Source organism: Cherax quadricarinatus, chromosome 57, assembly GCF_038502225.1.
Source record: "Cherax quadricarinatus isolate ZL_2023a chromosome 57, ASM3850222v1, whole genome shotgun sequence".
NCBI classification, from domain to species: domain Eukaryota; kingdom Metazoa; phylum Arthropoda; class Malacostraca; order Decapoda; family Parastacidae; genus Cherax; species Cherax quadricarinatus.
In genome coordinates this window covers 2,459,995-2,532,083 of record NC_091348.1, presented here as the reverse complement: position 1 = coordinate 2,532,083, position 72,089 = coordinate 2,459,995, and the positions used below count along the sequence as shown (strand labels likewise).

Below are 72,089 nucleotides of genomic sequence, written 5' to 3'. Positions count from 1 at the left end.
CTGCCTCCCTTAATAAGATCAACTCAACTCTGCCTCCCTTAATAATACCAACTCAACTCTGCCTCCCTTAATAAGACCAACTCAACTCTGCCTCCCTTAATAAGACCAACTCAACTCTGCCTCCCTTAATAATACCAACTCAACTCTGCCTCCCTTAATAAGACCAACTCAACTCTGCCTTCCTTAATAAGATCAACTCAACTCTGCCTCCCTTAATAATACCAACTCAACTCTGCCTCCCTTAATAAGACCAACTCAACTCTGCCTCCCTTAATAAGATCAACTCAACTCTGCCTCCCTTAATAATACCAACTCAACTCTGCCTCCCTTAATAATACCAACTCAACTCTGCCTCCCTTAGTAAGACCAACTCAACTCTGCCTCCCTTAATAATACCAATTCAACTCTGCCTCCCTTAGTAAGACCAACTCAACTCTGCCTCCCTTAGTAAGACCAACTCAACTCTGCCTCCCTTAGTAAGACCAACTCAACTCTGCCTCCCTTAGTAAGACCAACTCAACTCTGCCTCCCTTAGTAAGACCAACTCAACTCTGCCTCCCTTAGTAAGACCAACTCAACTCTGCCCCCCTTAGTAAGACCAACTCAACTCTGCCTCCCTTAGTAAGACCAACTCAACTCCGCCTCCCTTAGTAAGACCAACTCAACGCTGCCTCCCTTAGTAAGACCAACTCAACTCTGCCTCCCTTAGTAAGACCAACTCAACTCTGCCTCCCTTAGTAAGACCAACTCAACTCTGCCTCCCTTAATAAGACCAACTCAACGCTGCCTCCCTTAAGGGAGGCAGCGTTGAGTGAGTTGATCTTTTTAATAAGATCAGTTCACTAAGCCTGTCCTCGCACTAGCAACCTGTGATGCAATTATACCTGGTGCTGAGACTGTTATATTATTACACTGGTGCTGAGACTGTTATATTATTACACTGGTGCTGAGAGTGTTATATTATTACACTGGTGCTGAGAGTGTTATATTATTACACTGGTGCTGAGAGTGTTATATTATTACACTGGTGCTGAGAGTGTTATATTATTACACTGGTGCTGAGAGTGTTATATTATTACATTGACGCTGAGAGTGTTATATTATTACATTGATGCTGAGAGTGTTATATTATTACACTGGATGCTGAGAGTGTTATATTATTACACTGGTGCTGAGAGTGTTATATTATTACACTGGTGCTGAGAGTGTTATATTATTACACTGGTGCTGAGAGTGTTATATTATTACACTGATGCTGAGAGTGTTATATTATTACACTGGTGCTGAGAGTGTTATATTATTACACTGATGCTGAGACTGTTATATTATTACACTAGTGCTGAGAGTGTTATATTATTACATTGATGCTGAGAGTGTTATATTATTACATTGATGCTGAGAGTGTTATATTATTACACTGGATGCTGAGAGTGTTATATTATTACATTGATGCTGAGAGTGTTATATTATTACACTGATGCTGAGAGTGTTATATTATTACACTGGATGCTGAGAGTGTTATATTATTACACTAGTGCTGAGAGTGTTATATTATTACACTGGATGCTGAGAGTGTTATATTATTACACTGATGCTGAGAGTGTTATATTATTACACTGGATGCTGAGAGTGTTATATTATTACACTGGTGCTGAGAGTGTTATATTATTACACTGGATGCTGAGAGTGTTATATTATTACACTAGTGCTGAGAGTGTTATATTATTACACTGGTGCTGAGAGTGTTATATTATTACATTGATGCTGAGAGTGTTATATTATTACACTGATGCTGAGAGTGTTATATTATTACACTGATGCTGAGAGTGTTATATTATTACACTGGATGCTGAGAGTGTTATATTATTACACTGATGCTGAGAGTGTTATATTATTACACTGGATGCTGAGAGTGTTATATTATTACACTGATGCTGAGAGTTATATTATTACACTGATGCTGAGAGTGTTATATTATTACACTGATGCTGAGAGTGTTATATTATTACACTGATGCTGAGAGTGTTATATTATTACACTGATGCTGAGAGTGTTATATTATTACACTGATGCTGGGAGTGTTATATTATTACACTGATGCTGAGAGTGTTATATTATTACACTGATGCTGGGAGTGTTATATTATTACACTGATGCTGAGAGTGTTATATTATTACACTGATGCTGAGAGTGTTATATTATTACACTGATGCTGAGAGTGTTATATTATTACACTGATGCTGAGAGTGTTATATTATTACACTGATGCTGAGAGTGTTATATTATTACATTGATGCTGAGAGTGTTATATTATTACATTGATGCTGAGAGTGTTATATTATTACATTGATGCTGAGAGTGTTATATTATTACATTGATGCTGATAGTGTTATATTATTACATTGATGCTGAGAGTGTTATATTATTACATTGATGCTGAGAGTGTTATATTATTACATTGATGCTGAGAGTGTTATATTATTACATTGATGCTGAGAGTGTTATATTATTACATTGATGCTGAGAGTGTTATATTATTACACTGATGCTGAGAGTGTTATATTATTACACTAGTGCTGAGAGTGTTATATTATTACACTGGTGCTGAGAGTGTTATATTATTACACTGGATGCTGAGAGTGTTATATTATTACACTGATGCTGAGAGTGTTATATTATTACACTGGATGCTGAGAGTGTTATATTATTACACTGGATGCTGAGAGTGTTATATTATTACACTGATGCTGAGAGTGTTATATTATTACATTGATGCTGAGAGTGTTATATTATTACATTGATGCTGATAGTGTTATATTATTACATTGATGCTGAGAGTGTTATATTATTACATTGATGCTGAGAGTGTTATATTATTACATTGATGCTGAGAGTGTTATATTATTACACTGATGCTGAGAGTGTTATATTATTACACTGATGCTGAGAGTGTTATATTATTACACTGATGCTGAGAGTGTTATATTATTACACTAGTGCTGAGAGTGTTACATTATTACACTAGTGCTGAGAGTGTTATATTATTACACTAGTGCTGAGAGTGTTATATTATTACACTAGTGCTGAGAGTGTTATATTATTACACTAGTGCTGAGAGTGTTATATTATTACACTGGATGCTGAGAGTGTTATATTATTACACTGATACTGAGAGTGTTATATTATTACACTGGATGCTGAGAGTGTTATATTATTACACTAGTGCTGAGAGTGTTATATTATTACACTGGTGCTGAGAGTGTTATATTATTACACTGAGGCTGAGAGTGTTATATTATTACACTGATGCTGAGAGTGTTATATTATTACACTGATGCTGAGAGTGTTATATTATTACACTAGTGCTGAGAGTGTTATATTATTACACTGGATGCTGAGAGTGTTATATTATTACACTGAGGCTGAGAGTGTTATATTATTACACTAGTGCTGAGAGTGTTATATTATTACATTGATGCTGAGAGTGTTATATTATTACACTGAGGCTGAGAGTGTTATATTATTACATTGATGCTGAGAGTGTTATATTATTACATTGATGCTGAGAGTGTTATATTATTACATTGATGCTGAGAGTGTTATATTATTACACTGAGGCTGAGAGTGTTATATTATTACATTGATGCTGAGAGTGTTATATTATTACATTGATGCTGAGAGTGTTATATTATTACACTGGATGCTGAGAGTGTTATATTATTACACTGATGCTGAGAGTGTTATATTATTACACTGGATGCTGAGAGTGTTACATTATTACACTGGATGCTGAGAGTGTTATATTATTACACTAGTGCTGAGAGTGTTATATTATTACACTAATGCTGAGAGTGTTATATTATTACACTGGACGCTGAGAGTGTTATATTATTACACTGATGCTGAGAGTGTTATATTATTACACTGGATGCTGAGAGTGTTATATTATTACACTAGTGCTGAGAGTGTTATATTATTACACTAGTGCTGAGAGTGTTATATTATTACACTAGTGCTGAGAGTGTTATATTATTACATTGATGCTGAGAGTGTTATATTATTACATTGATGCTGAGAGTGTTATATTATTACATTGATGCTGAGAGTGTTATATTATTACACTGATGCTGAGAGTGTTATATTATTACATTGATGCTGAGAGTGTTATATTATTACATTGATGCTGAGAGTGTTATATTATTACATTGATGCCGAGAGTGTTATATTATTACATTGATGCTGAGAGTGTTATATTATTACACTGGATGCTGAGAGTGTTATATTATTACATTGATGCTGAGAGTGTTATATTATTACACTGGATGCTGAGAGTGTTATATTATTACATTGATGCTGAGAGTGTTATATTATTACATTGATGCTGAGAGTGTTATATTATTACACTGATGCTGAGAGTGTTATATTATTACACTGATGCTGAGAGTGTTATATTATTACACTGGATGCTGAGAGTGTTATATTATTACACTGATGCTGAGAGTGTTATATTATTACACTGGATGCTGAGAGTGTTATATTATTACACTGATGCTGAGAGTGTTATATTATTACACTGATGCTGAGAGTGTTATATTATTACACTGATGCTGAGAGTGTTATATTATTACACTGATGCTGAGAGTGTTATATTATTACACTGATGCTGAGAGTGTTATATTATTACACTGATGCTGAGAGTGTTATATTATTACACTGATGCTGAGAGTGTTATATTATTACACTGATGCTGAGAGTGTTATATTATTACACTGATGCTGAGAGTGTTATATTATTACACTGATGCTGAGAGTGTTATATTATTACACTGATGCTGAGAGTGTTATATTATTACACTGATGCTGAGAGTGTTATATTATTACACTGATGCTGAGAGTGTTATATTATTACACTGATGCTGAGAGTGTTATATTATTACACTGGATGCTGAGAGTGTTATATTATTACATTGATGCTGAGAGTGTTATATTATTACATTGATGCTGAGAGTGTTATATTATTACATTGATGCTGAGAGTGTTATATTATTACATTGATGCTGAGAGTGTTATATTATTACATTGATGCTGAGAGTGTTATATTATTACATTGATGCTGAGAGTGTTATATTATTACACTGATGCTGAGAGTGTTATATTATTACACTGATGCTGAGAGTGTTATATTATTACACTAGTGCTGAGAGTGTTATATTATTACACTAGTGCTGAGAGTGTTATATTATTACACTAGTGCTGAGAGTGTTATATTATTACACTGGATGCTGAGAGTGTTATATTATTACACTGATGCTGAGAGTGTTATATTATTACACTGGATGCTGAGAGTTTTATATTATTACACTAGTGCTGAGAGTGTTATATTATTACACTGGTGCTGAGAGTGTTATATTATTACACTGAGGCTGAGAGTGTTATATTATTACACTGATGCTGAGAGTGTTATATTATTACACTGAGGCTGAGAGTGTTATATTATTACACTGAGGCTGAGAGTGTTATATTATTACACTGATGCTGAGAGTGTTATATTATTACACTAGTGCTGAGAGTGTTATATTATTACACTAGTGCTGAGAGTGTTATATTATTACACTGGATGCTGAGAGTGTTATATTATTACACTGATGCTGAGAGTGTTATATTATTACACTGGATGCTGAGAGTGTTATATTATTACACTGATGCTGAGAGTGTTATATTATTACACTGGTGCTGAGAGTGTTATATTATTACACTGAGGCTGAGAGTGTTATATTATTACACTGATGCTGAGAGTGTTATATTATTACACTGAGGCTGAGAGTGTTATATTATTACACTGAGGCTGAGAGTGTTATATTATTACACTGATGCTGAGAGTGTTATATTATTACACTAGTGCTGAGAGTGTTATATTATTACACTGGATGCTGAGAGTGTTATATTATTACACTGAGGCTGAGAGTGTTATATTATTACACTAGTGCTGAGAGTGTTATATTATTACATTGATGCTGAGAGTGTTATATTATTACACTGAGGCTGAGAGTGTTATATTATTACATTGATGCTGAGAGTGTTATATTATTACATTGATGCTGAGAGTGTTATATTATTACATTGATGCTGAGAGTGTTATATTATTACACTGAGGCTGAGAGTGTTATATTATTACATTGATGCTGAGAGTGTTATATTATTACATTGATGCTGAGAGTGTTATATTATTACACTGGATGCTGAGAGTGTTATATTATTACACTGATGCTGAGAGTGTTATATTATTACACTGGATGCTGAGAGTGTTATATTATTACACTGGATGCTGAGAGTGTTATATTATTACACTAGTGCTGAGAGTGTTATATTATTACACTGATGCTGAGAGTGTTATATTATTACACTGGACGCTGAGAGTGTTATATTATTACACTGATGCTGAGAGTGTTATATTATTACACTGATGCTGAGAGTGTTATATTATTACACTAGTGCTGAGAGTGTTATATTATTACACTAGTGCTGAGAGTGTTATATTATTACACTAGTGCTGAGAGTGTTATATTATTACATTGATGCTGAGAGTGTTATATTATTACATTGATGCTGAGAGTGTTATATTATTACATTGATGCTGAGAGTGTTATATTATTACACTGATGCTGAGAGTGTTATATTATTACATTGATGCTGAGAGTGTTATATTATTACATTGATGCTGAGAGTGTTATATTATTACATTGATGCCGAGAGTGTTATATTATTACATTGATGCTGAGAGTGTTATATTATTACACTGGATGCTGAGAGTGTTATATTATTACATTGATGCTGAGAGTGTTATATTATTACACTGGATGCTGAGAGTGTTATATTATTACATTGATGCTGAGAGTGTTATATTATTACATTGATGCTGAGAGTGTTATATTATTACATTGATGCTGAGAGTGTTATATTATTACATTGATGCTGAGAGTGTTATATTATTACACTGATGCTGAGAGTGTTATATTATTACATTGATGCTGAGAGTGTTATATTATTAGATTGATGCTGAGAGTGTTATATTATTACACTGGATGCTGAGAGTGTTATATTATTACACTGATGCTGAGAGTGTTATATTATTACATTGATGCTGAGAGTGTTATATTATTACACTGGATGCTGAGAGTGTTATATTATTACACTGGATGCTGAGAGTGTTATATTATTACACTGATGCTGAGAGTGTTATATTACATTGATGCTGAGAGTGTTATATTATTACATTGATGCTGAGAGTGTTATATTATTACACTAGTGCTGAGAGTGTTATATTATTACACTGATGCTGAGAGTGTTATATTATTACATTGATGCTGAGAGTGTTATATTATTACACTGATGCTGAGAGTGTTATATTATTACACTGATGCTGAGAGTGTTATATTATTACACTGGATGCTGAGAGTGTTATATTATTACACTGATGCTGAGAGTGTTATATTATTACACTGGATGCTGAGAGTGTTATATTATTACACTGATGCTGAGAGATATATTATTACACTGATGCTGAGAGTGTTATATTATTATCATGTGGGAGTTCGACACGTGGATTAGGTAAGAAATACTCACGTAGGCTGGTATTACGTATAATTACAGACAAGGTGGGTTGCGCCCTTACAGCCGTGACCTGCCTCCTTGCTCACTCTCGTATCACTGACTGACTGGCCGCCCAGTACCCATATGTGAGAGGGTCTTTGAATACTGCCAGGTCAGCACATGAGTTCAGACAGTGACTCAGGCAGAGACGGTTGGTCGTGAGTCAACTGGCAGAGTGGTTATTGGTAACTGGTTACTACTACTGAGAGCTCGGCGACGCTAACGTATGTCGTCCCGACATACAACTAATACAAACTAGAGATGGCAGGTATACGGCTTGGGCTGATTCTATACAATGTCAAAGTACACAACAATTAAACATTATAACATACATAAGTAGAACATTGGAATGGAAGCTTACGTAACTGAAACTGTAATGCAGTACAAGGTATAATATAGCACAACTTAAAACTCAACAAATGAACATCGAACTCAACGTTGAGATTACAAGTGATAAAAAAAAAATTTTGATCGATCGATCTGTATTCATGTGATCTACGGATTCTGAGGAAGGAATATATACAAAGAAAGAGTGTTTAACAGAAAGGCAGATTCGGTGCACTCAAATCTAGACTGTTAACTCTCAGAACGCGGAGAGAACATGAACACAAAAAAAAAAATTCTTGAATACTGATAAGTTGATACTGTAATTATTCATCTATACAGGTTATTTACATTTAACCCCAACTCTGCTAGGGTAAGATTGACATATGCAGAATGGGTGTCATCTCTGGGAGGATCAAACTCTGTAGCATTGGCTAACTCATGCTGTATTTGAGGCAAATCTGAATTGGAAGTTACAAATGATACTTGAGGATTTCTCAAGACCTGTCGTGTACGTAGGGAATAACGACATTCAGGTTGATCGTCTGACTGAGTATCAGAGGAAGAGAGTACAGGATCAGGAGGATTGTCAGAGTCTGTCACATTAGTCTGGGTTGGAACATCATTATCATCACATACTAACTTCATATGATCTAAATGCGATTCTTTATACTGACCAGTACTAATCTCTCTAATCTTATACTTATTACCAGTGATATGTTCAACTACTCGATAAGGACCAATAAACTTTTGATCAAGCTTTGGCATTGCAGACGTTTTGTTAAAGTTAATCAGCATAACTCTCGAACCTACTTTGATTTTGGATGGCTTTGATTGAGTGTTTGCGACTCTTGTAAATTCTGCTGTTGATTTATGAAGTGTTTCACGGATTCTTCTAAAAACACTTTGAGCTAAGCTGGTACGAGTTGCTATGAAATCATCAGGGTTGTAATTTGGTTTCGGATTAGAATATAACAACTCATAAGGCAAACGTTTATCTACACCATACAATGCATAATGTGGAGTGTCACCTATAGAAACATTGTAAGCAGAATTTATAGCACACTGCACATCAGGTATAACTTCATCCCAAGTTTCACTGTTGGGATTGATAGTGGCTCTCAAGACATCAAGTACTTTCTTATTGGTTCGTTCCGCTAACCCATTGCTGGCAGGATGATGAGGAACAATGGTGGATTTAGAGATCTTGTACAAGGTACACAAATTTTCAAGAATCTCATTACAGAATTCACCTCCATTATCTGTTACTAGTGACTTAGGGGTGGTATGCCTGCAGATAATGCGTTCTTTAAACGCTTTAGCTACTGTCTCGGCAGTCTTATCTGCAATAGGAACTAACTCACAATATCTGGTGAAATGGTCTACCATAACACACAGATGTTTGTTACCTTGGAGGGAACATTGGAAATTAGTTAACAAATCTAGCGCAACTCTTTCCCACGGTTCGCTAGTAGTTGGATATACTTGGATTGGATTAGGACCATTAGCATTGCCTTTATGTTGCATGCAGACACTACATTTCTTAACATACTCAGAAATATCAGTTGCCATACGAGGCCAAAAGTATTTCAATCTGGCTTGTTTTACTGAACGATCCATACCAGGGTGTGCAACACCTGGTACATCGTGAACTAGCTGTAAGGCTACATTCACTAGTGACTGTGGAATTACTAACTGGTATACTCTTCTGCTAGGAGTACCCAACTCGGCTGTTCGATACAGTAATTCTTGGTTCATGACAAAGTCACTGATGGGTGCTGGTGGCTTCACAGTCAGAATAAGATCTTCCTGGAGCAGGAATCGAATCACACCAGACCACATGGGATCTGTTCGTTGAGCATTCTTTACATCTTCAGTACTAAATGGAGGGTCTGCAGTTACTATACTAACATGTCGCGATAAGGCATCTGCGACTACATTTGACTTGCCAGGTAAATGCTCAAAGGTGGGATTGAACTCTTGGATAGTCAAGGTCCATCTAGCTAACCTTCCAGTAGGTTGTTTGTTCTGGAATAAGGGTATCAGTGGAGCATGGTCTGTCAAGACATGAACAGAGTACTGATAAATAATGTCTCGGAAGTGCTTTAAAGACCATACTATTGCTAAAGCTTCTTGCTCAGTTACTGTATAATTACGTTCAGCCTTCGTAAGGACTCGGCTAGCAAATGCAACTGCGTTGTACTTGCCATCGGTCTTCTGAGCTAGTACGGCACCTATGCCAATTGAACTAGCATCAGTTGTCAGATAGAAGGGCTTAGAAAAATCTGGAAATTTCAAAATTGGAGCAGATGTTAGCTTTTCTTTTAGAGTGTGGAATGCTCTTTCTTGACGGAAGGTCCAAACAAAAGGAGCATCTTTCTTAAGCAACTCAGTTAGAGGAGCAGCTATGGAAGAAAAATTGGCAATGAAGGATCTATAAAAACCTGCTAAGCCCACAAAGGATCTTACGGCATCAGCAGTTTTGGGAGTTGGAAAATTTAGTACTGCAGTTACTTTACTTTGGTCAGTCGTAACCCCTCTAGGAGTGACTACGTGACCAAGAAACTTAATTTCTGATCTGAAAAATTGACATTTAGACAGTTTGATCTTTAAATTGGCTTCTTCAAGCTTACCAAGTACTACATCAAGTCTTTTCAAGTGTGTATCCACGTCTTTAGACATGACGATTACGTCATCTAAGTACACCATAAGTGCATTACCTATGAGACCTCTAAAGATATTAGTCATGAGCCTTGAGAACGTGATAGGGGAAGATCGTAATCCAAACGCCATACGGAGGAAGTGATAATGACCTGTAGGAGTGGAGAATGCAGTTAGCTCTTGGCTGTCCTCGTGAAGAGGGACTTGCCAAAACCCTTGTAACAAATCTAGGATTGAAAAGACTTTGTTATCTCCGATATTACGTAAAAGATCACCCAGTACAGGGAGTGGAAAGCGATCTGGAATGGTTTTCGCGTTTAACTTCCTAAAGTCAATCACTGGGCGCCAAGTACCATCCTTCTTAGGTACTAGTATCAAGGGTGCATTCCAAGGGGAATTGCTAGGTGCAATAACTCCATCATCAAGCATTTGATTGATCAATTCTTCTGCGACAGCAACTTGTGAATGAGGCATTCTGTACGCAGGTATGTAGATAGGTCTAGTACCAGGTTCAAGTGGAATACGATGTGACAATAAGTTCGTTATACCCATCTTCTCACCTGGTAAAGCAATGGCTTTACGACGTTTGTTCAACAGAGTCAACAAACGCTTGACTTGCTTACCCACAAGAATGGCTGACTGGAAGACGTGTAACGATGCACAAAGCACGGAGGAGCAGTTGGATGACAGGAGACAGGCTGGATGATAGGCTGACTGGCGTTCACTTCCACAGTCTGGCTTACTGACTGGCTTAATTGCAAAATCCGGGTCAAACCCTTGGAGATTGAAGCAATTAGCACACGAACTAAGCCAGGAAGCTTGAAACGGCTGCAACAGGCTTGCAGGCTGAAGGTAGTGAGTGAGGGTAAGGCGGCTGGCTGGAGGTTCACCTTTGACCCTGCCGGCTACTCACAAACAGACTTCTAACGTCTTGAATTACTCGTAAAAACTAAATCCACGCTCCACACCGGTGCCACCATTTATCATGTGGGAGTTCGACACGTGGATTAGGTAAGAAATACTCACGTAGGCTGGTATTACGTATAATTACAGACAAGGTGGGTTGCGCCCTTACAGCCGTGACCTGCCTCCTTGCTCACTCTCGTATCACTGACTGACTGGCCGCCCAGTACCCATATGTGAGAGGGTCTTTGAATACTGCCAGGTCAGCACATGAGTTCAGACAGTGACTCAGGCAGAGACGGTTGGTCGTGAGTCAACTGGCAGAGTGGTTACTGGTAACTGGTTACTACTACTGAGATTATTACACTGATGCTGAGAGTGTTATATTATTACACTGATGCTGAGAGTGTTATATTATTACACTGATGCTGAGAGTGTTATATTATTACATTAATGCTGAGAGTGTTATATTATTACACTGATGCTGAGAGTGTTATATTATTACACTGATGCTGAGAGTTATATTATTACACTGATGCTGAGAGTGTTATATTATTACATTGATGCTGAGAGTGTTATATTATTACATTGATGCTGAGAGTGTTATATTATTACATTGATGCTGAGAGTGTTATATTATTACACTGATGCTGAGAGTGTTATATTATTACACTAGTGCTGAGAGTGTTATATTATTACACTGGTGCTGAGAGTGTTATATTATTACACTGGATGCTGAGAGTGTTATATTATTACACTGATGCTGAGAGTGTTATATTATTACACTGATGCTGAGAGTGTTATATTATTACACTGGATGCTGAGAGTGTTATATTATTACACTGGATGCTGAGAGTGTTATATTATTACACTAGTGCTGAGAGTGTTATATTATTACACTGGATGCTGAGAGTGTTATGTTATTACATTGATGCTGAGAGTGTTATATTATTACACTGGATGCTGAGAGTGTTATATTATTACATTGATGTTGAGAGTGTTATATTATTACATTGATGCTGAGAGTGTTATATTATTACATTGATGTTGAGAGTGTTATATTATTACATTGATGTTGAGAGTGTTATATTATTACACTGATGCTGAGAGTGTTATATTATTACATTGATGTTGAGAGTGTTATATTATTACATTGATGCTGAGAGTGTTATATTATTACATTGATGCTGAGAGTGTTATATTATTACACTGATGCTGAGAGTGTTATATTATTACACTAGTTCTGAGAGTGTTATATTATTACTGAGAGTGTTATATTATTATTGATGCTGAGAGTGTTATATTATTACACTGATGCTGAGAGTGTTATATTAATACACTGATGCTGAGAGTGTTATATTATTACACTGGTTGCTGAGAGTGTTATATTATTACACTGGTTCCTGAGAGTGTTATATTATTACACTGGTTGCTGAGAGTGTTATATTATTACACTGATGCTGAGAGTGTTATATTATTGCATTGATGCTGAGAGTGTTATATTATTACATTGATGCTGAGAGTGTTATATTATTACACTGATGCTGAGAGTGTTATATTATTACACTGATGCTGAGAGTGTTATATTATTACACTGATGCTGAGAGTGTTATATTATTACATTGATGCTGAGAGTGTTATATTATTACATTGATGCTGAGAGTGTTATATTATTACATTGATGCTGAGAGTGTTATATTATTACATTGATGCTGAGAGTGTTATATTATTACACTGATGCTGAGAGTGTTATATTATTGCATTGATGTTGAGAGTGTTATATTATTACACTGGATGCTGAGAGTGTTATATTATTACATTGATACTGAGAGTGTTATATTATTACATTGATGCTGAGAGTGTTATATTATTACATTGATGCTGAGAGTGTTATATTATTACATTGATGCTGAGAGTGTTATATTATTACATTGATGCTGAGAGTGTTATATTATTACACTGGGTGGTGATAGTGTTATATTATTACACTGGGTGGTGATAGTGTTATATTATTACACTGGGTGGTGATAGTGTTATATTATTACACTGGGTGGTGATAGTGTTATATTATTACACTTGGTGGTGATAGTGTTATATTATTACACTGGGTGGTGATAGTGTTATATTATTACACTGGGTGGTGATAGTGTTATATTATTACACTGGGTGGTGATAGTGTTATATTATTACACTTGGTGGTGATAGTGTTATATTATTACACTGGGTGGTGATAGTGTTATATTATTACACTGGGTGGTGATAGTGTTATATTATTACACTTGGTGGTGATAGTGTTATATTATTACATGGTGAGTGTTATATTATTACACTGATAGTGTTATATTATTACATGGTGATAGTGTTATATTATTACACTGGGTGGTGATAGTGTTATATTATTACATGGTGATAGTGTTATATTATTACACTGATAGTGTTATATTATTACACTGGGTGGTGATAGTGTTATATTATTACACTGGGTGGTGATAGTGTTATATTATTACACTGGGTGGTGATAGTGTTATATTATTACACTGGGTGGTGATAGTGTTATATTATTACACTTGGTGGTGATAGTGTTATATTATTACACTGGTTGGTGAGAGTGTTATATTATTACACTGGGTGGTGATAGTGTTATATTATTACACTGGGTGGTGATAGTGTTATATTATTACACTGGATGGTGATAGTGTTATATTATTACACTGGGTGGTGATAGTGTTATATTATTACACTGGATGGTGATAAAGCTCTTCACAGTGATACATTATCTTAATATAATCCTATTTTACACCTCTGTGTTTTTCTGAGTGTCGTCTGAAGCACATGTTTGTGTTCACTTGGGTACCTATTTACTGGAAGGGTTGGCATGGGTGGTTGGTGTAAGTAAACTCACCCATACGTGGCGTCACACCCGGGAGTCTAACATGCATACTTTCGTTTGTGATGTCACCAGGTGGTTGACGAGCGTGCCCGGGTGTGCTTGTGCCATGTCAGAGGAGAGCAGGAAACAGGTGCTGGAGCGGGCGTTGTCTGCTCACTAGTACTAGGGCCTAGAGGGCGACGCCTCTACTCACAAACTAGTTTTTACGTGGGTAGCAGCGGAGTTGTGTGGGTGGCAGTCAAGCCAGGCTGCCGGCTCTTTTTTTTTGTTTTTGTTTCTACCACTGAAGGTACATCTGGCCACAGGTGGCTCACCGGCAGCCAGACAAGACCGTAAGATCAGCCAATGTATGCAAGGAAATAATTTTTTGGTCTCAGGGTGGTAGAAAAATTGAATGACGTGGATGAGGTGGAGGCAAATTCAATACACAGCTTCCAAAGTAGATTCGATTAGGTCCAAGAGCCAAGAATTCAGTGATGTTGTTCTGGAAGGGGGGCAGACGATGAGGTTCGACCCCCTTAAACATATTCGGTGAGTTGGACCTCCTAGGGCAACATAAACAACACGACTCTGAACATTAATATTAGAAAATGGAGGGAGGGGGAAGGAATAAGTGTAAGTGGTCAGTCACAATAAGTGTAAGTGGTCAGTCACAATAAGTGTAAGTGGTCAGTCACAATAAGTATAAGTGGTCAGTCATAATAAAACTGATAGTCGGCGGTGCTTGACCCAGCAAACAAAAAAAAATGTTCCACTGACTTATATAAAGTAATGCCATGGCTAGGCCACCATAATTATACATAATAAGTATCATTAGATCAAGGGTACTACAGAGACATAAAGACGGCGAAATTTGTACTGGAGACAGTGGAAGAAGTGGAGAGGTGCAGCAGTTGAAGACGTGGTTATTCGAGGACGAGGGTTTCTAGAATTTGGTCAGGCCCATGACAGCCAGAGATTTAGCAATGGAGTTGTAGGTGATGTGGATAGAACAGTTGAAGATATGGTTATATGTGGGCGGGGCCCATTTGTGGGAGCAGGTCATTCCTAATAAAAGTGGGTCAGACATATATAGCAATGGTGTAGTAGAAGATATTCTCTATACCAAGATTCCACTGGTCTTACTATGTCAAGCATCATTAGATCAATAATAGAACACCCACAAGTTACCACCTCATAAACTGCTCTTCCTCTCCATTTCTTCTTCTGGTCTGCTATAAAAGTCTCTCTCGGGAGTTTTTTAATTTTCACCATGTACATATGTTTTTGAGCCTTTAAAATTTCCGAATCTCTTCTGTTAAATGTTGCTGAATTCTTTTGAGAACGCAGACACAAAATTTATAGTGAACGTTACCTGCAGCTGATGACCTTCATGTAGTCGACAGGCTGGAAATTTCATTTACTAACCTGCTAATATATTACACCAAGAAGTGTCTGCCTCTCACACAAAATAAGAGAATACTGAGAGTGTACTGTAACTTCTATTTTAGGCATTAGCATTTAAACTGAATAAACAGTTTACGAAACCGACAAGTTGATTAATGAGATATACAAGTTGATTAATAAGATACACATCTGCCGGAAGCAGTGGGCTAGTAACCCCTTCTCCTGTAAACATTTACTAAAAAAGAGAAGAAGAAAAACTTTATAAAACTGGGATACATGAATGTGCGTGGATGTAGTGCGGATGACAAGAAAGAGATGATTGCTGATGTTATGAATGAAAAGAAGTTGGATATCCTGGCCCTAAGTGAAACAAACTTGAAGGGCGTACGGGAGTTTCGGTGGGGAGAAATAAATGGGATTTAGTCAGGAGTATCTGAGAGAGATAGAGCTAAGGAAGGGATAACAATAATGTTGAAGGATCAGTTATGGAAGGAGAAGAGGGAATATAAATGTGTAAATTCAAGGATTATGTGGATTAAAATAAGGGTTGGATGCGAAACGTGGGTCATAACAAGCGTGTATGCACCTGGAGAAGAGAGGAGTGTAGAGAGAGAGAGAGAGAGATTTTGGGAGATGTTAAGTGAATGCACAGGAATCTTTGAACCAAGTGAGAGAGTAATTGTGGTAGGGGATCTAAATGCTTAAGTACGAGAAACATTTAGAGAGGGTGTGGTAGGTAAGTTTGGGGTGCCAGGTGTAAATGATAATGGGAGCCCTATGATTGAACTTTGTATAGAAAAGGGTTTAGTTATAGGTAATACATATTTTAAGAAAAACAGGATAAATATGTATACAAGATATGATGTAGGGCGTAATGACAGTAGTTTGTTGGATTATGTATTAGTAGATAAAAGAGTGCTGAGTAAACTTCAGGATGTACATGTTTATAGAGGGGCCACAGATATATCAGATCACTTTCTAGTTGTAGCTACACTGAGAGTAAAAGGTAGATGGGATACAAGGAAAATAGAAGCATCAAGTAAGAGAGAGGTGAAGGTTTATAAACTAAAAGAGGAGGCAGTTAGGGTAAGATATAAACAACTATTGGAGGATAGATGGGCTAGTGAGAATATAGGCAATGGAGTCGAAGATGTATGGGGTAGGTTTAAGAATGTAGTGTTAGAGTGTTCAGCAGAAGTTTGTGGTTACAGGAAAGTGGGTGCAGGAGGGAAGAAGAGCGATTGGTGGAATGATGATGTAAAGGATGATGTAAGGGAGAAAAAGTTAGCATATGAGAGGTTTTTACAGAGTAGAAGTGATGCAAGGAGGGAAGAGTATATGGAGAAAAAGAGAGAGGTTAAGAGAGTGGTGAAGCAATGAAAAAAGAGAGCAAATGAGAGGGTGGGTGAAATATTATCAACAAACTTTGTTGAAAATAAGAAAAAGTTTTGGAGTGAGATTAACAAGCTGAGGAAGCCTAGGGAACAAATGGATTTGTCACTTAAAATAGGAGAGGAGAATTATTAAATGGAGAGTTAAAAGTATTGGAAAGATGGAGGGAATATTTTGAGGAATTGTTAAATGTTGATGAAAATATGGAAGCTGTGATTTCATGTATAGGGCAAGGAGGAACAACATCTTGTAGGAGTGAGGAAGAGCCAGTTGTGAGTGTGGGGGAAGTTCGTGAGGCAGTGGGTAGAATGAAAGGGGATAAGGCAGCTGGGATTGATGGGATAAAGATAGAAATGTTAAAAGCAGGTGGGGATATAGTTTTGGAGGGGTTGGTGCTATTATTTAATAAATGTATGGAAAACGGTAAAGTACCTAGGGATTGGCAGAGAGCATGCATAGTTCTTTTGTATAAAGGCAAAGGGGACAAAAGAGAGTGCAAAAATTATAGGGGGATAAGTCTGTTGAGTATACCTGGTAAAGTGTATGGTAGAGTTATTATTGAAAGGATTAAGAGTAAGACGGAGAGTAGGATAGCAGATGAACAAGAAGGCTTTAGGAAAGGTAGGGGGTGTGTAGACCAAGTGCTTACAGTGAAACATATAAGTGAACAGTATTTAGATAAGGATAAAGAGGTTTTTGTGGCATTTATGGATTTGGAAAAGGCGTATGACAGGGTGGATAGGGGGGCAATGTGGCAGATGTTGCAGGTGTATGGTGTAGGAGGTAGGTTACTGAAAGCAGTGAAGAGTTTTTACGAGGATAGTGAGGCTCAAGTTAGAGTGTGTAGGAAAGAGGGAGATTATTTCCCAGTGAAAGTAGGCCTTAGACAAGGATGTGTGATGTCACCGTGGTTATAGATGGGGTTGTAGCAGAAGTGAATGCGAGGGTCTTGGCAAGAGGCGTGGACTTAAAAGATAAAGAATCAAACACAAAATGGGAGTTGTCACAGTTGCTTTTTGGTGATGTCACTGTGCTCTTGGGAGATTCTGAAGAGAAGTTGCAGAGGTTGGTGGATGAATTTCGTAGGGTATGTAAAAGAAGAAAATTAAAAGTGAATATAGGAAAGAGTGAGGTTATGAGGATAAAAAGATTAGGTTACGAAAGATTGGATATCAGATTGGAGGGAGAGAGTATGGAGGAGGTGAATGTATTCAGATTTTTGGAAGTGGACTTGTCAGCAGATGGGTCTATGAAAGATGAGGTGAATCATAGAATTGATGATGGGAAAAGGGTGAGCAGTGCACTTAGGAGTCTGTGGAGATAAAGAACTTTGTCCTTGGAGGCAAAGTGGGGAATGTATAAGAGTATAGTTTTACCAACTCTCTTATCTGGGTGTGAAGCATGGGTGATGAATGTTGCAGCGAGGAGAAGGCTGGAGGCAGTGGAGATGTCATGTCTGAGGGCAATGTGTGGTGTAAATATAATGCAGAGAATTCGTAGTTTGAAAGTTAGGAGGAGGTGCGGGATTACCAAAACTGTTGTCCAGAGGGCTGAGGAAGGTTTGTTGAGATGGTTCGGACATGTAGAGAAAATGGAACGAAACAGAATGACTTCAAGAGTGTATCAGTCTGTAGTGGAAGGAAGGCAGGGTAGGGGTAGGCCTAGGAAAGGTTGGAAGGAAGGGGTAAAGGAGGTTTTGTATGCGAGGGGCTTGGACTTCCAGCAAGCATGCATGAGCGTATTTGATAGGAGTGGGTGGAGACAAATGATTTTTAATACTTTATGTGCTGTTGGAGTGTGAGCAAAGTAACATTTATGAAGGGATTCAGGGAAACCGGCAGGCCGGACTTGAGTCCTGGAGATGGGAAGTACAGTGTCTGCACTCTGAAGGAGGGGTGTTAATGTTGCAGTTTTATGAACTGTAGTGTAATGCACCCCTCTGACAAGACAGTGATGGAGTGAATGATGGTGAAAGTTTTTCTTTTACGGGCCACCCTGCCTTGGTGAGAATCGGCCAGTGTGATAATAATAAAAAAAAATAAACATCTGCTTCAGTGAGATATACATCTGCTTAAGTGAGACAAACATCTGCTTCAGTGAGACACACATCTGCTTCAGTGAGACACACATCTGCTTCAGTGAGACACACATCTGCTTCAGTGAGACACACATCTGCTTCAGTGAGACACACATCTGCTTCAGTGAGACACACATCTGCTTCAGTGAGACACACATCTGCTTCAGTGAGACACACATCTGCTTCAGTGAGACACACATCTGCTTCAGTGAGACACACATCTGCTTCAGTGAGACACACATCTGCTTCAGTGAGACACACATCTGCTTCAGTGAGACACACATCTGCTTCAGTGAGACACACATCTGCTTCAGTGAGACACACATCTGCTTCAGTAAGATACGCATTTGCTTCAGTGAGACACACATCTGCTTCAGTGAGACACACATCTGCTTCAGTAAGATACGCATTTGCTTCAGTGAGACTCACATCTGCTTCAGTGAGACACACATCTGCTTCAGTGAGACACACATCTGCTTCAGTGAGACACACATCTGCTTCAGTGAGTCACACATCTGCGTCAGTGAGACATATATCTGCTTCAGTAAGACACGCATTTGCTTCAGTGAGACACACATCTGCTTCAGTGAGACACATCTGCTTCAATGAGACACACATCTGCTTCAGTAAGATATGCATTTGCTTCAGTGAGACTCACATCTGCTTCAGTAAGATACGCATTTGCTTCAGTGAGACACACATCTGCTTCAGTGAGACACACATCTGCTTCAGTAAGATACGCATTTGCTTCAGTGAGACTCACATCTGCTTCAGTGAGACTCACATCTGCTTCAGTGAGACTCACATCTGCTTCAGTGAGACTCACATCTGCTTCAGTAAGATACGCATTTGCTTCAGTGAGACACACATTTGCTTCAGTAAGACTCACATCTTCTTCAGTGAGAGACTCATTTGCTTCAGTGAGACTCATATCTGCTTCAGTGAGACTCACATCTCCTTCAAAGAGCTTCAGAAGCTTCGTTGCTTGGTGGGGCATGTGGGCATGTAGAGTGGCAGCAGCACTCTCTGTATCTTCATATTCATCCACCTCCAAGTCCTCATCAATATCTTCAGTGCCAGAATCATCCCGGGCAACCAGCAAATGGCCAAAAGTTCGTAGAGTGAAAGAATGTTAAAGACGAGTCATATTGAAGGAAACTGTTCCTACAATGTCCATGGAGGAATTTTTTGTTGGGACTCACCAACGGTGCAGCCTAATTTATCCCGTGTAGGCCTAACATTACCGATCGCGGCCATTTTGAGAGAGCTATAATTTAATCGTTGATTTACGTATGTGGCAATATATGAACACCCACTGATCAACGCAGACAACTCTCGAAACTCTTCAAACGTGTATCAAAGGTATAACCTGAGTAGTGGTAGATAAAGGTTATAAGTATTTTTGACTGAAAGTAAACAGATGACATTCAGCCTTAACGAACTTTTAAGTAGTTGATGGACTTTAAGCCTATTTAACTAACCATACAACAAGTAAGACAAAAACAACGTTGCACTAAGTGTGACCTGTTTTCCAGTGCAACTGCAACATCAAGGTAACTCAGTGTATTAATTCACTTAAACATCAAATATTAAATTATTTTTCAACATGTAACAGAGTGTGTCGAGGACGGGGACGACAACGGTGATGAAAAATGGGTTAGAGATTGTGTGTGTTCAAACACTGTACTAAACTGTACTAATTGTTGTGGTAGTAGCAGAGGTCGACAACCTTTTTCTGCCACCACCACTTACTATAAGTATTTAAACTCCTACCATGAAACTAGTGTGCCACACTACACAACTAGTGTGCCACACTACACAACTAGTGTGCCACACTATACAACTAGTGTGCCACACTACACAACTAGTGTGCCACACTACACAACTAGTGTGCCACACTACACAACTAGTGTGCCACACTACACAACTAATGTGCCACACTACACAACTAGTGTGCCACACTATACAACTAGTGTGCCAGACTACACAACTAGTGTGCCACACTACACAACTAGTGTGCCACACTACACAACTAATGTGCCACACTACACAACTAGTGTGCCACACTACACAACTAGTGTGCCACACTACACAACTAGTGTGCCACACTACACTAGTGTGCCACACTATACAACTAGTGTGCCAGACTACACAACTAGTGTGCCACACTACACAACTAGTGTGCCACACTACACAACTAGTGTGCCACACTATACAACTAGTGTGCCACACTACACAACTAGTGTGCCACACTACACAACTAGTGTGCCACACTACACAACTAATGTGCCACACTACACAACTAGTGTGCTGCACTACACAACTAGTGTGCTGCACTTCACAACTAGTGTGCTGCACTTCAGAACTAGTGTGCCACACTACACAACTAGTGTGCTGCACTTCAGAACTAGTGTCCCACACTACACAACTAGTGTGCCGCACTACACAACTAGTGTGCCACACTACACAACTAGTGTGCCACACTACACAACTAATGTGCCACACTACACAACTAGTGTGCCACACTACACAACTAGTGTGCTGCACTACACAACTAGTGTGCTGCACTTCACAACTAGTGTGCTGCACTTCAGAACTAGTGTGCCACACTACACAACTAGTGTGCTGCACTTCAGAACTAGTGTCCCACACTACACAACTAGTGTGCCGCACTACACAACTAGTGTGCTGCACTTCACAACTAGTGTGCCGCACTACACAACTAGTGTGCTGCACTACACAACTAGTGTGCTGCACTTCACAACTAGTGTGCTGCACTTCAGAACTAGTGTGCCACACTACACAACTAGTGTGCTGCACTTCAGAACTAGTGTGCCACACTACACAACTAGTGTGCTGCACTTCACAACTAGTGTGCCGCACTACACAACTAGTGTGCTGCACTACACAACTAGTGTGCTGCACTTCACAACTAGTGTGCCGCACTACACAACTAGTGTGCTGCACTTCAGAACTAGTGTGCCGCACTACACAACTAGTGTGCTGCGCAACAGAACTAGTGTGCCGCACTACAGAACTAGTGTGCTGCACTACAGAACTAGTGAGCCACACTACACAACTAGTGTGCTGCACTACAGAACTAGTGAGCCACACTACACAACTAGTGTGCTGCACTACACAACTAGTGAGCCGCACTACACAACTAGTGTGCTGCACTACACAACTAGTGTGCTGCACTACACAACTAGTGTGCTGCACTACATAACTAGTGTGCTGCACTACACAACTAGTGTGCCGCACTACACAACTAGTGTGCTGCACTACACAACTAGTGTGCCACACTACACAACTAGTGTGCTGCACTACACAACTAGTGTGCCGCACTACACAACTAGTGTGCTGCACTACGCAACTAGTGTGCTGCACTACACAACTAGTGTGCTACACTACACAACTAGTGTGCTGCACTACACAACTAGTGTGCTGCACTACACAACTAGTGTGCTGCACTACACAACTGGTGTGCTGCACTACACAACTAGTGTGCTGCACTACACAACTAGTGTGCTGCACTACACAACTAGTGTGCTGCACTACACAACTGGTGTGCTGCACTACACAACTAGTGTGCTGCACTACACAACTAGTGTGCTGCACTACACAACTAGTGTGCTGCACTACACAACTAGTGTGCTGCACTACACAACTAGTGTGCTGCACTACACAACTAGTGTGCCACACTACACAACTAGTGTGCTGCACTACACAACTAGTGTGCCACACTACACAACTAGTGTGCCACACTACACAACTAGTGTGCTGCACTACACAACTAGTGTGCCACACTACACAACTAGTGTGCCACACTACACAACTAGTGTGCTGCACTACACAACTAGTGTGCTGCACTACACAACTAGTGTGCCACACTACACAACTAGTGTGCCACACTACACAACTAGTGTGCTGCACTACACAACTAGTGTGCTGCACTACACAACTAGTGTGCCACACTACACAACTAGTGTGCTGCACTACTCAACTAGTGTGCCGCACTACACAACTAGTGTGCTGCACTACACAACTAGTGTGCCACACTACACAACTAGTGTGCTGCACTACACAACTAGTGTGCCACACTACACAACTAGTGTGCTGCACTACACAACTAGTGTGCCACACTACACAACTAGTGTCCCACACTACACAACTAGTGTGCTGCACTACACAACTAGTGTGCTGCACTACAACTAGTGTGCTGCACTACACAACTAGTGTGCCACACTACACAACTAGTGTGCTGCACTACTCAACTAGTGTGCCGCACTACACAACTAGTGTGCTGCACTACACAACTAGTGTGCTACACTACACAACTGGTGTGCTGCACTAAACAACTAGTGTGCCGCACTAACAACAAGTGTGCTGCACTACACAACTAGTGTGCTGCACTACACAACTAGTGTGCTGCATTGCACAACTAGTGTGCTGCACTACACAATTAGTGTGCCACACTACACAACTAGTTTGCTGCACTACACAACTAGTGTGCTGCATTGCACAACTAGTGTGCCACACTACACAACTAGTGTGCTGCACTGCACAACTAGTGTGCTGCACTACACAACTAGTGTGCTGCACTGCACAACTAGTGTGCTGCACTGCACAACTAGTGTGCTGCACTACACAACTAGTGTGCTGCACTACACAACTAGTGTGCTGCACTACACAACTAGTGTGCTGCACTGCACAACTAGTGTGCCGCACTACACACCTAGTGTGCTGCACTACACAACTAGTGTGCTGCACTACACAACTAGTGTGCTGCACTGCCCAACTAGTGTGCTGCACTACACAACTAGTGTGCTGCACTACACAACTAGTGTGCTGCACTACACAACTAGTGTGCTGCACTACACAACTAGTGTGCTGCACTGCCCAACTAGTGTGCTGCACTACACAACTAGTGTGCTGCACTACACAACTAGTGTGCTGCACTGCCCAACTAGTGTGCTGCACTACACAACTAGTGTGCTGCACTACACAACTAGTGTGCTGCACTACACAACTAGTGTGCTGCACTACACAACTAGTGTGCTGCACTACACAACTAGTGTGCCGCACTACACACCTAGTGTGCTGCACTACACAACTAGTGTGCTGCACTACACAACTAGTGTGCTGCACTGCCCAACTAGTGTGCTGCACTACACAACTAGTGTGCTGCACTGCCCAACTAGTGTGCTGCACTACACAACTAGTGTGCTGCACTACACAACTAGTGTGCCGCACTACACAACTAGTGTGCCGCAGTAGACAAGTAGTGTGCCGCACTACACAACTAGTGTGCCGCACTGCACAACTAGTGTGCCACACTACACAACTAGTGTGCTGCACTACACAACTAGTGTGCTGCACTACACAACTAGTGTGCTGCACTACACAACTAGTGTGCTGCACTACACAACTAGTGTGCTGCACTACACAACTAGTGTGCTGCACTACACAACTAGTGTGCTGCACTACACAACTAGTGTGCTGCACTACACAACTAGTGTGCCTCACTACACAACTAGTGTGCTGCACTACACAACTAGTTTGCTGCACTACACAACTAGTGTGCTGCACTACTCAACTAGTGTTCTGCACTACACAACTAGTGTGCTGCACTACACAACTAGTGTGCCACATTACAAAACTAGTGTGCCACACTACTCAACTAGTGTTCTGCACTACACAACTAGTGTGCCACACTACTCAACTAGTGTTCTGCACTACACAACTAGTGTGCTGCACTACACAACTAGTGTGCCACATTACAAAACTAGTGTGCCACACTACTCAACTAGTGTTCTGCACTACACAACTAGTGTGCTGCACTACACAACTAGTGTGCCACACTACAAAACTAGTGTGCCACACTACACAACTAGTGTGCTGCACTACACAACTAGTGTGCCGCACTACACAACTAGTGTGCTGCACTACACAACTGGTGTGCTGCACTACACAACTAGTGTGCCGCACTACTCAACTAGTGTGCCACACTACTCAACTAGTGTTCTGCACTACACAACTAGTGTGCTGCACTACACAACTAGTGTGCCGCACTACTCAACTAGTGTGCCGCATTACACAACTAGTGTGCTGCACTACACAACTAGTGTGCCGCACTACACAACTAGTGTGCTGCACTACACAACTAGTGTGCTGCACTACACAACTAGTGTGCTGCACTACACAACTAGTGTGCCGCACTACACAACTAGTGTGCTGCACTACACAACTAGTGTGCCGCACTACACAACTAGTGTGCTGCACTACGCAACTAGTGTGCTGCACTACACAACTAGTGTGCTGCACTACACAACTAGTGTGCCACACTACACAACTAGTGTGCCACACTACACAACTAGTGTGCCACACTACACAACTAGTGTGCTGCACTACACAACTAGTGTGCCGCACTACACAACTAGTGTGCCACACTACACAACTAGTGTGCTGCACTACACAACTAGTGTGCTGCACTACACAACTAGTGTGCCACACTACACAACTAGTGTGCCACACTACACAACTAGTGTGCTGCACTACACAACTAGTGTGCCGCACTACACAACTAGTGTGCTGCACTACACAACTGTGGTGACGTGTACTTAACAGTGGTGACGTGTACTTAGCTCTGTGAAGACCTGTTTGTGTGCTCTCTGTGAATCTGAACCAGGATGCCCTCTCTTGAGCAGCTTTACCAGCAGCTGAGAGAAGAACTCAGAGTTGCTAAACTGGAGATACGGCGATTGACGGAGGAGAACAAGAGGATTCGTAGTAATCCTCCTGTTGTGAGTCCCCAGGTTAAGAGGGGAGCTTGGTCAGTGGCCGGGCAACATGGAACCAAGCTGAAGATTAAGAGAACGGTTGGAGAGGCAGAAACAACGAGAAACCAGAAGACTGCCGTGGAAACTTCCAACTCATTCTCGGTGCTACCTGACGAATGTGAGTGTTCTACTGGGAATGCCACAACGAGCACCAAGGAAGCATTGGCAGACGTGAGTGAGACATCCCTAGAAACCCCAACGAAGACCATCGAGAACGTCATGACGAATTCTACAAGTGGTGTAATGCTACTTGGCGAATGTGAGTCGACTACTCGGAGCATCACTACGGACGACGCCAAGGAAGGTAAAAACATTGTTGTTGTTGGGGATAGCCAGATTAGGTACATGGATAGGGCATTCTGTTTGAAGGATAGGAGTAGGAGGCAGAGAGTGTGTTTTCCTGGGGCTGGGATGAAGGATATTGTTAGCCGTCTGGATGACATCATGAGAGGTAATGGGAGCAATCCTATTATCTGTCTCAGTGCTGGAGGCAACGATGTTGGCAGACGTAGGAGTGAGGACCTGATTAGCAGGTATAGGTCAGCAATAGAGATAATTAGGAAGAAGGGTGGGAAACCTGTCATATGTGGCATTTTGCCAAGGAGAGGAGTTGGAAATGAATGGTTGTCCAGGGCAATTGGTGTCAATTGCTGGCTGGACAAATACTGTAAGGAAAATGCGGTAACATTCATTGACAACTGGGACCTCTTCTATGGCAGAAATGACATGTATGCCAGGGATGGGGTTCACTTGTCTAGGTGTGGGGTGGGAGCACTGGCCAACGCAGTGGAGGGAGCTGTTAGGTCTTTAAACTAGGAATAGTTAGTGGTATGGGTTTTGGCGGGAAAACTGTGAAGTCGCAGGGTAGTAACATGAGTACTAGGAGAACTAGTAATAGGCAAAATGAGGAGGATATTGGAAAGCCAGTGGCACTAATTGACAATGACAGTAATAGGTTTAGTGGAATAACAGAAAGGAGCAGGAAGGGTAAAGAGATAGGAGGGTCATTAAATATTTATTACACAAATAGTCGCAGTGCTAGGAATAAGATGGACGAGTTGAGACTAGTTGCTAGTGCAGGTAACATAGATGTATTTGCCATTACTGAGACGTGGTTTAATTCAAAAAGTCGGGACATGCCTGCAGAATGTCACATTCAGGGTTTTAAATTGTTCCAAGTAGATAGAAGTATCGGGAAGGGGGGTGGGGTGGCATTGTATGTCCGAGATCGCTTGAACTGTTGCATAAAAACGGGTATTAAGTCTGAAGTAACACATACAGAGTCTGTTTGGATAGAATTTTCAGAGGGGCATGAAAAATTAATTTTAGGTGTGATATACCGTCCCCCAAATTTAGATAGGGACCAGGGGAGACTACTATGGGAGGAAATTGTTAGGGCCACAAGGCACGATAATGTAGTAATTCTAGGAGACTTTAACTTTAGTCATATTGATTGGAATTTCTTGACTGGGAATTTAGAATCATACGATTTCTTAGAAGTAGTTCAGGATTGTTTTTTGAAGCAGTTTGTGACAGAACCTACAAGGGGTAATAACCTGCTTGACTTAGTTCTGGCAAACAATGAATCCCTTGTTAATAATTTAGAAGTCTCAGAGGAACTGGGTGCTAGCGACCACAAATCAATTACATGTAGAATTGAATGGAAGTATGATAGTAGGGATAACTCAGTAACAGTCCCAGATTTTCGCTTAGCAGATTACGATGGGCTTAGAGAACACTTATCATCTGTTGACTGGGGTAACGAAGAGAGCTATCAATATGACAGTTTTCTGAACACAATACATGCTGCTCAAAGAACGTTTATCCCTTATAAGGAAATTAGATCAAATAGAAATGACCCAAAATGGATGAATAATAGGCTGAAATATCTACTAGGGCATAAGAAAGGAATTTATAGGCGTATCAAAAGAGGCGAGGGTCATCTTATGAATCAGTATATTGACATTAAGAGGGACATTAAAAAGGGGATAAGAAAAGCTAAAAGGGACTATGAAATTAAAGTTGCTAGAAATTCTAAAACTAACTCAAAAAGTTTTTTCCAGGTCTATAGAACAAAAGTCAGAGATAAGATAGGTCCCCTTAAAAATAACTATGGGCATCTTACTGACAAAGAGAATGAAATGTGCTCGATTTTAAATAATTATTTTCTCTCGGTTTTTACACAGGAAGACACTAATAATATTCCGGTAATTAATTTTTATAGTGGATCAGAAGAAGATAAATTATGTAACATCACAGTCACTAGTGAAATGGTTGTGAAGCAGATAGACAGACTGAAGCAAAATAAGTCACCGGGTCCTGATGAGGTTTTTTCAAGGGTTCTAAAGGAATGCAAAATGGAAGTCTGTGAACCATTAACTAATATTTTTAATTTATCTCTTCAAACAGGTGCAGTGTCTGATATGTGGAAGATGGCTAATGTAATTCCTATTTTTAAAACAGGGGACAAGTCGTTACCGTCAAATTACCGCCCAATAAGCCTGACCTCAATTGTAGGCAAATTACTAGAGTCAATTATAGCTGAGATTATAAGAAGCCATCTCGATAAGCATAGCTTGATTAATGATACTCAGCATGGATTCACAAGAGGCCGGTCTTGTCTAACTAATTTATTAACTTTCTTCAGTAAAGCTTTTGAGGCTGTTGACCACGATAAAGAATTTGATATTATTTACTTAGATTTTAGTAAGGCATTTGATAGAGTTCCGCACCAAAGACTGTTGAAGAAAGTAGCAGCTCATGGCATTGGGGGAAGGGTGCTCTCGTGGATCGAATCATGGCTCACAGACAGGAAGCAAAGAGTGTCCATAAATGGGGTTAAATCCGAGTGGGGATCAGTAACAAGTGGCGTTCCACAGGGATCAGTCTTGGGCCCGTTGTTGTTTATAATATATATCAATGATCTTGATGAAGGAATTACTAGTGATATGAGCAAATTCGCCGATGACACGAAGATAGGTAGGATAATTGATTCAAACGTAGATGTTAGGGAACTTCAGGAGGATTTAGACAAACTCTACTCTTGGTCAGAAAAGTGGCAGATGCAGTTCAATGTAGATAAATGCAAGGTTCTGAAGCTCGGGAGTGTCCATAACCCTAGCACTTATAAGTTAAATAATGTAGAACTTAACCATACAGATTGCGAAAAGGACTTGGGGGTTATGGTAAGCAGCAACCTTAAACCAAGACAGCAATGCCTAAGCGTACGTAATAAGGCAAATAGATTACTGGGATTTATATCAAGAAGTGTAAGCAACAGAAGTCCAGAGGTCATACTGCAGCTTTATACATCATTAGTAAGGCCTCACCTAGATTATGCAGCTCAATTCTGGTCTCCATATTACAGAATGGACATAAATTCGTTAGAAAACATTCAGCGTAGGATGACTAAATTAATACATAGCATTAGAAATCTTCCTTATGAAGAAAGATTGAAGACTCTTAAGTTACATTCACTTGTTAGACGAAGAATGAGGGGAGACCTGATCGAAGTGTATAAGTGGAAGATAGGTATTAATAAAGGGGATATTAACAAGGTCTTGAGGATATCTCTCCAAGAGAGAACCCGCAGTAATGGATTTAAATTAGATAAGTTTAGATTTAGAAAGGACATAGGCAAGTATTGGTTTGGAAATAGGGTAGTTGATGAGTGGAACAGTCTACCTAGTAGGGTTATTGAGGCTAGGACTTTGGGTAGTTTCAAATTTAGGTTGGATAGGTACATGAGTGGGAGGGGTTGGATTTGAGTGGGACTTGGACATCAGAGCTTATTTCTTGGGTAGCATTGAAAATTGGGTGGGTCAAATGTTTGTTAGTGGGATGAATTGTAAAGGACCTGCCTAGTATGGGCCAACAGGCCTGCTGCAGTGTTCCTCCTTTCTTATGTTCTTATGTTAACTGGTGTGCCGCACTACACAACTAGTGTGCTGCACTACACAACTAGTGTGCCGCACTACACAACTAGTGTGCCGCACTACACAACTAGTGTGCTGCACTACACAACTAGTGTGCGGCACTACACAACTAGTGTGCCACACTACACAACTAGTGTGCTGCACTACACAACTAGTGTGCGGCACTACACAACTAGTGTGCGGCACTACACAACTAGTGTGCTGCACTACACAACTAGTGTGCCACACTACACAACTAGTGTGCCACACTACACAACTAGTGTGCTGAACTACACAACTAGTGTGCCACACTACACAACTAGTGTGCTGAACTACACAACTAGTGTGCTGAACTACACAACTATTGTGCCACACTACACAACTAGTGTGCTGAACTACACAACTAGTGTGCCACACTACACAACTAGTGTGCTGAACTACACAACTAGTGTGCTGAACTACACAACTAGTGTGCCACACTACACAACTAGTGTGCTGAACTACACAACTAGTGTGCCACACTACACAACTAGTGTGCTGCACTACACAACTAGTGTGCGGCACTACACAACTAGTGTGCTGCACTACACAACTAGTGTGCCACACTACACAACTAGTGTGCCACACTACACAACTAGTGTGCTGAACTACACAACTAGTGTGCTGCACTACACAACTAGTGTGCTGCACTACACAACTAGTGTGCCACACTACACAACTAGTGTGCTGCACTACACAACTAGTGTGCTGCACTACACAACTAGTGTGCTGCACTACACAACTAGTGTGCCACACTACACAACTAGTGTGCTGCACTACACAACTAGTGTGCCACACTACACAACTAGTGTGCTGCACTACACAACTAGTGTGCTACACTACACAACTAGTGTGCCGCACTACACAACTAGTGTGCCACACTACACAACTAGTGTGCTGCACTACTCAACTAGTGTGCCGCACTACACAACTAGTGTGCCACACTACACAACTAGTGTGCTGCACTACACAACTAGTGTGCTGCACTACACAACTAGTGTGCCGCACTACACAACTAGTGTGCTACACTACACAACTAGTGTGCTGCACTGCACAACTAGTGTGCTGCACTACACAACTAGTGTGCTGCACTGCACAACTAGTGTGCTACACTACACAACTAGTGTGCCACACTACACAACTAGTGTGCCACACTACACAACAAGTGTGCTGCACTGCACAACTAGTGTGCTGCACTACACAACTAGTGTGCTGCACTGCACAACTAGTGTGCTACACTACACAACTAGTGTGCCACTAGTGTGCCACACTACACACTACACACAACTAGTGTGCCGCACGACACAACTAGTGTGCCACACTACACAACTAGTGTGCTGCACTACACAACTAGTGTGCCACACTACACAACTAGTGTGCTGCACTACACAACTAGTGTGCCACACTACACAACTAGTGTGCTGCACTGCACAACTAGTGTGCTACACTACACAACTAGTGTGCTACACTACACAACTAGTGTGCTGCACTACACAACTAGTGTGCTACACTACACAACTAGTGTGCCACACTACACAACTAGTGTGCCACACTACACAACTAGTGTGCCACACTACACAACTAGTGTGCCACACTACACAACTAGTGTGCTGCACTACACAACTAGTGTGCCACACTACACAACTAGTGTGCTGCACTACACAACTAGTGTGCCACACTACACAACTAGTGTGCTGCACTACACAACTAGTGTGCCACACTACACAACTAGTGTGCCACACTACACAACTAGTGTGCCACACTACACAACTAGTGTGCCACACTACACAACTAGTGTGCTGCACTACACAACTAGTGTGCCACACTACACAACTAGTGTGCTGCACTACACAACTAGTGTGCCACACTACACAACTAGTGTGCTGCACTGCACAACTAGTGTGCTACACTACACAACTAGTGTGCTACACTACACAACTAGTGTGCTGCACTACACAACTAGTGTGCCACACTACACAACTAGTGTGCTGCACTACACAACTAGTGTGCCACACTACACAACTACTGTGCCACACTACACAACTAGTGTGCTGCACTACACAACTAGTGTGCTACACTACACAACTAGTGTGCCACACTACACAACTAGTGTGCTGCACTACACAACTAGTGTGCTGCACTACACAACTAGTGTGCTGCACTACACAACTAGTGTGCTGCACTACACAACTAGTGTGCCACACTACACAACAAGTGTGCTGCACTACACAACTAGTGTGCCACACTACACAACTAGTGTGCTGCACTACACAACTAGTGTGCTGCACTACACAACTAGTGTGCCACACTACACAACAAGTGTGCTGCACTACACAACTAGTGTGCCACACTACACAACTAGTGTGCTGCACTACACAACTAGTGTGCCACACTACACAACAAGTGTGCTGCACTACACAACTAGTGTGCTGCACTACACAACTAGTGTGCTGCACTACACAACTAGTGTGCTGCACTACACAACTAGTGTGCTGCACTACACAACTAGTGTGCCGCACTACACAACAAGTGTGCCACACTACGCAACTATTGTGCCACACTACACAACTAGTGTGCCACACTACACAACAAGTGTGCCACACTACGCAACTATTGTGCCACACTACACAACTAGTGTGCCACACTACACAACAAGTGTGCTGCACTACACAACTAGTGTGCCACACTACACAACTAGTGTGCCACACTACACAACAAGTGTGCTGCACTACACAACTAGTGTGCCACACTACACAACTAGTGTGCCACACTACACAACTAGTGTGCCACACTACACAACTAGTGTGCTGCACTACACAACTAGTGTGCCACACTACACAACTAGTGTGCCACACTACACAACTAGTGTGCTGCACTGCACAACTAGTGTGCCACACTACACAACTAGTGTGCCGCACTACACAACAAGTGTGCTGCACTGCACAACTAGTGTGCCACACTACACAACTAGTGTGCCGCACTACACAACAAGTGTGCTGCACTGCACAACTAGTGTGCCACACTACACAACTAGTGTGCCGCACTACACAACAAGTGTGCTACACTACACAACTAGTGTGCCACACTGCACAACTAGTGTGCTGCACTACACAACTAGTGTGCCACACTACACAACTAGTGTGCCACACTACACAACTAGTGTGCCACACTACACAACTAGTGTGCCACACTACACAACTAGTGTGCTGCACTACACAACTAGTGTGCCACACTACACAACTAGTGTGCTGCACTACACAACTAGTGTGCCACACTACACAACTAGTGTGCTGCACTACACAACTAGTGTGCCACACTACACAACTAGTGTGCTGCACTACACAACTAGTGTGCCACACTACACAACTAGTGTGCCACACTACACAACTAGTGTGCTGCACTACACAACTAGTGTGCCACACTACACAACTAGTGTGCTGCACTACACAACTAGTGTGCTGCACTACACAACTAGTGTGCCACACTACACAACTAGTGTGCTGCACTACACAACTAGTGTGCCACACTACACAACTAGTGTGCCACACTACACAACTAGTGTGCTGCACTACACAACTAGTGTGCCACACTACACAACTAGTGTGCTGCACTACACAACTAGTGTGCCACACTACACAACTAGTGTGCTGCACTACACAACTAGTGTGCTGCACTACACAACTAGTGTGCCACACTACACAACTAGTGTGCTGCACTACACAACTAGTGTGCCACACTACACAACTAGTGTGCTGCACTACACAACTAGTGTGCCACACTACACAACTAGTGTGCCACACTACACAACTAGTGTGCTGCACTACACAACTAGTGTGCCACACTACACAACTAGTGTGCCACACTACACAACTAGTGTGCTGAACTACACAACTAGTGTGCTGAACTACACAACTATTGTGCCACACTACACAACTAGTGTGCTGAACTACACAACTAGTGTGCCACACTACACAACTAGTGTGCTGAACTACACAACTAGTGTGCTGAACTACACAACTAGTGTGCCACACTACACAACTAGTGTGCTGAACTACACAACTAGTGTGCCACACTACACAACTAGTGTGCTGCACTACACAACTAGTGTGCGGCACTACACAACTAGTGTGCTGCACTACACAACTAGTGTGCCACACTACACAACTAGTGTGCCACACTACACAACTAGTGTGCTGAACTACACAACTAGTGTGCTGCACTACACAACTAGTGTGCTGCACTACACAACTAGTGTGCCACACTACACAACTAGTGTGCTGCACTACACAACTAGTGTGCTGCAGTACACAACTAGTGTGCTGCACTACACAACTAGTGTGCCACACTACACAACTAGTGTGCTGCACTACACAACTAGTGTGCCACACTACACAACTAGTGTGCTGCACTACACAACTAGTGTGCTACACTACACAACTAGTGTGCCGCACTACACAACTAGTGTGCCACACTACACAACTAGTGTGCTGCACTACTCAACTAGTGTGCCGCACTACACAACTAGTGTGCCACACTACACAACTAGTGTGCTGCACTACACAACTAGTGTGCTGCACTACACAACTAGTGTGCTACACTACACAACTAGTGTGCCACACTACACAACTAGTGTGCTGCACTACACAACTAGTGTGCTGCACTACTCAACTAGTGTGCCGCACTACACAACTAGTGTGCTACACTACACAACTAGTGTGCTGCACTGCACAACTAGTGTGCTGCACTACACAACTAGTGTGCTGCACTGCACAACTAGTGTGCTACACTACACAACTAGTGTGCCACACTACACAACTAGTGTGCCACACTACACAACAAGTGTGCTGCACTGCACAACTAGTGTGCTGCACTACACAACTAGTGTGCTGCACTGCACAACTAGTGTGCTACACTACACAACTAGTGTGCCACACTACACAACTAGTGTGCCACACTACACAACTAGTGTGCTGCACTACACAACTAGTGTGCCACACTACACAACTAGTGTGCTGCACTGCACAACTAGTGTGCCACACTACACAACTAGTGTGCCGCACTACACAACTAGTGTGCTGCACTACACAACTAGTGTGCCACACTACACAACTAGTGTGCCACACTACACAACTAGTGTGCCACACTACACAACTAGTGTGCCACACTACACAACTAGTGTGCCACACTACACAACTAGTGTGCTGCACTACACAACTAGTGTGCCACACTACACAACTAGTGTGCTGCACTACACAACTAGTGTGCCACACTACACAACTAGTGTGCTGCACTACACAACTAGTGTGCCACACTACACAACTAGTGTGCCACACTACACAACTAGTGTGCCACACTACACAACTAGTGTGCCACACTACACAACTAGTGTGCTGCACTACACAACTAGTGTGCCGCACTACACAACTAGTGTGCTGCACTACACAACTAGTGTGCCACACTACACAACTAGTGTGCTGCACTACACAACTAGTGTGCTGCACTACACAACTAGTGTGCTGCACTACACAACTAGTGTGCTGCACTACACAACTAGTGTGCCACACTACACAACTAGTGTGCTGCACTACACAACTAGTGTGCCACACTACACAACTAGTGTGCCACACTACACAACTAGTGTGCTGCACTACACAACTAGTGTGCTGCACTACACAACTAGTGTGCCACACTACACAACTAGTGTGCTGCACTACACAACTAGTGTGCTGCACTACACAACTAGTGTGCTGCACTACACAACTAGTGTGCTGCACTACACAACTAGTGTGCCACACTACACAACTAGTGTGCAACAACAAGTGTGCTGCACTACACAACTAGTGTGCCACACTACACAACTAGTGTGCTGCACTACACAACTAGTGTGCTGCACTACACAACTAGTGTGCCACACTACACAACTAGTGTGCTGCACTACACAACTAGTGTGCCACACTACACAACTAGTGTGCTGCACTACACAACTAGTGTGCCACACTACACAACTAGTGTGCTGCACTACACAACTAGTGTGCTGCACTACACAACTAGTGTGCTGCACTACACAACTAGTGTGCTGCACTACACAACTAGTGTGCTGCACTACACAACTAGTGTGCCGCACTACACAACTAGTGTGCCACACTACACAACTAGTGTGCCACACTACACAACTAGTGTGCCACACTACACAACTAGTGTGCCACACTACACAACTAGTGTGCCACACTACACAACTAGTGTGCCACACTACACAACTAGTGTGCTGCACTACACAACTAGTGTGCCACACTATACAACTAGTGTGCCACACTACACAACTAGTGTGCTGCACTACACAACTAGTGTGCCACACTACACAACTAGTGTGCCACACTACACAACTAGTGTGCCACACTACACAACTAGTGTGCTGCACTACACAACTAGTGTGCTGCACTACACAACTAGTGTGCTGCACTACACAACTAGTGTGCCACACTACACAACTAGTGTGCTGCACTACACAACTAGTGTGCTGCACTACACAACTAGTGTGCTGCACTACACAACTAGTGTGCCGCACTACACAACTAGTGTGCCACACTACACAACTAGTGTGCTGCACTACACAACTAGTGTGCCACACTACACAACTAGTGTGCCACACTACACAACTAGTGTGCTGCACTGCACAACTAGTGTGCCACACTACACAACTAGTGTGCCGCACTACACAACAAGTGTGCTGCACTGCACAACTAGTGTGCCACACTACACAACTAGTGTGCCGCACTACACAACAAGTGTGCTGCACTGCACAACTAGTGTGCCACACTACACAACTAGTGTGCCGCACTACACAACTAGTGTGCGACACTACACAACTAGTGTGCCACACTGCACAACTAGTGTGCTGCACTACACAACTAGTGTGCCACACTACACAACTAGTGTGCCACACTACACAACTAGTGTGCCACACTACACAACTAGTGTGCCACACTACACAACTAGTGTGCTGCACTACACAACTAGTGTGCCACACTACACAACTAGTGTGCTGCACTACACAACTAGTGTGCCACACTACACAACTAGTGTGCTGCACTACACAACTAGTGTGCCACACTACACAACTAGTGTGCTGCACTACACAACTAGTGTGCCACACTACACAACTAGTGTGCCAAACTACACAACTTGTGTGCTGCACTACACAACTAGTGTGCCACACTACACAACTAGTGTGCTGCACTACACAACTAGTGTGCTGCACTACACAACTAGTGTGCCACACTACACAACTAGTGTGCTGCACTACACAACTAGTGTGCCACACTACACAACTAGTGTGCCACACTACACAACTAGTGTGCTAGTGTGCACTACACAACTAGTGTGCCACACTACACAACTAGTGTGCTGCACTACACAACTAGTGTGCCACACTACACAACTAGTGTGCTGCACTACACAACTAGTGTGCTGCACTACACAACTAGTGTGCCACACTACACAACTAGTGTGCTGCACTACACAACTAGTGTGCCACACTACACAACTAGTGTGCTGCACTACACAACTAGTGTGCCACACTACACAACTAGTGTGCCACACTACACAACTAGTGTGCTGCACTACACAACTAGTGTGCCACACTACACAACTAGTGTGCTGCACTACACAACTAGTGTGCTGCACTACACAACTAGTGTGCCACACTACACAACTAGTGTGCCACACTACACAACTAGTGTGCCACACTACACAACTAGTGTGCCACACTACACAACTAGTGTGCCACACTACACAACTATTATGCCACACTACACAACTAGTGTGCCACACTGCACAACTAGTGTGCTGCACTACACAACTAGTGTGCTGCACTACACAACTAGTGTGCCACACTACACAACTAGTGTGCTGCACTACACAACTAGTGTGCCACACTACACAACTAGTGTGCCACACTACACAACTAGTGTGCCGCACTACACAACTAGTGTGCCGCACTACACAACTAGTGTGCCACACTACACAACTAGTGTGCCACACTACACAACTAGTGTGCCGCACTACACAACTAGTGTGCCGCACTACACAACTAGTGTGCCACACTACACAACTAGTGTGCCACACTACACAACTAGTGTGCCGCACTACACAACTAGTGTGCCACACTACACAACTAGTGTGCCACACTACACAACTAGTGTGCCACACTACACAACTAGTGTGCCACACTACACAACTAGTGTGCCACACTACACAACTAGTGTGCCACACTACACAACTAGTGTGCCTTACTACACAACTAGTGTGCCACACTCCACAACTAGTGTGCCTTACTACACAACTAGTGTGCCTTACTACACAACTAGTGTGCCACACTACACAACTAGTGTGCCTTACTACACAACTAGTGTGCCACACTCCACAACTAGTGTGCCTTACTACACAACTAGTGTGCCACACTACACAACTAGTGTGCCACACTACACAACTAGTGTGCCTTACTACACAACTAGTGTGCCACACTACACAACTAGTGTGCCACACTACACAACTAGTGTGCCACACTACACAACTAGTGTGCCACACTACACAACTAGTGTGCCGCACTTCACAACTAGTGTGCTACACTACACTTTGCTCCTAAGACTTGTATATATTACACCAGTATGTTATACTTTCTCTAAACTGTTATCATTTACATTGTTCCGAGTCAGTTTACCAGAGATCTGTTGCCGTCCCGTCTTAAGTATACATATAAGTCATTAACAGTTAAAATAAAACTTATAAAATAAATTATCCACATTCTTATATTTTGAAATAATTATCCTGTTACACAAGACTCCATTTGATTATTGTTGTTGTTAATTCAGTAAATGTCGGCCTGGTCACAGACCGGGCCGCGGGGGCGTTGACCCCCGGAACTCTCTCCAGGTAAACTCCAGCTAATGGTTCAAAATACTTAAGTTTTTCTTGCTTATCATTAATGAAATTATTATGAAGTTATCAACAAATATTGTTAATAACTTAATTACCACTTAATTGCTTTCCCAATATGGCTGGTAATAATTGCCTTTATCCAGTTCAGAAAATCAGTTTTAAATTCACCAGCTTAGTGTGTACTATTATGATGCATAAATTTCCCTATATTTTTGGGATGGAAGATATGATCATAATTGTTAATCAAAGACTTAGGACTTTGATAAATTAGACACATGTGCAACTCTTGGGTATCTTTATTAAGGAAACGTTTCGCCACACAGAGGCTTCATCAGTACATACACAGGAGAAACTTGAAGAACAGGAGGAGAATGAGGTAATCAGTCCCTCAACCTTGAGTCGATGTGGTCAGTCCATCAATCTTGAATAGAATACGTCATATGAGCGGTGAAGCAGCTTGGGATCTTAATACTTAGGAATTCTTCGCTTGCCTAACCCTTGGGCACAACCTACTTCCACATTGAACAAATGTGACACCACCTATGACTGCTGCACCTCTCCTGCCATACGGTTTATAAGCTGCTTCACCGCTCGTATGCCGTATTCTATTCAAGATTGATAGACTGACCACATCGACTCAAGGTTGAGGGACTGATTACCTCATTCTCCTCCTGTTCTTCAAGTTTCTCCTGTGTATGTACTGATGAAGCCACTGTGTGGCGAAACGTTTCCTTAATAAAGATACCCAAGAGTTGCACATGTGTCTAATTTATCAACGTGTCGGTTCTGTAAACCATTCATCTACACTTAGGACTTTATAATATGTATATTTAGAGTGTCAGGTTCTGAGACATAAAAGGACCCCAATGGAAATAAGTCACTCTGTCTGACTTTTTTGGGTTATCCCAGGTTCTCTACACATATGCTGCTATGTATGATAATTCTATGTAACTGTATTGTGTATACCTGAATAAATTTACTTACTTACTTACTTACTTAAGATGTGAATCGAGTGCATATGTTCGCCAGGAACAAGAGAGTGTAATATGCTCTGAACTGTTGTGAGGTCACGTGATGGACGTGTGCTGAGGTAGGCGATGCGAAGCATGTAAAAACGTTTTGGTTTTTACACTGCTATATTAGTTACCATTATCAAAGATGCTATTAAAGACAGACGTCTCCTTAAGTCTGGCTCACTGATGACAAGCTGGGATTCCTTCTGTTTCATTCAATATCCTTCTGTATCTCTATCTGTTCATGCTGATTGATTCTATGAGATTTTGTTATTAGAGAGTCCTCTATATATCTAATTCTGCATTCATTGTGCAAAAATGTTCTTATATTTCAAAAGCCTTCTCATGTTTTTCATCCATAAGTGAAAACAAAGAGTTCTGACCATCTTAAATACAACACCTTCAGAACACACCACAGAGCGGTACCTAGTTCTCCTGTTTGGTAATGTGGCAAATAATATCGTAAGAACACCTCCCAAGAGTGATATTAATGTGGCCACTATAACTGTCATATTCATTAAGGATCTCACCAGATGGCAGACTACTGTTGTTTCCTCAGCATTTCCCGCTAGTGTTAATACTCTCCCGTGCAGACATTGTAATAAAAAAGCACGTTGAGAACAGGGGAAGAAATCTATTAGGAAAAATGAATATAAATGCAAGAATAACAGGGATGATGATTATTAATGTAATGATGGTATACAGTACCGACAAGAAGATAAGTAAAACGCATGTCCATCAGTCAGGTATCCTTATTTCCAAGCGTTTCTCTCCATATTTGTAGTAGTTAAATGTGGAGAAAGCAGAAATGGAGAGATGAAGATGATGTGATAAGTCCATCAGCAGTGAAGAAGTAGTATAAGGTGGTGAGTCCCTCAGTCTGGAGGTTTGTTCAGCTTCATAGTCTTGGATAATGATGTACTCAAGTTTAAGACTATGAGGATGAACACATCTTCAGGTTGAGTAATAATTTGACCACCTCAAACTACTACTTCAAGCTTAACTGACTCATCGATCACATCTTCTTTACCTCTCTTGTCAGGTGAAATGTTTTGAAGTAAAGAAATCTAAATGTCTCATATTTGTTTTAATTTTATGATCAACGGAATGCTTGCTTGAAGCATAGACACACTGAAGGACATTTGATGAAATGAAGCAAAACCCGGCTAGTTATCAGCGCCAGATTTATGGAGACGCTGGTAATTAGTACAAATAATATGCTACAAAAAGTAGAAAGTTATATCCACCACGATGGCACACTTGCTTCTTGAATACACTTCGTCCCTCCCACCTCGGAACATCAGGTGACTCACTACACTTCAGTTTGCCTGACCCCTCACCTGTTCCTTCATTTCTCATACGCCATGTGTATTTAAAGTGATCAAGGTACCAACATCAAAATGTTTCCATAGTAAATAGTTCTAAGCGTTTGCTCACGTGTACTTATCGAAAACTTTTTGGTATCATTTACCGGGTTTTCACCATGTCCTAGCAAGTGTTGATAACCAGTGGTGGGAACAAGATAGTGTATAATGGCAAATTATCAGACACTCAACTTCATAACAGTCTTAAGTTTAAGGACAGGCATGTACAAGGAAGACATAAGACATGGAGGAAAATTAAATATTTTATTTTATTTTTACAGTGTATTGGTGTGGTACAGCTCGTGGTTGCCATCTATTGCTTGTTCAATGTCGAGGACACGAAGAAGAGGCTCAAGTTCGACAATGCTGTGACATTCGGTATCGTGGACCCTGAATCAGATGCAGGTGTGTTTTACGAATGTGATTTAAATTTGTTAAAATTAATATCACATGAACAATTAAGTAAAAATTTAACACGTATACTGTATTTAACATATATTATCACTGTTCCTATTAGTGGTAAGAAGACATTAAATGCAAGGAAGCCTTTACTGGTACAACGTTTTATCCAAGAGGAGCGGAAGTTTTTTTTCAGGTTTTTCTTAACGCCTAACAAGTTAAATAGTACACTCTACTACTGAAGTTAAGTGAAACATCAAGAACTGGAATAACAAATCACCACTGCAGATATGTAGACCTTACAGTATCCCCCCACAAGAGACACTATAAACCCCAGCGTCTTTGGGTGCAGTATATGATGTGGAGGATCTTGTGGTATCTCTGATTATCATGAAAGTAATTACGGCTTCCTCAGTATTATCAGTGTAAGACTGGAGAGACTGTTGTAGTGTCACTGGGAAGATGAGTTTGCAGTCAGTATTACTTTGAGTTCTGGCAGTACTCTGTATCTGAGTGCCAGTGTTTGCGGTGAAGGATTACAGAATTTGAGATCTATTCAAGTTATATGTACTCTTGTCAAGATTTTAGTAAATCATCACGAATTATGCCTTTCATTTTTTTTAATATCATAATGTAAGTAAAAGAGCTTTTCCCACCAGGCCAGGGGATACCGTGGCCTGGTGGCAAAAGCTTTCGCTTCACACGGTGAGGGTCCGGGTTCGATTCCCGGCGAAGGGGTGGAAACATTAAGCGTGTTTCCTTACACCCATTGTCCATGTTCACCCATCAGAAATAATGGGTACCTGGATGTTAGTCGACTGGTGTGGGTCGCATCCTGTGACAAAATTGACCTAATTTGCCCGAAATGCTCTGCATAACAAGCGGCTTTCTATATAGTAGTATGTCACTGATGTCAGCTAGAACTATTTAGTTTGTACATGTACTTATAGAAATAAAGATATATTATTATTATTATTATTATTATTATTATTATTATTATTATTATTATTATTATATTGTGTTAGTGGGTTTCTTGGCTTGGTCCTCTGCCTGATAAGAAATTTATCCAAGAAAGGTAGCGTGTCATTTTTTTCCTTCTATAGGATGAATTGTATTGAAGGTTCAAGGTGGTTGAATTGGTCTCTGAATTGTCACTAATTGAAGCTCCTAAATATCACCTCCAAAATTTTATAGACATAATTCAGCCATGTGATGTGTCGTCGTATAATGGCATTCGGGCAATTTTTTTCAAAGTGTTGTAAGTAAATGTTGATTAATGGTGCGCTCAGAGGTGACCCCATAGCCATCCCAAGTTTGTGTCTGCACTGTAGTGAACCAAAGAAGAAATTGAAGCTCACACAAGCTTCCACTAGATCAAAGAAGTTTGAAATTGGTTATGAAGGTATCATGTTTGTGCAAGAAGTTAATGACTTTGTTGATCATTACCATAACCAACATTGATGTATACTATGTAATACAATATTGATGTAGCTACAAACTGCAAGCTGCTCCACATTCGTCACTGTATCTAAAGACACAGCAGTTGTCAGTATATACAACATGGTCTGCATTGGAGAAACTTCCAGAAGTCTTCTCACACACTCGTAAGATAACAAGTAGACATGTCGCATTGGCACCATCAGTAATGCTTGAGTATGACACTTCATCTCCCACGTCCACATCATGGTGTGGGATAGAGCTCCACTGTTACTGCAGGAAAATGGCAAAATTAAATTTACTCTTCAACTCTCAAACAATCCAACACCATTAACCAGAATGGAGGCAAGTTCACCTTGGCCACACCCATCACCCACATCATCTTTAAATAACACAGTAGGTCTCCTTCAGTGCTTCTCTGATGCTCTATATCCTGATCTAACACCTGACTTCAGTCGTTGAGTGCATTTTTTAAGAGGCATCGTTCTTGTGTTTTCTGAGTACTTGATCAAATTTCCATTCCCGTCCCTACCACTCCCATGGGTAAAACGTTCTAACAATAAAGGCTTCCTGCATTTAGTGTCGTTTTGTTATATGTCGGTATTTTAAACGTTTTGCTGACCTTCTGTCAGTACAAATAACTCATTCATGTCTTTGACATTTTAAATTTAGTGAAATATTAAAAATGACAACACTAACAATTTATTTTAACCTTAAGTAAATGTTTCACAAATCATTCGGATAGCTCTTTTATAAGCGAAAAAAATTAATTTTATTTGATAGAACGATTTTTTGTATAACTCTACGACAATTTTGTTAATACTTAGTGATATTTTTCAGCTGCCTACATCTTCTTCTCCATCCTCTTGCTTGTGGCCATCATCTACATCATTGCAGCTTTGGTGCTCATCCATGGTGTGAGAACAGTAAGTAACCCACACACTGTATCCTGGCGGTGACTGCGGCAACGAGCCAAAAGTTGGTATTAATACGTAATGCACAACAACCTTTTAGACGATATTTCGCTCAGTATTAGAACATCTTTAATCAGATCTACAGACAACTAAAAACTACTTCTTCAGTAAATATCTGAGTGAGGTGTAGAGTTTACGTTAAGTGTTCAGGGATACGTATAGGAAGGTTGACCAGCAGTAAGTGATGAATATGTTTTACAAACTGATGAATAAGACACAGGTGTATCACTTGGGTGTCTTTATACTAGAAACTAGGTGTCAGCACATCGGGCTTCTTCTGTATATTACAAAGGCGACTGAAACAGGAGACAGTGGAAGATCTTCCATTATAAAAGTCGCCTCTGTATTCCACTGAAGCAGCTTGCCGTGCACACGAAATGTTTGAACTATGAAGATATGTTGTAGTGTAAACTTGTATTGTTGTTACTTACCTTAATGAACGCTTCCAGGCAATACCTCCTTCCACTCGTTTTAGTAGAGGATGACAGAATTAGGAGAGAGGATTAAAACTGAGGTGCTAAAAGCAGGCAGGGATTTAATTTTGGACCGGCAGCGGGGGCTTTGACTCCCCTAACACCCTCTTGGTATACTCCAGGTATTTGCTTAACATAAGCATGAAAGAAGGAGGGAAAGAACCGAAAGTTTGACAAAGAGCGGGCGTGTTTCTTTACACGGGTTGTCTATGTTCACCCATCAGTAAAATAGGTACCTGGGAGCTAGTCGACTAGTGTGGGTCGCATCCTGGGACAAGGACCTAATTTGCCCGAAATGCTCTGCAGAACAAGCGGCTTTCTATATAGTAGTATGTCATTGATGTCAGCTAGGACTGTATACCTTGTACATGTAGTAAATAAAGATATTATTATTATTATTATTATTATTATTATTATTATTATTATTATTATTATTATATAGTGAAAGGGGACTAAAGAGTAATAATCATAAGAGAATAAATCTGTTGAATAAAAGGGATAAAGTAATTCAGAATATGAATTTTTATTTTTCAAAATATTTTTCAGAAATAATGTATAAAAAAAATTAAAAATCCATGATATGCACAGCATTACAGTAGAAGTTTCATTGAAAGAATATGGGAAAAGACACAAAATAGGAATGTAAAAGAATGAGAATCTTAGAATGTTGGAGACGAGTTTACCAAGTGTTATGAACGACGCTGATGTGTGAACGATAGCAAGTAGAAGTTTCATTGAAAGAATATGGGAAAAGACACAAAATAGGAATGTAAAAGTAACTCTAATTTGGTCATCACTGTGGTAACTCTAACTTGGTCATCACTGTGGTAACTAACTTGATCATCACTGTGGTAACTCTAACTTGGTCATCACTGTGGTAACTCTAACTTGGTCATCACTGTGGTAACTCTAACTTGGTCATCACTGTGGTAACTCTAACTTGATCATCACTGTGGTAACTCTAACTTGGTCATCACTGTGGTAACTCTAACTTGGTCATCATTGTGGTAACTCTAACTTGGTCATCACTGTGGTAACTCTAACTTGATCATCACTGTGGTAACTCTAACTTGGTCATCACTGTGGTAACTCTAACTTTGTCATCACTGTGGTAACTCTAACTTGGTCATCACTGTGGTAACTCTAACTTGATCATCACTGTGGTAACTCTAACTTGGTCATCACTGTGGTAACTCTAACTTGGTCATCACTGTGGTAACTCTAACTTGGTCATCACTGTGGTAACTCTAACTTGGTCATCACTGTGGTAACTCTAATTTGGTCATCACTGTGGTAACTCTAACTTGGTCATCACTGTGGTAACTAACTTGATCATCACTGTGGTAACTCTAACTTGGTCATCACTGTGGTAACTCTAACTTGGTCATCACTGTGGTAACTCTAACTTGGTCATCACTGTGGTAACTCTAACTTGATCATCACTGTGGTAACTCTAACTTGGTCATCACTGTGGTAACTCTAACTTGGTCATCATTGTGGTAACTCTAACTTGGTCATCACTGTGGTAACTCTAACTTGATCATCACTGTGGTAACTAACTTGATCATCACTGTGGTAACTCTAACTTGATCATCACTGTGGTAACTCTAACTTGGTCATCACTGTGGTAACTCTAACTTGATCATCACTGTGGTAACTCTAACTTGGTCATCACTGTGGTAACTCTAACTTGGTCATCATTGTGGTAACTCTAACTTGGTCATCACTGTGGTAACTCTAACTTGATCATCACTGTGGTAACTCTAACTTGATCATCACTGTGGTAACTAACTTGATCATCACTGTGGTAACTCTAACTTGATCATCACTGTGGTAACTCTAACTTGGTCATCACTGTGGTAACTCTAACTTGGTCATCACTGTGGTAACTCTAACTTGATCATCACTGTGGTAACTCTAACTTGGTCATCACTGTGGTAACTCTCAACACTTCTCAGACCCAGCCCCCGCTAGACCTACCCCCGTCAGAACCCGTGATATTTGTACACAAAAACCTGGCTTACTATAAATCGTTCTTTTTGATCGATTTTATATGATAATTCACGATCTGAAGTCTAATTAAGATATTGATAAGTGGACTGTATATTAATATTCTTATCTAACAAGTTTATTAATGTTTACATAATACATATATAATATGGACATAAAATACAGGAAAGGGGGTTCTTATTATTATATGGTATGATATTACAGCGTCATGCTTGTATAAGTGAACCATTATAATTGCCTCCCAGCATACATAAGGGGGATTACCAATAGACTCCTGGCTGTCTTCAAGAAGGCACTGGACAGGCACCTAAAGTTAGTACCTGACCAACCGGGCTGTGGTTCGTACGTCAGCTTGCGTGCGGCCAGCAGTAACAGCCTGGTTGATCAGACCCTGATCCACCATGAGGCCTGGTCTCATACCGGGCCGCGGGGGCGTTGACCCCCGAAACCCTCTCCAGGTAAATCTATACAGCACATGGCTGAATAATCCATTGAGCTCAAGGAAGAAAACAGTGAAACCTTGATAATATAGATTGCCCAAACAAAAATTGGAATAAGGATGTTTTTCCATCATCAAACAAAAATAAACAATTCTGGGTTGACTTTGTCCTGTAAATTTAAAATAAATTTAACGGATTTCGTCTGGTTTCCGAACTTGTTCGGAAAACTGACCTCAGAGTTACTAGTCAGGTGAGAAATTATCATCTAATCGACTTGAACTTTTGGTGTGTTTTACTGTCTTTAAGATCTTGTAGTAAAAGTATGTGCCAGTATCGTCTATAAATCGATTTATTTCCGCCATATTTATCTGGGACGGAAGCGCCCACATCCATTAATTAATACTTCCGCAGCGTGACTGTCTTGTGTCACTTCATCAAGTGACAAATTTTCCAGCATCTCGTAGGCTACGATAATTCATGATTTAACATTTTAAATTTTTTACAAGTGAATTAGAATTACGAATGTTTGCACTAAAAGAAAATTATAGGTTCATTATACGAGTCAGTTAAATTATTACTGTCTTGGACGAGATCACTTTAGTGTTAATTATAATTTAACCCATCAGAGCTTGGTTGATGTGAGTCACGTGATGCAGAAGATATTTTCGAAGATCCACAGAGGAAAAATTTTACCAGCTTGATATAACAAGTTAAATTATTATTATTATTATTATTATTATTATTATTATTATTATTATTAATATTATTCACTATATCGTAAGGGTTCTTAAATGGAGATATCGTAGGTTGAAGGTAGACACACTTGTAGGATGGTAACTATATTGTCAGACTGAGATGAGGGATGGAGCCCAGCTGCCTTGCCTGTCCGCTGAATGGTCTGCCGCCGAGTGAGGCCGGGGCAGAGGTATGAGCTTACACATGTGCATCCCGTGACGTCACACAAAGCCACAGGCCTACAAGGGATCTCGTATCTAAAGCACATGGATGATACTAATATGCTATGCTATATAATACAGAGAATACAGGGATCAGCAACTATGCTGACAGCTCGGTCATGTTACATATGTCGTCCCGACATACACTACTATACTATAGGCTGAACAGGCAGGCGGATCTGGGCTGATTCTATACAATAACAAATTCATATATAACTTAGAACTAATGGATGGTACAACATGATTTTGACGTAATGGGTGTTAACATAATGAGTTTTAACGTAATGAGTTTCAACGTAATGCATTACAAACTATAAGAACAAATCATTATACAATATGGGTGGAATTGATCGATCGATCTGTATTCATGCCCTCTACGGATTCTGAGGAAGAATAAATATATACAACGAAGTGTTTAACAGAAAGGCAGATTCGGTGCACTCAAATCTAGACTGTTAATTCTCAGAATACGGAGGGAACGTGAACACGAAAATTTCTGACAAACTGATCAGCTAATAACAAAACACACAGTTGATAATTTCATTCATCTTGGACATCTAATTATACAGACTATGTACATTTAAACCCAATTCTGCGAGGGTTAGGTTTACATATGCAGAATGGTTATCATCTCTGGGAGGATCGAATTCCTCTGCAATGGCTAACACATGCCTTGACTGAGAGAGATCTGAAGGAGTATCTACAAAAGATACAGGTACAATCACTAGTGACTGTGGAATTACTAACTCGTCTGCTAGGAGTACCCAACTCGGCTGTTCGATACAGTAATTCTTGGCTCATTACAAAGTCACTAATGGGTGCTGGTGGCTTCACAGTAAGAATAAGATCTTCCTGGAGCAGGAATCGAATCACACCAGAACACAAGGGATCGGTTCTTTGGGCAGTTTTGACATCCTCGACAGTAAATGGAGGATCTGCAGTAACTACACTAACGTGTCGCGATAAAGCATCTGCGACTACATTTGACTTGCCAGGTAAATGTTCAAAAGTTGGATTGAACTCTTGGATAGTCAAGGTCCATCTGGCTAACCTTCCAGTAGGCTGTTTGTTCTGGAATAAAGGTATCAGTTCTTTCTTACTGGAGGAAAGAACAAACTCGGTGGAGTGGATGACTCCCCCCGGTTGAAAAAATTAACGCAATATGAGCAAGGGAGAACGAATCTACTATCTCAAACTGCAAACACAGGAGAAAAGAAATGAACACGGTGAACAATGCTGATATTCAATCTGAGTCGCACACAGTGACACGAGGTATCAGCTATAAAGAAACTACACTTACAAACGTTAACATGTGAAAGTTACTCGAGAACTAACTTCTTACAATGCACTGATTACTGTCAACTAGGATGGGATCACCATCTGGAACATTAGGAACAACAACAGACACTCTAGTGAGAACACTAGCTGTAACAGAGACGTCTTTCTGCAGACAGCATGTCACATCAACAAGAGATGGCATTACTAGTTCCAAGTAATCGTTTTCTGACAAGGCATCCCCTGTGGAGAAAGTACTACTCGAACTAGCAGTCATTGCAGGGATAGGCTGTGCACTCAAGGCAGTCTGAGTGTCCTCGGACACTTGAGGCAACGGAACACTATCCTGCAAGTCTGAAGGTATAGGTGGAGCACTGATGGGAGTGACAGAATTACCAGTGCCTGACCGCTTGGGTACGCTACTGGAGAACGCATTGGCTTGTAAGGACTTAATGCGTACATCGTACTCTGCAGCAGTATGACAGATTTCTGATCCAAGCTGGTAACCCCAGAATGGAACGATCAAGTCGTCTATTTGGGCATGCCATCGGTACGGGTCGAGCACAATGCATAAGTCTCGCATGGAAGCAAATCCCAGTAGAAGGTCACCAGGGAAAGTAATCTGGTCGACAACAAGAAAAGCAGCAGTAAAGTCTCTGCCTTGGATAGTAAAGGTGAGTGAAGTCTGACCTCGGACTCGCAGAAGAGAATGTAATAAAATAATTAATATACCTGTACAACGCAATATTTTTAAGAGATGCTAACATGAAAATATAATAATTTCCAAGAGGTTTTTAAAAGCTGCAAAACTATTTTTAAGAGGAGGTAAATGTTAAGGTATGATATGTAAGAGAGAAGCAAATATTTTCCAGTAAAAGTAGACCTTAGACAGGGATTTGTTGTATCACCATAACTGTTTAATGTAACTGTTGTTAGAAGTGTAAGTGAAGTGACTGTTCTTGAACCTGTCACCTTGAAATATAACAAATTTTATATTAACTGGGAGTTGCCACAGTTGTATTTTACTGATGACAGTTTTTGTGCAAATTGTATAACAAATTTCAAAGGCTAGTGTGAGTCTGGGAGGTTGTTGTAAGAAGTTAAGTGAAAATAAACAGTAAATATGCAATGTAATGAAAAGAATAAGTTTATGCAACAATACACACACACTTATACATATATATATATATATATATATATATATATATATATATATATATATATATATATATATATATATATATATATATATATATATATATAAATATATATATATTTTATTATTATTTTTTTTATTATCACACTGGCCGATTCCCACCAAGGCAGGGTGGCCAGAAAAAGAAAAACTTTCACCATCATTCACTCCATCACTGTCTTGCCAGAAGGGTGCTTTACACTACAGTTTTTAAACTGCAACATTAACACCCCTCCTTCAGAGTGCAGGCACTGTACTTCCCATCTCCAGGACTCAAGTCCGGCCTGCCGGTTTCCCTGAATCCCTTCATAAATGTTACTTTGCTCACACTCCAACAGCACGTCAAGTATTAAAAACCATTTGTCTCCATTCACTTCTATCAAACACGCTCACGCATGCCTGCTGGAAGTCCAAGCCCCTCGCACACAAAACCTCCTTTACCCCCTCCCTCCAACCTTTCCTAGGCCGACCCCTACCCCGCCTTCCTTCCACTACAGACTGATACACTCTTGAAGTCATTCTGTTTCGCTCCATTCTCTCTACATGTCCGAACCACCTCAACAACCCTTCCTCAGCCCTCTGGACAAGTTTTGGTAATCCCGCACCTCCTCCTAACTTCCAAACTACGAATTCTCTGCATTATATTCACACCACACATTGCCCTCAGACATGACATCTCCACTGCCTCCAGCCTTCTCCTCGCTGCAACATTCATCACCCATGCTTCACACCCATATAAGAGCGTTGGTAAAACTATACTCTCATACATTCCCCTCTTTGCCTCCAAGGACAAAGTTCTTTGTCTCCACAGACTCCTAAGTGCACCACTCACCCTTTTCCCCTCATCAATTCTATGATTCACCTCATCTTTCATAGACCCATCCGCTGAAACGTCCACTCCCAAGTATCTGAATACATTCACCTCCTCCATACTCTCTCCCTCCAATCTGATATCCAATCTTTCATCACCTAATCTTTTTGTTATCCTCATAACCTTACTCTTTCCTGAATTCACTTTTAATTTTCTTCTTTTGCACACCCTACCAAATTCATCCACCAATCTCTGCAACTTCTCTTCAGAATCTCCCAAGAGCACAGTGTCATCAGCAAAGAGCAACTGTGACAACTCCCACTTTATGTGTGATTCTTTATCTTTTAACTCCACGCCTCTTGCCAAGACCCTCGCATTTACTTCTCTTACAACCCCATCTATAAATATATTAAACAACCACGGTGACATCACACATCCTTGTCTAAGGCCTACTTTTACTGGGAAAAAATTTCCCTCTTTCATACATACTCTAACTTGAGCCTCACTATCCTCGTAAAAACTCTTCACTGCTTTCAGTAACCTACCTCCTACACCATACACCTGCAACATCTGCCACATTGCCCCCCTATCCACCCTGTCATACGCCTTTTCCAAATCCATAAATGCCACAAAGACCTCTTTAGCCTTATCTAAATGTTGTTCACTTATATGTTTCACTGTAAACACCTGGTCCACACACCCCCTACCTTTCCCAAAGCCTCCTTGTTCATCTGCTATCCTATTCTCCGTCTTACTCTTTATTCTTTCAATAATAACTCTACCATACACTTTACCAGGTATACTCAACAGACTTATCCCCCTATAATTTTTGCACTCTCTTTTATCCCTTTTGCCTTTATACAAAGGAACTATGCATACTCTCTGCCAATCCCTAGGTACCTTACCCTCTTCCATACATTAAATAATTGCAACAACCACTCCAAAACTATATCCCCACCTGCTTTTAACATTTCTATCTTTATCCCATCAATCCCGGCTGCTTTACCCCCTTTCATATACCTACTGCCTCACGAACTTCCCCCACACTCACAACTGGTTCTTCCTCACTCCTACACGAAATCACAGCTTCCCTATCTTCAACAACATTTAACAATTCCTCAAAATATTCTCTCCATCTTCCCAATACCTCTAACTCTCCATTTAATAACTCTCCTCTCCTATTTTTAACGGACAAATCCATTTGTTCTCTAGGCTTTCTTAACTTGTTAATCTCACTCCAAAACTTTTTCTTATTTTCAACAAAATTTGTTGATAACATCTCACCTACTCTCTCATTTGCTCTCTTTTTACATTGCTTCACCACTCTCTTAACCTCTCTCTTTTTCTCCATATACTCTTCCCTCCTTGCATCACTTCTACTTTGTAAAAACTTCTCATATGCTAACTTTTTCTTCCTTTCTACTCTCTTTACATCATCATTCCACCAATCGCTCCTCTTCCCTCCCGCACCCACTTTCCTGTAACCACAAACTTCTGCTGAACACTCTAACACTATATTTTTAAACCTACCCCATACCTCTTCGACCCCATTGCCTAAGCTCTCATTAGCCCATCTATCCTCCAATAGCCGTTTATATCTTACCCTAACTGTCTCCTCTTTTAGTTTATAAACCTTCACCTCTCTCTTCCCTGATGCTTCTATTCTCCTTGTATCCCATCTACCTTTTACTCTCAGTGTAGCTACAACTAGAAAGTGATCTGATATATATGTGGCCCCTCTATAAACATGTACATCCTGAAGTCTACTCAACAGTCTTTTATCTACCAATACATAATCCAACAAACTACTGTCATTTCGCCCTACATCATATCTTGTATACTTATTTTCCTCTTTTTCTTAAAATATGTATTACCTATAACTAAACCCCTTTCTATACAAAGTTCAATCAAAGGGCTCCCATTATCATTTACACCTGGCACCCCAAACTTACCTACCACACCCTCTCTAAAAGTTTCTCCTACTTTAGCATTCAGGTCCCCTACCACAATTACTCTCTCACTTGGTTCACTTAACATCTCCCAAAATCTCTCTCTCTCCTCTGCATTCCTCTCTTCTCCAGGTGCATACACGCTTATTATGACCCACTTCTCGCATCCAACCTTTACTTAATCCACATAATTCTTGAATTTACACATTCATATTCTCTTTTCTCCTTCCATAACTGATCCTTCAACATTACTGCTACCCCTTCCTTTGCTCTAACTCTCTCAGATACTCCAGATTTAATCCCATTTATTTCCTCCCACCGAAACTCCCCAACCCCCTTCAGCTTTGTTTTGCTTAGGGCCAGGACATCCAACTTCTTTTCATTCATAACATCAGCAATCATCTGTTTCTTGTCATCCGCACTACATCCACGCACATTCAAGCATCCCAGTTTTATAAAGTTTTTCTTCTTCTCTTTTTTAGTAAATGTCTACAGGAGAAGGGGTTACTAGCCCATTGATCCCGGCATTTTAGTCGCCTCATACGACACGCATGGCTTACGGAGGAAAGATTCTTTTCCACTTCCCCATGGACAATAGAAGAAATAAAAAAGAACAAGAGCTATTTAGAAAAAGGAGAAAAACCTAGATGTATGTATATATGTATGCATGTGCGTGTCTGTGAAGTGTGACCAAAGTGTAAGTAGGAGTAGCAAGATATCCCTGTTATCTAGCGTGTTTATGAGACAGAAAAAGAAACCAGCAATCCTACCATCATGCAAAACAGTTACAGGTTTCTGTTTCACAGTCATCTGGCAGGACGGTAGTACTTCCCTGGGTGGTTGCTGTCTACATGTATATCAGATGGGGAGAGTGAGGTTTTGGGTAGATGGCGAGAATATTTTGAGGAACTCTTAAATGTCGACGAAGAAAGGGAGGTGGTAATTTCATGCTCTGGCCAGGGAGGTATATCATCTTTTAGGAGTGAAGAAGAGCAGGATGTGAGTGTGGGGGAGGTGCGTGAGGCATTACGTAGAATGAAAGGGGGTAAAGCAGCTGGAACTGATGGGATCATGACAGAAATGTTAAAAGCATATAGTGTTGGAGTGGTTGGTACTTTTGTTTAATAAATGTGTGAAAGAGGGGAAGGTACCTAGGGATTGGCGGAAAGCATGTATAGTCCCTTTATATGAAGGGAAGGGGGGCAAAAGAGATTGTAAAAATTATAGAGGAATAAGTTTACTGACTATACCAGGAAAAGTGTATGGTAGGGTTATAATTGAAAGAATTAGAGGTAAGACAGAGTGTAGGATTGCGGATGAGCAAGGAGGTTTTAGAGTGGGTAGGGGATGTGTAGATCAAGTGTTTGATAAATTAGACACATGTGCAACTCTTGAGTATCTTTATTGAAGAAACGTTTCGCCACACAGTGGCTTCATCAGTCCATACGTAGGAGAAACTTGAAGAACAGGAGAAGAATGAGGTAATCAGTCCCTCAACCTTGAGTCGATGTGTTCAGTCCATCAATCTTAAATAGAATACGGCATATCAGCGGAGAAGCAGCTTATAAACCGTATGGCAGGAGAGGTGCAGCAGTCATAGGTGGTGTCACATTTGTTCAATGTGGAAGTAGGTCGTGCCCAAGAATTATGCAAGCGAAGAATTCCTAAGTATTAAGATCCCAAGAAGTTGCAGTGTCTGACAGATTTGTAGATGTACATCTACAAGATCAAGTGTTTACATTGAAGCATATATGTGAACAGTATTTAGATAAAGGTAGGGAAGTTGTTATTGCATTTATGGATTTAGAAAAGGCATATGATAGAGTGGATAGGGAAGCAATGTGGCAGATGTTGCAAGTATATGGAATAGGTGGTAAGTTACTAAATGCTGTAAAGAGTTTTTATGAGGATAGTGAGGCTCAGGTTAGAGTGTGTAGAAGAGAGGGAGACTACTTCCCGGTAAAAGTAGATCTTAGACAAGGATGTGTAATGTCACCATGGTTGTTTAATATATTTATAGGTGGGGTTGTAAAAGAAGTAAATGCTAGGGTGTTCGGGAGAGGGGTGGGATTAAATTATGGGGAATCAAATACAAAGTGGGAATTGACACAGTTGCTTTTTGCTGATGATACTGTGCTTATGGGAGATTCTAAAGAAAAATTGCAATGGTTAGTGGAGTGAGTTTGGGAGTGTGTGTAAAGGTAGAAAGTTGAAAGTGAACATAGAAAAGAGAAAGGTGATGATAAAGAAAAATTGGATATCAAATTGGGGAGGAGTATGGAAGAAGTGAATGTTTTCAGATACTTGGGAGTTGACGTGTCGGCAGATGGATTTATGAAGGATGAGGTTAATCATCGAATTGATGAGGGAAAAAAGGTGAGTGGTGCATTGAGGTATATGTGGAGACAAAAACTGTTATCTATGGAGGCAAAGAAGGGAATGTATGAAAGTATAGTAGTACCAACACTCTTATATGGGTGTGAAGCTTGGGTTGTGAATGCAGCAGCGAGGAGACGGTTGGAGGCAGTGGAGATGTCCTGTCTAAGGGCAATGTGTGGTGTAAATATTATGCAGAAAATTCGGAGTGTGAAAATTAGGAGAAGGTGTGGAGTTAATAAAAGTATTAGTCAGACGGCTGAAGAAGGGTTGTTGAGAAGGTTTGGTCATTTAGAGAGAATGGATCAAAGTAGAATGACATGGAGAGCATTTAAATCTGTAGGGGAAGGAAGGCGGGGTAGGGGTCGTCCTCGAAAAGGTTGGAAGGAAGGGGTAAGGGAGGTTTTGTGGGCGAGGGGCTTGGACTTCCAGCAGGTGTGCATGAGCGTGTTCGATAGGAGTGAATGGAGACGAATGGTATTTGGGACCTGACGATCTGTTGGAGTGTGAGCATGGTAATATTTAGTGAAGGGATTCAGGGAAACCGGTTATTTTTATATAGCCGGACTTGAGCCCTGGAAATGGGAAGTACAATGCCTGCACTTTAAAGGAGGGGTTTGGGATATTGGCAGTTTGGATGGATATGTTGTGTATCTTTATATGTATATGCTTCTAAACTGTTGTGTTCTGAGCACCTCTGCAAAAACAGTGATTATTTGTGAGTGAGGTGAAAGTGTTGAATGTTGAAAGTATTTTCTTTTTGGGGATTTTCTTTTTGGGTCACCCTGCCTCGGTGGGGGACTTGTTAAATATATATATATATATATATATATATATATATATATATATATATATATATATATATATATATATATATATATATATATATATATATATATTAGACTGGAAGGAGGAAATATTGATAATTACATGATAATTGATACTCTTTATTTCCATAAGGTATAAGAACATAAGAACATAAGAATGGAGGAACACTGCAGAAGGCCTACTGGCCCATGCGAGGCAGGTCCTTATCAAAGTGATCTCTACCTAAAGCTACCCAAGAAATACCCCTCAAGGAAGGTTCCTTGATGTTGGTGAGGGGCTCTTGATTTAGGGAATTGGATCTGTGCTCCAGTTCCCCGAATTAAGCCTGAATGCCTTCCACATCCCCCCCAAGCGCTGTATAATCCTCCGGGTTTAGCGCTTCCCCTTGATTATAATAATAATACCCAAGAAATAACTCCCGTACCCAATGACACCAATCAAACCCAGCCCCTCCCACTCATATATTTGTCCAGTCTCTTCTTAAAGCTACCCAAGGTCCTAGCCTCTATCACCCCACTGGGAAGACTGTTCCACGCATCTACAACTCCGTTAGAAAACCAGTACTTACCTGTGTCTTTTCTAAATCTACATTTATCCAACTTAAATCCATTATTTCTGGTTCTTACCTGGTTCGACACCCTCAGTACTTTATTAATATCCCCCTTGTTTATGCCCGTCATCCACTTATACACTTCAATGATATCTCCCCTAATTCTACGCCTCTCCAGAGAGTGGAGATTTAAGGCTTTAAGTCTATCTTCATACGGGAGATTCCTTACGTAGTAAATCATTTTAGTCATTCTTCTCTGTATGTTCTCTAATGCAAATGATATGGAGTTAGTTAACGTTATTAACATACTTTATGGAAAGTCCCAGGTTGTGTAGAGCGTTTCGGGCAGCCTTAAGGTTAGGTTAATTTACTGTAATGCTACAGTTTACAAATGATGATACTGTATTCAACAATTTATGATATATGACATTTTGGCATTTTTATAACAGTTTGGTATGACATTAAAATGGTATGACATTTGAGGTGATGCTTAGTGAAATAGAATTTATTTTTTAATAGTACATAATTTAGATTAAAGTAAAGAGTAACGACGTAGAACATATTATGTTACTCAAATATTTACAATATACTGGTGACTGAGAGACATTGTTGAAGATTGAGGGACGTGAAAGTTTTTCAAATGTTTTGGAGTGGATGTGTCGGCAAATGGGTGTATGTAAAATGAGATGAATCACCGAACAGGGGATGGAAAATTTGGGTTTAGTATTGAGACTTTCGTGGAAAAAAAATTATCAATGGATGCAAAAGGAACATAGTAACATGGGTTTTGTAAGGTATTTGAATGTTGCAGTAAGGAGGAGGCGGGAGGCAGTGGGGTGTTATGTCTGTCAATGTCTAGTGTAAAATTTATGAAGAAAAAAAATGAAGACTATATAGTTGTATGAAAGGTATAATACATGTAATTTAGAGAGCAGAGGAGTGGCTGTTGTGATGACTTAGTTATTAGAAAGGATAGAGCAGTATAAGTTGACCTTGAGAGTGTTTAAATCTAGAATGGATGAAAGGGGTCGTGAATGTCTCAGTAAGTGCTGGAATGAGGAGCAGAAAAAGCTAAAAGGAAGTAAAAGTTTGAGTATGAAGCAGTCATGTCTGAAGGTGTTGTATGAAGCAGTCATGTCTGAAGGTGTTGTATGAAGCAGTCATGTCTGAAGGTGTTGTATGAAGCAGTCATGTCTGAAGGTATTGTATGAAGCAGTCATGTCTGAAGGTGTTGTATGAAGCAGTCATGTCTGAAGGTGTTGTATGAAGCAGTCATGTCTGAAGGTGTTGTATGAAGCAGTCATGTCTGAAGGTGTTGTATGAAGCAGTCATGTCTGAAGGTGTTGTATGAAGCAGTCATGTCTGAAGGTGTTGTATGAAGCAGTCATGTCTGAAGGTGTTGTATGAAGCAGTCATGTCTGAAGGTGTTGTATGAAGCAGTCATGTCTGAAGGTGTTGTATGAAGCAGTCATGTCTGAAGGTGTTGTATGAAGCAGTCATGTCTGAAGGTGTTGTATGAAGCAGTCATGTCTGAAGGTGTTATATGAAGCAGTCATGTCTGAAGGTGTTGTATGAAGCAGTCATGTCTGAAGGTGTTGTATGAAGCAGTCATGTCTGAAGGTGTTGTATGAAGCAGTCATGTCTGAAGGTGTTGTATGAAGCAGTCATGTCTGAAGGTGTTGTATGAAGCAGTCATGTCTGAAGGTGTTGTATGAAGCAGTCATGTCTGAAGGTGTTGTATGAAGCAGTCATGTCTGAAGGTGTTGTATGAAGCAGTCATGTCTGAAGGTGTTGTATGAAGCAGTCATGTCTGAAGGTGTTGTATGAAGCAGTCATGTCTGAAGGTGTTGTATGAAGCAGTCATGTCTGAAGGTGTTGTATGAAGCAGTCATGTCTGAAGGTGTTGTATGAAGCAGTCATGTCTGAAGGTGTTGTATGAAGCAGTCATGTCTGAAGGTGTTGTATGAAGCAGTCATGTCTGAAGGTGTTGTATGAAGCAGTCATGTCTGAAGGTGTTGTATGAAGCAGTCATGTCTGAAGGTGTTGTATGAAGCAGTCATGTCTGAAGGTGTTGTATGAAGCAGTCATGTCTGAAGGTGTTGTATGAAGCAGTCATGTCTGAAGGTGTTGTATGAAGCAGTCATGTCTGAAGGTGTTGTATGAAGCAGTCATGTCTGAAGGTGTTGTATGAAGCAGTCATGTCTGAAGGTGTTGTATGAAGCAGTCATGTCTGAAGGTGTTGTATGAAGCAGTCATGTCTGAAGGTGTTGTATGAAGCAGTCATGTCTGAAGGTGTTGTATGAAGCAGTCATGTCTGAAGGTGTTGTATGAAGCAGTCATGTCTGAAGGTGTTGTATGAAGCAGTCATGTCTGAAGGTGTTGTATGAAACAGTCATGTCTGAAGGTGTTGTATGAAGCAGTCATGTCTGAAGGTGTTGTATGAAGCAGTCATGTCTGAAGGTGTTGTATGAAGCAGTCATGTCTGAAGGTGTTGTATGAAACAGTCATGTCTGAAGGTGTTGTATGAAGCAGTCATGTCTGAAGGTGTTGTATGAAACAGTCATGTCTGAAGGTGTTGTATGAAGCAGTCATGTCTGAAGGTGTTGTATGAAACAGTCATGTCTGAAGGTGTTGTATGAAGCAGTCATGTCTGAAGGTGTTGTATGAAGCAGTCATGTCTGAAGGTGTTGTATGAAACAGTCATGTCTGAAGGTGTTGTATGAAGCAGTCATGTCTGAAGGTGTTGTATGAAACAGTCATGTCTGAAGGTGTTGTATGAAGCAGTCATGTCTGAAGGTGTTGTATGGGAGTGAGGGGACACTAGTGGCTTTTAAGATTTGATATTTTGTTTTAGTGTGGCCTAGGTAACATTTATCAAGAAATTCACAAAAAACTGCTTAACTGGACTTGAGTTTTAGAGGCGGAAAGTACAATGTCTGCAATGTGCTGCACCGAAGGATGGGTGGTAATGCTACTGTTTGGGGGGGAACTTCAGATTGTTATGTCCATATATTTCTAACAGGGCAGTTAATGAATGAGTTATAGTTACTGTGTTTCCTTCTTGGGGTCATCTTACCTTGGTAAGAAATAACCGATGTTGTAAAAAGTAAAAATCGTGTCCCAATATCGGTGATTTATTTGATTTATTCTTTATACCTTAATTATGACACAATGGCTAAAGAATATTGTACATTCAGTTGACACTTGGTAATAAAATCTAACAAATTAGTTTAAAAGTTATGACTATATCTGACTATTTTAAAAATTCATTTTGCATTTTTGTTCTGCTAATAATGTTTGAATACAGTATGATACAATACAATCAAATTTTAGTAATTTCCTTTTTTATGTATAATAATTTTTCTTTGTTTATTCGACAGAAACGGCGATTCCTACTACTGCCATGGGTGTTCTTCACATTTTTGAATATGGTCATGGCATTTGCAGGAGGAATCTTAACTCTCATCAACTCTCATGGTTATACACTACCCATCATTGTTGGCTGCCTTGTGCTCTGTATTTCAGCCATTTGGATCTACTTCACCTGTGTTGTCTTCAGTTTCTTCCAGGCCTTGCAAGATGGGGATTACTGGTGATGTCTTCGCTGATACCATTTTTGTGAAGAACTCCGATAAATATTGAGACTGGATATGATAGCACGCGGTCACCCAGGAAACCATTCACTGATTCATAGCTTAGAACCTGGAAGCACAATAATTTTTCAAATTATATGAAAATATAGTTTTTTAAATATACCACATGCATTTACTCTACACTAATCTTTGTGCATTTAAAGCATCCATTGTTGTGTTGAGTTACATCTATCTTATAACTACAGAGTTTTGCTATTTAAAAGTCATATTTATATTATATACTCCTCACATTTTCACTTCATAGTGATGCAACAATGTAGTATCAAAGTTTAAAAACTTAGGCCTATTTGCTTGATATTGTTAGTTCAATCTAAGTAGAGTACAAACAACTCTGAAACCACAAAGATACGAATATTTTTCCATAAACTTGACACACAACTACTGATAGAAGAAGATTTATGCAATACATCAATAAATTAAAAAGGTGGAAGCAATAATCTTTTCCCTCTAACTGTGTTACAGTATTACTGAAAGCATAGAAATATATACTGAATCTTGTGTACGAATGGTATATAATACCGACAAGATGAGAGTAAGACACATGTGCAACATCTGGGTATCTTTATTGTAGACGTTTCGCCATCCAGTGGCTTTATCAATACAAATTCTAGGACATAACTTGAAGACAGTAGAACTATGTACAGAAGATGAGGTAATCAGTCCCTCAACCTAGGAGTAGGTGCGAACAGCACCATAGTCGTGGAGATTCTGAAGCAGAAGAAAGGATCCTGGCGCTTATATAGTAACGTCAGGATGTTGCACATGTGTCTTAATCTCATACTGAATCTTGTTCTTAAAGTTCACAGCAAAATACAATAATATCAAGGAAAGATTTTTGAAAGCATTCCCGAGTTGGACCTCTGTATTGATGGCTTAACTGATATCCTAATTGATTTGACGAAATAGTTAACCAATATTATTTAGAATTTTGAACTTCAGAGAGTTTTTAGGAATGAAGAATGCATTTGCTAAGAACATTTGCACAGATCCAGAATGATGTTTGTGTTATTGATATTCTCTAATTAGCACATAACTTGCATGAACTCTGCCTGCTGGTGCGGTCGTGTGTTGTATGTGTTTCACATGTGTGTTGCATATGTGCCAATGGAGTGCCAAATTCAGTGGTATTAATACTTTTGAGCAATGTTGTATCAAACATATGTAGCGCTTGTTTTTGAATATGATAAATAATAATAATATTAACACACTGTGAAGTATCCAGTGTATGTAAGACACACTGTCAAAAGATAATGTAAATGAGACTAATACGTCTTGTATTATTAACAAACAACAAGTGCTCAATTCTAGTTTTAATATGCAATTATTTACATATTAAATTACGGTTTAAAATTAAAAATTAAAAAATTAACAGAATCAATATATCTTGCAAATGCTTCTGCAATATATTTTCTAATATTTTCTAATTTAATGTTAAAGTTTATGTTTTTACTTTTTCAACACAAACTGCTTTCTTTATGACAAGTTTCAGGAAGATTTACTGGACTGTCGACATTGATATAATACTATATATATATCTGCCGTATGTTACTGAAATTTGTACAAGTATAGATGTAGTGACATGACTCTGTGGATGACATGTAAATCACTTGGGTTAAGAAACACTGTGTCTCTTCTCTTATTAGACGAATGACTGTATAGGACTATCTCCATGACTTACATGTCTCCTGTCCTCATTATCTCCACGACTTACATGTCTCCTGTCCTCATTATCTCCATGACTTACATGTCTCCTGTCCTCATTATCTCCATGACTTACATGTCTCCTGTCCTCACTATCTCCATGACTTACATGTCTCCTGTCCTCACTACCTCCATGACTTACATGTCTCCTGTCCTCACTATCTCCATGACTTACATGCCTCCTGTCCTCACTACCTCCATGACTTACATGTCTCCTGTCCTCACTACCTCCATGACTTACATGTCTCCTGTCCTCACTATCTCCATGACTTACATGTCTCCTGTCCTCACTACCTCCATGACTTACATGTCTCCTGTCCTCACTATCTCCATGACTTACATGTCTCCTGTCCTCACTACCTCCATGACTTACATGTCTCCTGTCCTCACTACCTCCATGACTTACATGTCTCCTGTCCTCACTACCTCCAAGACTTACATGTCTCCTGTCGACTTACATGTCTCCTGTCCTCATTATCTCCATGACTTACATGTCTCCTGTCCTCATTATCTCCATGACTTACATGTCTCCTGTCCTCACTATCTCCATGACTTACATGTCTCCTGTCCTCACTATCTCCATGACCTACATGTCTCCTGTCCTCACTACCTCCATGACTTACATGTCTCCTGTCCTCACTACCTCCATGACTTACATGCCTCCTGTCCTCACTATCTCCATGACTTACATGTCTCCTGTCCTCACTACCTCCAAGACTTACATGCCTCCTGTCCTCACTATCTCCATGACTTACATGTCTCCTGTCCTCATTATCTCCACGACTTACATGTCTCCTGTCCTCATTATCTCCATGACTTACATGTCTCCTGTCCTCATTATCTCCATGACTTACATGTCTCCTGTCCTCACTATCTCCATGACTTACATGTCTCCTGTCCTCACTACCTCCATGACTTACATGTCTCCTGTCCTCATTATCTCCATGACTTACATGTCTCCTGTCCTCACTATCTCCATGACTTACATGTCTCCTGTCCTCACTATCTCCATGACTTACATGCCTCCTGTCCTCACTACCTCCATGACTTACATGCCTCCTGTCCTCACTATCTCCATGACTTACATGCCTCCTGTCCTCACTACCTCCATGACTTACATGTCTCCTGTCCTCACTACCTCCATGATTTACATGCCTCCTGTCCTCACTACCTCCAAGACTTACATGCCTCCTGTCCTCACTATCTCCATGACTTACATGTCTCCTGTCCTCACTATCTCCATGACTTACATGCCTCCTGTCCTCACTATCTCCATGACTTACATGCCTCCTGTCCTCACTACATAAACAGTGCAGTTTTTGCAATTTCTGAACTTACTTTAATGACTCTGCACATAACTATACTACTGTAGATACACATAGATAATTAGAGATTATATATAACCGACAGGGGATTACACACAAGGAAGAACGGCTTAAAAATCAACTTACTTTCAGTGGAAAATATGAAAAAGTAGAAGCTTTAGAAAAAAAAGGCAAAAGGCAGGTGTATTCTGTAAGTACATTGCAAAGAAATTTTACAGATCTGATCAAGGATTGTTAAAGTATAAAAATATAAATTAAATTTTCTAATATAGAACAGAATCATGTTAATAAAACAAAATCTTACTAAGCAAAATAAAACAAAAGTTGGCACTCCCAAGGTACAAATCTAGTGCCTCACTGTTTTTCATCCACATAGACAAAAATATTAACAACAAATTCGAATAATCGTTTTGGCAGATGATAACAGTTAACATGAACGTTACATCAGTCGACGACATAAAAATTTCAAGCAGATACCAACAAAGTCTTGTAGTGGGCAGTGGATAATAAGATGATGTTCCAAGATGACAGATTCCAGCTACTTAGATAATGGAAGGACAAAGATCCGAAAATGTGCATTGGATACCAAATATAGGTTAACTATCTCCAAAACAAATGAACATTTAAACATTTAAAACACTTAGGCTTAATAATGACACAGGACGTAGCCTTTTGAAAACAAAGGTAAATGTCGTGAAGGCCAGAAAAGTAACGGCGTTGATAATAAGAATCCTGAAAACACTAGAAATAATACCGGTAGCTTAGAACCTATTCAATATTTTTTGCTTTCACATCTAGAATACTGTTTTGTGTTGAGAGCTTCACTCAGTGCAGGAGAAATATCAGACAGCATTAAAACTACTTGGAATGCCTCAAAGTACTTGGAATATAATCCCTGAAGCCTACTACAGATATCAGAAATATTGTTAGAAGATGCGTAATACCCCAGTTTCTTCAAGAAGAAACTAGGGCATTACGTCCGAGAAGTGCCAGGACAACCAAGCTGTGAGGGCTATATGGCCATCGTACCACTAATGGCAACAACCTGGTTGAAGATGCACTCACCAAGGAGGTTTGGCCTCAGACCATGCTGTGAGGGGAAATTGTTTTTTCAAACTGATAACAAAGCATTCAAAAGAAAACCATTCACAAAAAATCATATGAAAAAGACATGGAATATTTCTGAACAGAGTACTGTAATAATAATAATAATAATTTTGAGGAAAACACATCAACACTGAAAGTTTAAAATTGACCGGAAGATGCATTTTCTAGTTATTGCACAGAATCTAACAAAATTTATGCCTACGCAGCCTAAACTTACGAAACGTTCCATCTATTTCATACATCAACCATTGAAGGTTGATGTCATTCACAATTGTTAGAGTTTAATAAGAATAAAGCACTAAATCACTAGGGGTCAATAGCACCTATGAAATGAGAGGTATTCAGATTCAATCCAAGCAAATGAAAGATTAGTCCAGTACCTCGTATCAAAAGCACCTCACCAGTATCAAGGCAAAATAAAAGAATAAGGTTAAATAATATTCTACCATTTCGAGATTAAGAGTTTCAAAATGGTACCTACACACTCCATTAAATATATTAACTTTCTTCAAAGTAGGATTCACGGGCCAGTGGCGGCTCGTGCGGGGCTGCTGCAGAACTGCAGCATCCCCTATTTTCTTTAATTCTTTGATTATATAATGTACAAGTATAAAGAAAGAATTAAATAATAAAAAGACTCATTATATTGAATGTTATTGACAATATCGAGTGAAAATAGGGGGTGCTGCAATTCCACAGCACCCCCGCACGAGCCGCCACAACATACACCAGTGTTGAAAGACTCAAGTCAGTCACGAGAGCCTGTCTCTAGCTATCACATGGAAACTGAATTTGGAGATGGTCTATTTATCAATATACTTAAGTCACCCAAGCATGTAAGTAGTCCCATGAATCTTGCATAAGATACATAACACAAGTGTAATGTTCAAAACAATAGGAAAGCATCCCATCGGTAAAGAAAATCGTGAGTTTCTATTTTGTACCAGTGTAGTGTATTTTGTACCAGTGTAGTGTATTTTGCACCAGTGTAGTGTATTTTGCACCAGTGTAGTGTATTTTGCACCAGTGTAGTGTATTTTGCACCAGTGTAGTGTATTTTGTATCAGTGTATTTTTCGTAGTTATCTACAATCCAGCAAGAAAAACATATTTGATTATGATTATTTTAAAAATCGTTTGATAAAATTGGCATAAAAGGAAAACTGGCAACCAAACAACCCAAAATTAATATAAAAAATACTTGTAAGCATTCAAGGTTTGAAGCTTATCAGAAGAGACATTCTCTAATTATAACATGGGAAACAATTTGCTTAGTAAAACTGGCAAAATTTAAATTTACCAAGCTCAGAGTGACATGCTGTGTTCTAATAAAGCTCACCAATGATAAAAGTTTGAAGACAATCAGAAGAAGCATTCTACAGTAACTGATCCGATTCCAACAACTCCAAGTTTTTAACAATGTCAGTAAAATTTAAAATTTGCATCTACTAGAGTGCGTTTTTCGGTTACGTTCCTTGTTATAGAGAACATCGTTAATAATATTTTGAAGCCAATCAGAAGAAGCATTCTTTAGTTATTGAATAAAAAATTGAGTATCACTATTTAATAAAACCGACAAATTGGATCTTCGTCATCTGATGACAGTGATGAACCTGATGTTCAGGAAATCACTCCAGTGATGAAAATGTGAAGGCAATCAGATGAGTCATTCTTCAGTTACGGAACGGATTCTAACGATTCCAAGATTTTTAACATTTTACTACATCAACAACTTTGTCAGTATACAAAGGAAGGTACTATCTTGGCTCTAAGATGTATCAGCCATTAAATAGTGAACTAGTCCAGAAAAGGTAAACTGAAATTTATTTAACGTGATTTAACAAGAATAAATTTTTTTCAGTATATTACACACAAAAAAGTTTGCTCTTACACATTTGCATTTCACTCCTCAGTCGTCGATTTTTTTTAGCACCATTTATAGGCATTTTAAGTTATGTCATTGTGGATTTTGAAAGTTATCCCAGCCATTCCATGATACTGGGAATGGGTTCAATAACGTTAATCGTAGTTCACATGAACATGCCAAGTGTTCCAACAATTTGGCCCTCGTTACCATACACAAGTGTTGGGAATTTGAAGCCGACTGGATGAGGAATTCTCGAGTGATGAAGAAAATAAAATTGAAAAATATGCGAAAAAAAAGAAATCAGACCTCTAAAAGGTACTCCTTCTGGGATAACTTAAAAAGTAGCTATTATAAATAAAAGTGGAATAAGAGAAGTATAGTTTTACTCTTATAACCACAAACTTGGGTAATTACACACACTAGTGGTGTCATCAAACAAAATATAAAATGTTCGTAAGCGTACTGTACAATATCTATGGAGATATCCTCTTATAAAAAGCTGGAGAAGAAGCAATATAAAGTACACATTTTAGTGCTTCTTAAATATAGTTTGAAAGTGGTAATGAGAGAACACAACCAAAGCTCCAATCAAACCTATTGCTTCAGATATAAATAAACATGATGGTATTAGTGGTGTATGCAAAACTGAAAAAAAAATCCAACAGTAACCCCAACAATGGCTTCAAGATAATCTTGTACTTAATATCTACACGAGGCCATGTCTTCGCCACCTACCTGTTGTCATGTATCACTATCTGAATGTAGTCATGTTTTCCCCATCTACATGTAGTAATGTATTCATCATCTGCATGAGGTCGTGTATTCACCATCTACCTCACATGTGGTCATGCACTGGGATATACAACACTATAAACATCCGATATAAACACACGATGAACATCCGTCACATCCAGACATTTTGACATTTTACATACATAAATGACATCAAAGACTTGTGCTATGGCATCTATTAGTTCTCATAACACTTTAGGCACAAAGAAACACAGGACATAATCACAGTGCTTAAGATAATTAGTAGTCTCCATTAAAACAGAAAGTTTGAAAAGCATGAGAACTACATACAAAAGGCAGAAAAAAACGAACTGTGCCAGTGAGATGTGAAAAAGGCGCTTCTTCACCATGAGTTTCTTGAGCAAGAGGAATGCCATGAAAAAGGAGATAATAAAGATTAATCCACTCATGAATCCAAGCGCTGTATTACCCGTAAGAGTTTAGCACGTCCTATTAATATATTAATAATAAACAAGTTCAGATGTTTAAAGTTAAACGTCATGGGGTTCAACTGGTATAACACTAGTTGTTAAGAGGTGGGACCCAAGACCTGGAGATCAAATCTCACAGATACTCGTAGGTAATCAGTGCATAGTACAGAGGTATTTTTTTTTTTTTAATTATTAGAATGGAATCGTCATGCCAAGATTAATCTCTGTGGACTGGGACTCAGAGTTCTGTATTCACGTGATCTACATTCATTATAAAATCACAAGCTGTCCTCACACACATTATATCAAGAGACTTTAACATCTGTTTCACAAGAATCTACCCACTTTCATCTTCTCTGCTTAGAATAAATTACGTTAATTTAGGAAAGGTTGCTGTATAGTCCTTGTGGCTTAGCGCTTCTTTTTTATTATAATAATAATTAGGAAAGGTTAGGATAACCTAAACGTAACCAAACCAGACGTAACCCAAAATACACAAACGCTTAATACTGCCTGAGAGGTAGACACATATGAGAGACTTCAACAAGCAAAAACTACTGGAAAATTAACGTACAGTGTCAGGAAAGACTAAACATCAAAGCCCAATACCTTTCGGTCTAGTAATTTTTAGTTTGGCTACAATAATATTTATTTTATCATTTATGATTTCATCATACAATATGCTCCCCCCAACACATATACATTACATACAGAATATATATATATATATATATATATATATATATATATATATATATATATATATATATATATATATATATATATATATATATATGCTATTTATCATTTCTATTAAGTAATATATATGACAAAGCTCTACTACATGTTATTATATACTTTTCTCGGAGTTATTCCGAATTAAATTTCATTCTCTGTCATAAATTTTCCCGCTCTATTATTGATAAATTTAAAAGTCTGTGATCATTCTGGTTGTATTCAGTAACTATGTACTGTGTAATATGAACCAGGCCAATGTCCCTTCAGTCATGCCAGTCAAAAGCTCTTGATCCTAGGAATTGGAGCTATCCTCCCCTTCCTTGGATCAACTTTGATTACCTTCTATTTCCCAGTCTATGTATCATCCCAATGGGTTCTTTGCTTCGCCATTAAAATATTTATAATTATGTCCAAACAATATTGAAATGTTCCAGGTCACAACTGGACGTTAAAGGACCTACAGGAAGGAACGTCGCTGAATAAGCTTATATCAGAACAACGTTTCGCTCAATGTAAAAGTTTCATTATTATGCACGCAGAGTTACTAACAAGATTGGAATATCTTAGTTATTCTGGTTACAAATATATTTCAAGAAAAATGCTAACAAGTGTCAACAACTTGAAGGAAAATGAACGTGAATGAATTCACACAAGACATTTTAATGGAAACTGTTTCTTTCCTTGAACCTTAATTATTTCAAGGTTCGAGGACCAAAACGTCCTTAATAAAGGGACACAAAGAGAATACATTCACCCATATTTCCTACAAATATATTGATCACAGCGGCCTTCAATGATGTTATAAGGAAGTTCTAAAAAGAGCGACACTTAGAAAGCTTCAATAATGACTGAAGAAAATTCTAAGCAATAATTATATAGGAAGTTCTCTTCAGATCAACACTTAGCTAAACAAAAGCTGCTTTTATATCGCGTAATTTTCTTCACGGGTCAACTGGGAATATTTATTTATTCTATATTTCAACAAATTTCGGAAAATCGCACATTCTTTTACATTCATCTTCCATGTATATAATAAAGAAAATAATTATATATATATATATATATATATATATATATATATATATATATATATATATATATATATATATATATATATACATATATAATATATAATATATATCAAACGATAAATATGCAGTTGTATATGGGCATATATACCATATATATCATCTTAAGACTTGTGCAGGATCCTCACAACACAAGACATTCTGACCATATCATGGAATAACTCGTTCAGAAATTTATATACTGTATATATATATATATATATATATATATATATATATATATATATATATATATATATATATATATATATATATATATATATATATATATATATTAACACATCGGCCCTTTCCCACCAAGGTAGGGTGGCCCGAAAAAAATTTCACCATCATTCACTCCATCACTTGCCAGAGGTGCGCTTACACTACATTTATTAAACTGCAATATTAACACCCTTCCTTAAGAGTGCAGACACTGTACTTCCCATCTCCAGTCCGGCCTGCCGGTTTCCCTGAATCCTTTCATAAATATTACCCTGCTCCCACTGCAACAGCACGTAAAGTCCTAAAAACTATTTGTCTCCATTCACTCTTATCTAAAACAATCATGCATGCTTGCTGGAAGCCCAAGCCCCTCGCACACAAAACCTCCTTTACCCCCTCCCTCCAACCTTTCCTAGGCCGACCTCTATCCCGATTTCCCTCCACTACAGATTTATACACTCTCGAAGTCATACTGTTTCGTTCCATCCTCTCTACATGTCCGAACCACCTCAACAACCCCTAATCACCCTTCTGGATAATAGTTTTGGTAATCCTGCACCTCTTCCTAATTTCCAATCTGTGAATTCTCTGCATTATATTCACACCACACACATTGCCCTCACACACGACATCTCTGCTGTCTCCAGCCTTCTCCTTGTTGCAACATTCACCACGCATGCTTCACACCCATATAAAAGCGTTGGAATAACTATACTCTCATACATTCCCCTCTTTGCTTCCATGGACAAAGTTCTTTGTCTCAGTGCACCACTCATCTTTTTCCCCTCATCAATTCTATGATTCACCTCATCTTTCATAGACCCATCTGCTGACACGTCCACTCGTAAATATCTGAAAACATTCACCTCCTCCAAACTCTCTCCCTCCAATCTGATATTCAATCTTTCATTACCTATTTTTTTTTGTTATCCTCATCACCCTACTCTTTCCTATGTTCACTTTTAATTTCCTTCTTTCACATATCCAACCACCCTTTGCAACTCCTCTTCAGAATCTCCCAAAACCGCAGTGCCATCAGCAAAGAGCAGCTGTGACAACTCCCCACTTTGTGTTAGATTCTTTATATATATATATATATATATATATATATATATATATATATATATATATGTGTGTGTGTGTGTGTGTGTGTGTGTGTGTGTGTGTGTGTGTGTGTGTGTGTGTGTGTGTGTGTGTGTGTGTGTGTGTGTGTGTGTGTGTGTGTATAATGTTAAACAATTAAGTTCATAAAATTGTAAACAAATATAGTATAACATATTTTTGGACAATTTTATTTCTGATCCTTTACACAGTTGTAGGTTGTTGGGATTTATAACATTGTAGCTCATATTTTTATACCTGCAGACCCTATGGAAAATTTTAAGGGGTTACCGGTATGTACCTCAACATTACACTCATACAATAATCTCATTGGGAGACAACAACCATATTGTTTACCGTAGTCACCCCGTGTAGACATGTGAGAAAACTTAGCCACCCCTGGTCACTGCAGGTGGTTCCTTCGACCTCACAATCTTACCCTTATCTATCGGAGACCAGTATGAATTGGATAACACCCGCAAGTACGGCGCTACTAATTAATTGTGGACTGCATAGATTATATTAGTTTAATTGAATGAAGGGGGGGGGGGGTTACATATGGATATATCCATCAAGAAAAAAACACCAGATATTCTCTGGTGGTTACTTGATGTAGCTGGATCACCCACCACCTATCCAATTACAACATACCTAACTCGCCAGTATCAGTTTGCTATAACTAGAAAGGTTACTTAACTGTGGGTGATTGATGCTCCTTATTTCCTCCATCCACCATCTCATTTCGATGTCCTGCTACACCGATACAGTTCTTATTCCAGCAGGACGAGGTATCCGTTGGTTTGTCCCGGTTTAGAAATCATGACTCCATAAAAACTATCCTCGGGACATGAACCACGAGGTAAACACGTGCTCACTCAATCTGGGAATGGCAGCTCATATCACTTCAACGATTCCTTAACTTAGTGTTATTATCACTGATTACTTCACAGCCCACCATACAGTTTAACGTCTCATAACTAGTATGCACGTTAGAGGTCACTCTATTAAGATTTGAGACCGAT

At 39.9% G+C, this 72,089-nt stretch overlaps 1 protein-coding gene across 1 annotated transcript; it reads left to right on the top strand.

The window, feature by feature from the left end:
- Positions 1 to 20,277: 20,277 nt before the first annotated feature.
- Positions 20,278 to 61,151, top strand: LOC128693377 (uncharacterized). The gene is made up of 4 exons (XM_070097274.1): positions 20,278 to 20,394; positions 41,670 to 41,793; positions 44,065 to 44,150; positions 60,442 to 61,151. The coding sequence occupies exons 1-4, from the start codon at positions 20,278 to 20,280 to the stop codon at positions 60,655 to 60,657; spliced, it is 543 nt and encodes a 180-aa protein (XP_069953375.1). The 3' UTR covers positions 60,658 to 61,151.
- The last annotated feature ends 10,938 nt before the right edge of the window (positions 61,152 to 72,089 follow it).

Coding starts and splice junctions, on each gene's coding strand:
- LOC128693377 (XM_070097274.1), top strand. CDS start 20,278: ATGTGGGCATGTAGAGTGGCAGCAGCACTCTCTGTATCTTCATATTCA. Junction 20,395..41,669: donor CAACCAGCAAATGGCCAAAA/GTTCGTAGAGTG, acceptor TTATTTTTACAG/TGTATTGGTGTGGTACAGCT. Junction 41,794..44,064: donor GGACCCTGAATCAGATGCAG/GTGTGTTTTACG, acceptor GATATTTTTCAG/CTGCCTACATCTTCTTCTCC.